The sequence below is a fragment of the Rosa rugosa genome, chromosome 3, assembly GCF_958449725.1.
Source record: "Rosa rugosa chromosome 3, drRosRugo1.1, whole genome shotgun sequence".
NCBI lineage: Eukaryota > Viridiplantae > Streptophyta > Magnoliopsida > Rosales > Rosaceae > Rosa > Rosa rugosa.
This window is the reverse complement of record NC_084822.1, coordinates 39,867,238-39,938,206: the sequence shown is the minus strand read 5'-3', so window position 1 is coordinate 39,938,206 and position 70,969 is coordinate 39,867,238. Positions and strand designations below refer to the sequence as shown.

General features: G+C 37.1%; 6 protein-coding genes and 1 long non-coding RNA gene across 13 annotated transcripts in view; 5 read left to right on the top strand and 2 right to left on the bottom strand.

Annotated features, from left to right (window-relative positions):
- LOC133736604 (protein LATE FLOWERING) overlaps positions 1-1,268 on the bottom strand; it is a 2,243-nt gene extending 975 nt beyond the window's left edge. The window contains exon 1 of the mRNA XM_062164153.1: positions 1-1,268. This exon is cut by the window's left edge and continues 24 nt beyond it. The gene's annotated coding sequence lies outside the window, so the exon portion shown is untranslated.
- Positions 1,269-1,406: 138 nt separating this feature from the next.
- LOC133736603 (sterol 3-beta-glucosyltransferase UGT80A2-like) lies at positions 1,407-9,274 on the bottom strand. 2 transcript variants are annotated; one of them, XM_062164151.1, is made up of 14 exons: positions 8,727-9,274; positions 8,343-8,530; positions 6,830-7,069; positions 6,494-6,605; positions 5,768-5,938; positions 5,279-5,342; positions 5,096-5,153; positions 4,810-4,987; positions 4,182-4,312; positions 3,464-3,566; positions 3,300-3,376; positions 2,651-2,698; positions 2,405-2,554; positions 1,407-1,790 (listed from the first exon to the last, which is right to left on the bottom strand). In XM_062164151.1, exons 1-14 carry the CDS (start codon positions 9,184-9,186, stop codon positions 1,623-1,625), a joined length of 2,148 nt encoding a protein of 715 aa, XP_062020135.1. In that variant the 5' UTR covers positions 9,187-9,274; the 3' UTR covers positions 1,407-1,622. The 2 variants fall into 2 exon arrangements, with proteins under 2 accessions (XP_062020135.1, XP_062020134.1); XM_062164150.1 differs by having other exon boundaries at positions 8,343-8,539; positions 8,727-9,272.
- A 4,528-nt stretch (positions 9,275-13,802) lies between these two features.
- LOC133741521 (uncharacterized) lies at positions 13,803-20,881 on the top strand. Of its 2 annotated transcripts, XM_062169404.1 has the most exons (9): positions 13,805-14,034; positions 14,176-17,162; positions 17,243-17,329; positions 17,890-18,042; positions 18,382-18,545; positions 18,629-18,776; positions 19,158-19,280; positions 19,380-19,467; positions 20,257-20,881. In XM_062169404.1, exons 2-9 carry the CDS (start codon positions 14,496-14,498, stop codon positions 20,433-20,435), a joined length of 3,609 nt encoding a protein of 1,202 aa, XP_062025388.1. In that variant the 5' UTR covers positions 13,805-14,034; positions 14,176-14,495; the 3' UTR covers positions 20,436-20,881. The 2 variants fall into 2 exon arrangements, 1 of the variants encoding a protein (XP_062025388.1); XR_009861982.1 differs by lacking the exons at positions 19,380-19,467; positions 20,257-20,881 and having other exon boundaries at positions 13,803-14,034; positions 18,673-18,776.
- Positions 20,882-21,675: 794 nt separating this feature from the next.
- LOC133737072 (3-ketoacyl CoA thiolase 1, peroxisomal-like) lies at positions 21,676-27,782 on the top strand. The gene is made up of 13 exons (XM_062164700.1): positions 21,676-21,964; positions 22,083-22,159; positions 22,272-22,356; positions 22,472-22,598; positions 22,691-22,789; positions 22,868-22,935; positions 23,014-23,121; positions 23,215-23,292; positions 23,364-23,496; positions 23,664-23,760; positions 26,881-27,004; positions 27,100-27,208; positions 27,444-27,782. Exons 1-13 carry the CDS (start codon positions 21,860-21,862, stop codon positions 27,605-27,607), a joined length of 1,374 nt encoding a protein of 457 aa, XP_062020684.1. The 5' UTR covers positions 21,676-21,859; the 3' UTR covers positions 27,608-27,782.
- A 22,944-nt stretch (positions 27,783-50,726) lies between these two features.
- On the top strand, positions 50,727-53,186 carry LOC133735725 (uncharacterized). Its single transcript, XR_009859238.1, has 3 exons — positions 50,727-51,410; positions 51,965-52,041; positions 52,922-53,186. It is a non-coding gene; the product is annotated as an uncharacterized LOC133735725 (long non-coding RNA).
- A 3,788-nt stretch (positions 53,187-56,974) lies between these two features.
- LOC133735754 (uncharacterized) lies at positions 56,975-60,579 on the top strand. Of its 4 annotated transcripts, none has more exons than XM_062163196.1 (4): positions 56,975-57,153; positions 57,992-58,219; positions 58,823-60,011; positions 60,110-60,579. In XM_062163196.1, the coding sequence occupies exon 3, from the start codon at positions 58,833-58,835 to the stop codon at positions 59,991-59,993; it is 1,161 nt and encodes a 386-aa protein (XP_062019180.1). In that variant the 5' UTR covers positions 56,975-57,153; positions 57,992-58,219; positions 58,823-58,832; the 3' UTR covers positions 59,994-60,011; positions 60,110-60,579. The 4 variants fall into 4 exon arrangements, with proteins under 4 accessions (XP_062019180.1, XP_062019179.1, XP_062019177.1 ...); XM_062163195.1 differs by having other exon boundaries at positions 58,811-60,011; XM_062163193.1 differs by lacking the exons at positions 56,975-57,153; positions 57,992-58,219 and having other exon boundaries at positions 58,226-60,011; positions 60,119-60,579.
- Positions 60,580-62,258: 1,679 nt separating this feature from the next.
- Positions 62,259-64,159, top strand: LOC133739177 (uncharacterized). 2 transcript variants are annotated; one of them, XM_062166913.1, is made up of 5 exons: positions 62,259-62,532; positions 62,615-62,702; positions 62,789-63,282; positions 63,533-63,791; positions 63,904-64,159. In XM_062166913.1, the coding sequence occupies exons 1-5, from the start codon at positions 62,527-62,529 to the stop codon at positions 63,921-63,923; spliced, it is 867 nt and encodes a 288-aa protein (XP_062022897.1). In that variant the 5' UTR covers positions 62,259-62,526; the 3' UTR covers positions 63,924-64,159. The 2 variants fall into 2 exon arrangements, with proteins under 2 accessions (XP_062022897.1, XP_062022899.1); XM_062166915.1 differs by having other exon boundaries at positions 62,260-62,532; positions 62,618-62,702.
- The last annotated feature ends 6,810 nt before the right edge of the window (positions 64,160-70,969 follow it).

The window sequence follows — 70,969 nt, the reverse complement described above, 5'->3', positions numbered from 1 at the left end:
GTGAGTTTGAACAGTTCTGGTTGACAGAGGGAAGAAGAAACAAAATGTTGCAAATGTAGCACTGGGTTTGGAGCTTTGGCTTTTCAAGTGATCAGAAAAGAGAGTTCGGAAGCCAAGTTCTGAAGGACTAGTTGGAAAATGTGAAGAGTCTTCTGATCAGTATAATTATTAAATAGAGTGCTTGACACAGAGGGAGTGTATGGGCTTGGGAACAGATGAGATAAGTGAGAGAGAGGGGAGAGGTTCCACTTCCCAATCCAATTAATCATCCCTTCGTTCCCACCAATCACTCTTGAAGCAAAAGCTTCATGGGATTGGACGGCATTCACTTCCCAACTAGTTATTATCTCTCTGCTTTTATCAGAAAAATTTAAGCGTTTTCATAAGCACTTTGGCTTCCTTTTGCAGGAGAGTTAGGTCCCATATTTAATATCTATGACTTTATTAATTACCCATTTAACTCTTGGTCTAACCAGGTCTGCCACTACTGTTTCTTGGTAATTCACTAGTTTGACAGTTTGAGAAAAAATGACCTAAATTAAGGAAAAGGGTAATCAATTTGAGAGAAAAGAATCAATGGAAGTCAGAGTGTCAGAGTGTCAGAGTAGAGCTTAGCTTTAGATATGTGATATCTCTGCAATGGCCAATCTGGAAGGATTGGGTGACTTAAAAGCTAAAGACTACAGAGTAACGCCAGTCCCCCACTTGGCCTAGCCTGGAACTCACACTCTGATCTCTGCTGCTTTGGTTGCCCCAATATATATATGTATATATTTTTCTTCCATCTTTTTCTGCAAGCAAAATAATTTGCAAATTGCAAACTGCAAACTGCAAATGGCTCTTTCTCCCTATCTCTGATGCAATGTGTGCATTAATCCTCTGCTTCTGTATGGATGGGGACGGGGCTAACGGCCACTAGTCTCATCTTCTCTACCCTGCACCGCCAATCCTCTTCATTTTCTTTTGAATTGTTTTTGCATGCACTGAACCTTCACGTCACAGTGTCAATTGCCCAATAGGAGAATCCAAAACTTGCCTCTCTGCATGTCTCTAGTTACACGTGGCGCTCATTCAGCGGCTCGAAACAGCTATGAGTTGTCAGATATCCATGCCATTCTCTCTGTACTCATCTGCTAGTGATGATCAAAAATGGAAGCCGTGGAAGAACAAAACTGTGAGTCTGTAAACAGAAAAGGAAAAATAATTGAGCCTAAAAGACAGCACAGATAACATCATCGACCAGACACATTCTATAGTTAGACTTGAGCCGAATGAGAGCCAAGAAGTGACATCATTTTCGATAGGAAGACAAGGTTTCCTGAATCCATTCACAAAAATTTACAGTTGGATTTACAAGCTCTAAACTAGAAACAGCTTTAAGAATATGGATCATCTAATCGTTGGAGTAAAGTTGCAACACAAATCATGACTTTCTCTGAATGAATGTTGATTGTGAACAAATATGTTGTGAATAATTACATACTTTCCAGGAGGAATGAGAACTATCAACAAGACTAATAATCAACAAGGATCACTCCTCTCTCTTTGGAGGCACAGCAAGGAATTCTCTTCATGCAACTGTGGGAGACAAAATAAATGGACAGAACGGTATATATAATGATTCAGGAACAACCAAAACATCTACTTATAGAAAAAAGGCTCGATGACTCTGTTTCTGGCTCAGACTCTGGCTTTTTGCGAGGAAGATGCTTAAAGAAGGCCATGACTGCTCCTGTCACACCATCCTCATTCTCCATATCCTTGGCAAGTTCAATAGCACGCTCCTTCACCTGGAATAATTTTTAGGTAAGTTCATTTCATACCTTCATACTATTTCCCGAACAATTCTTACTTCCTAGTTACATTTTCCATTTACCAAAAAGAAAAAAAAAAAAAGGGGGGGGGGGGGGGGGAAGGAACTTCCCGATATCCTGAAATTCTGTAAGTTCTTAATTTGGCATGTTATAAAGCAGAGGGCAAAAGCAAGATGATCAACCTACAAGTTAATCTATAATCTATACTACTATATAAGAGAACAGTTCATGCTGACACTCTTTATGTGCGTTAATACTACTCATCTGCAGGGTTTCTGGCAAGTATCCACTACTTTCACTCACCCACTCTCTCTCTTATACCCTATTATTTCTCTGCTATAACTTCCATCACCACATTCATAGCATGTATGAGTTTCCATTTCACATTATTGAAGATCAACACTTTATTTCCTTTCTTTTCAACCTTATAGTATATCTAAAAACAGCTGGATTGGGTGCTATTTTAGCAATCAATTCTAGGTATAAATCAAATATTGCCGCTCACTATAGCTGATACAAGTCGCTTTTCGCACACCTTTATAAAGCATGCACTTGATTAACAAAATCAGGTTTCTCAAAAATCAAATTACCTTGGGATCAAGCATGTAATTTATAGCACCAACCAATTTGGGAAGTGAGAACTCATCGACTGCAATGGGTGCAGGGCCTACTCCTCTGGCATGTACTCGCTCTCCCCAGAAGGGTTGGTCTCCAAAGAAAGGAACAATTGTTGTTGGACACTGAAGTATAAGAAAAATGTATATTTAGGCATAAACTAAATCAGTAGTCAAAACTTAAAAGAACTCAAACATAAGAGGGGGATATAAGACAATTACTGCAGCTTTTAGACCAGCAGCCGTTGTTCCAGCACCTCCATGATGCACCTGAAGAAAAACTAAAAAACATAAGAATTGCCCAAGATATTATTTTCAAATTTTAAAAAGCAAAGAGTTGAATGTCATGAGATTTTAAGTGAGGCATAGCCACTATCCTAGTCCTTTCAGATCCACGTATCCAGTATGAAATGCTAACATATTACTTTGCTGTTTCTTTCAAGCACTAGTAACTTTAAAAGATAGATTTTGTCATCTGCCTCGTGATCGATGTTTATAGCCTTATGAACATGATCTCCATTAGTACAAGTAATTATATCAAATTAAAGTTAGCTGTATGTAGCTGAAAATAATTCCTAAATAATCTTAGATATGCTCCCCTGCTCCTTATGTTTCCATTAATGAAATTGAAGACTACTGGACTCAATGATATATCCCAAAAGACTGATAAACGATGAACTTCAGAAGAATCCAACAGTCAATTTCTTTATAAAAGAAGTAAACTAACAGGTAAATTGAATCTTAAATACTCAGATCTTAAATAAATTTATTATCCAGATGCTATGATTCTATGAATAATAGATAGCTAAAAGAAAAAAAAAAAAAAAAAAAAAAAAAAAGAAGATGAAGAAGAAGAAGAAGATAGCCTCACCACTGCCTTGCATTGTAGAAACAGCCAGTCATGAGGGCAGTTGTCCAATAAGTATATGGATTCCTTTGGTTCAGCCACTGAGAAGAACAAAATCACACGAAATCAATCAGTACATGCCAAAGGTCAACTAGCATAGAAATAAAATAGAAATGGTAAAAACTTACAGTTCCCAAGGCCACCCCAGCCTTTGTTAATGATGCCTCTCTGTCCTGTCTTTTCTAATGCATCGACGATTATTTGGGTCATTTTCTCTGGCTCTTGAACAGGCTGATATTTAAGAATGATCAGCAGATTAAAAAGTGTTAATGCCAAAACTCTGAAATCAAATTTCAATTCAGAAATGTGGGCAATTCACTCCAGTTACCAAGAAAACCGAAATTCTCAAACCATGAAAAGCTGACTTTGGAGATTGTTATAGCCCAAAGATAATGGAAAAACAGACACATAATCAGAATTTAATTATTTGCACTTAGGCTCATGACTAGTCAACATGCCCATTCATACTCCAATTCAAAAACACATCAGTCATATAATATGGGGGGCAGCATCACAGAATTAAAAAGAAAGCTTTGCACTATTCCAGTTAGAGCCAGCATAATATGGTCGAGAAACAGTAAACACTGGGTAGAGGAATGTAGGTCTGTGTAGACTGTGTTTGTATGCACATCCATGCATTTGCAGCTGAGTGAAAGTTGTTTTCCACAGACCATTTCTCAATCTTTTTGTAGAACAAGTTCATTTCAATGCAACTATAGAGTCCAATTGATTAAAAAGGGGAGAACAGTTTATCTCCACGTACCAAGTTTAGACTTGATATGCTCTAAATTTTTTTTATACTTTTGAAATTAGAGTAGGGAACAAAGTAAGAAAAAAAGAACTTACAAGGCTACCAAACCCAATGTATATAGGCTTGTCACCAGCTTTAAGCCATTCCACTAGTGGTTGTGGAGGTTCATAATTTGATGCAAGATCAAGGAAGCAAAATCCCACCACATCTACCTTAGGTCCCCAATCTGCAAACCAAGTGTTATTTAGTAGAAAACACCAACAGATATTGGCATACCTGCTAAGCATCATGTTTACTTAAGAAAGAATGTTCCATGCAGACAACAATGGAAAAAAAAAATGATAAAAGGTTTCGTAATCCATTCTTTTCATTTCTGACAACAAGAAACATTACGATGGAAACTGAGGAGATCAACTGTAAATATCAATTTAAAAAGAAACATTTTTAATCAATTACTCTTTGGAGATGGATATATCTATCTGAAAACAAGCACCTATAATCTATGCGTCTTTTAAAGGATTGTTTAAATAAGTTTTTCTTTTTAATTAAACGAAGGATATACGCTGTAGATGAACGTGTGCACCATACTAGCCTAGATAGCATGTTCAAATGACCGCCACTCAGCCAAGCATTGTTTAAAACCTAGCAAGTTTCTCAAAACATTGTGCCTTCATCACCCAAGGAACTCCAAATGATTAAAAATGGAAGTGCAAGGTGAAGTACCTTTTGGTTTGGGAACAAGATGAGGACTCCATATGTATCCATGTGGGACATCAGACTCAGAGCCTTGTGAACCACTTAAATATGTGACGGGTCGTAATTTCAATTTTTTCTTCCGAACATCATTAATCATGTCCCGTATTCCAAGCCATATTAAGGAGTCAACAATTTGATACGATAGCTGAAAATTTGCATAGTCCAAAAAAGTTGGGAAAAAATCTGGAATTGTAAAATGAATTAAATTATCAAAACTCCAAAATAAGGAAAGGTTAAAATTCAAAGGACTCACCCTATATCCAGTTTGTTGTTTAACGCGGGACAAGGGATGTGGAAATTCACTTGTTGGCCTGGTAAGGAAAAGGTCAAACATACACAATGCAAATTCAGAACAGTGAAAACCAATACAGAACATTGAGCAACGTGCAAGAAAGATTACAATTCAGAAAGATTACATTACCCAGACAAGACTTACGTCCATGGCATTGTAAAAAATATGTGAAGAGGTATTTTCAGTGCCTCCGCCACATGAGTATGCCCTGAAAATGTATTTCAGGTTAGTGGCAGAATATAGACAAATCAAAGCAAGTGCATGTAAAAGTTCTCTTTATAAAATACAATTGAATGTAATTAACAATAATATGTCGGTGAGCCGTGACCTGTTGGTTAGCTAGCCTAACTAACACTGTGGAGGTCATGGGTTCAAATCTCATTGACATCAAGGGAGGTGGGGAAAAATTGTCGCCCAGAATATTGAAAAAAAAAATGCACAAGTATCTTGGAAGTTAATAGCGCAGACAACCTACAAACTCTGCTGGAAGAAACAAAATAATATATGGCTATTGGATAATCATTTACCACACAGTATCCCATCCTCCAACCCAAAATTCAGTCACCAAGAAATTCAAAACCAGAAAAAGATCTAGTATTACTTAAAATTAGATAGATGGTGTTGAACGCTAACCATATGCTGGGGGGTTTGCAATAATTGCATCCGCTTTAAAGGGGATACCAGAATCTACATCAGGCTCTTTGCAAGCTGGAAGTAAGGAATATATAATTTCCTTTATTTGGTTACGCTGAATAGGAATCTCCGAAGGCCCTGACGGCAAGAAGCCTTTATTTTTAACCATATCTGCTCAAGGAAACAGAACAGAAAAAAAGAAACAAATAATTAGTTATATGAAAATGAATGATGGGGTATTCAGCTTTGACAAATATTTCAAGTAGCAAGACAATCAATACACAAGACACACACAAGATTTACTAAAATACAAAACCCCTTATTGCCAGAGTTAATCATTTTCAATGAACCTTTATATAAGAAGCTTCACATATTGTAATGATGCCAGGATGAGCCAAAGGCATCCGTGGTAAAAATTTATCAAAAATTTATCAGTCAGAGTAACATCGGACAATTTACAAAACTACAAAACCCCTTATTGCCAGAATTAATCATTTTCAACGAGCCTTGATATAAGAAACTTCACATATTTGAACTCAGGTGAAGGATATGTAAGGAAGTTCACATATTAAACTAATGTGCAGGATGAGCCAAATCAGTCTATAAGTAAAGGCATCAAAGGTCACTCAAGATCACCAAACAAATCAGTCACTCAAGATCACCAAACAAATCAGTCACCCAAGATCATTCAAAGTAATTAAACAGATGATTTGCTTTGGTACATACAGCCAGCAAGAACTTTTGGATCACCGCCTAAAGGGTAGAACTCCAAACCAGCAGTCAAGACAAACTCTTTAAAATTTGAATGAGTAGCTAGTCTTACACGATGGCCATAGTCCTGCACAAAAATGATCTCATGAACTCATGAACAAATTTGAATAACTCTCATAATCATTTTGAAATAGCTATATTGTAAAAATCTAATTTCTATGTTCAAATTCTATTTAACAAGCTCATAATACTAAATAAAGCTAACATTTTAACAAAGTTTCATGATTTTAAATAATTATATTAAAAGATGAAGACATATATGCTTCATGAATATGAGATAAATCCTCTGACCTGCAAACGTTTGCCAATTGCAATAAACGGCTGCACATCTCCACGCGTTCCAACAATAAGCATTACTATTTGCATTGGTGGTATGCATTGGAGCTCTGTTGCATCAAGAGGCTCATCAGCAACATCGGTACAACCAGCAGTGGATCCAACACCAAAAGATTGAGATTCAACATCCCCTGGAACATCGAATTCTACAGTTCCGTCATCTTTCACAGTAGCTATTCTCTTTAACAGCTTTAACTGCACAGTTGAAACTTTAAGTTATAAGAGAAAACATAAGCAGAGTCCGAGACACTATTCATTAAATCTAGGACTGGTATAAATTTGAATAAAATATGTTATACAATCTCCTAAAGTTTAGGTGCCACCATAAAAAAGGTGGATCCAGAATTTCACAAGAACAGGTGTCAAACAGAAGATTATGTATGAATCAGAATGATCATATGAAAATGCATTATATATGATCACCTTTTCTGTTGATAAATGTGAACAAAATCTATCGCAACTTATTAAAAAGGAAGCAATTAATTTATAAAGACAATTAAAATTCATTTTGTAATGACTTATTGGTGCTACAAGACAATCATAGTATACAACAATAAAAACATGCAAAGTCCCATACGAAAAGAAAAATAATGAAGCAATTGAAATTAATTAAAATCTACATAAAGTAGGCCATAACATGAACAAGAGAAAATCAATGGGCCCTCTGTTCATTCTTTTCTGGCCATTAGCTAAGAGAGGCCACGTTTTAATCCCCTCTAATGATATACTGCAGGGGTCACATACATTTTTAAAGGTTCAGGTTATATTTGCAGGGGCATAGTCACCCATGGTCTCTTCTATGCATCTTCTCCTTCTATAGAAAATGACTATTATGATCATAATGTGGATATGAGTTAAAATCAATAATAAAAATTCTCCTCCCATAAGCATTGGCCTTATGGTCCAACCACAAATTCATAATGTCTCTTCTCCCTACTCATATTCACTTTTATCTTTTTGTTTAGTAAGGATTAAGAATTGGCAACTTGAAAAGGAACAATGTAAATCCATTGCAATCCTCTTTGCCTTCACCTTCATATCAGACCATGCACACTGAACAAAACCATTCGAAAAGATAACATAGGGTTCTTATGTCTTCTTTCCCCTCTCTAGTTTATACTCCTTTGAACTCATAGCTAGCCTATATTATTCTAACTCTAAAAGCCGCATACCTAAATTTGGTAAAATAATTCAAGTATATGTTTTCCCTATTTCATGGTTTATGGGCTGCTTCTTTTGCAGAACCAGCCATACAAAAGTAATAATCTGATGGCAACCCCTATGTTTCTTGACAGTGGAGTGAGAATTTAATATGACTAATCATTCTTAAGAAAAAACTCCAAATTTCCATGAGCAAAGGCCACCAGTTATGTTAAACTATCACTAGATATTAAGCAACTTGGACAAGCTTAAGCATATACGGTACAATGATGCAAGAAGCAAAGAGATCATCTTTAATGAATAATACCTTCTGATGGACTGAAGTTTTGTCGTCAAAAATCATTGCTGCCTCTTTGGACAATACATTAGGTCTGGTGCTCTCCGTTTTCGATCTCTCCAACTTTGCTGGAACTGAATGTGGTTCTGGCGTTTCATGAGTCTGTGATATCTCCACTGGCAATGCGTTCGCTTTCGAAAAGCTGAAGCCAGGACTTCCTGAATTCCCTGAAAATTCATGCTAGTTCAAAACAGAGCATATAACAAAAATAGAAACTTTTAATAAATGCAACAGTAACTAGTAAGAGCAAGAGTGTAAAACTTAATTACTTCCTAAATACGCAACCTCTCGTCTAATTCTACATCCAATTCTAACAAAATCTCAAACTCTCAATTGCACGCAAAATTCACAAACCTGTAGAGCTACTACCGCCGCCGTTATTCACCGGAGCAGTAACGCCTCCGCCTCCGCCTCCGCCTCCACCACTAGCCTCTCCGTTCTCCAACTCTATTCTTTTCCCGCCACTTCCGCCGTCAATTTCCTGCTCAATTCTCCCCGGAACTTCTACAGAACTCTCGGAACTACTCCGGCGATCCTCCGCCATCACCGCCGCCTGTTCCGGATGACACTCCGGACCGCGCGGCCGGTCCTGATCCAGATCGGAAGCGAGAAGAAGAAGAAGAAGAAGAGCGTGGCTTGGATTCTGAGAACGCTGTAAGATTCGAAATTGAGAATCGGAGAGGGAGAGAAAAGAGAGAGAGAGAATCGGAGAAGAAGAAGAAGAAAGAGAGAATTGGATTCTGTCCGGAAGAGACGGGCACGTTCGATAAAAGTGGGTGGTGATGGAGGGGTATGAGTGATGATGGTGCTTCATTCACTAACAGACACGTAACGCAAACTGTTCGCGTGACCTGTATTTTCGCCCAGCTCCGCTGTTTTTATCGCTTTATTTTCCGACAATCTGATTCATTGCTTCCTAAAATAGGAATTGTTTGAATTATGAAAGCCCTTTTTCGGGAAAATATTTCCTTTTAGGCCTGTTGTATAGTTTGCGGGCAATTCTTCTTCTGTTTTGATAGTGTAGTTATGCAGTTACTTGCGTACTTACAGAGTATTTTCTTTTTCAATCCTGTTACACGGTTATGTTTATTGAAAATTACATCGAGTGATGATGTGTCATTTCAATTTATTATGTATTATGTATGCAAGTAAACGTATTGGAAAATTCTCACATTTGAAGCCATATTCAACCAGACTTGACTGAGAACATATGACATGTTGAATGAAAGTTGGATGGCTAGAAATAGAATAATGCATGTTTTTTACATTTCGAAGGGAATAAGAAGCAACACAATACCCAAAATTATTTGACTCTCAACCATAATGTTTTGGAAAAAGGGCAAATGTCGACGCAATGAGAGGGCATGGATAGGAGCAGTCGATGAAGAAGCATATTGTAAACGTACCACGCCACGAAACATAGACTTAAATTTGAATACTTGGTGTCAAGGGATAAGGTATGCGGTGATCGTACAAGTGCAGACAACATATGCTGGATTCGGATGAAAGCCCCAATATGAATCAAACAATACCCTAGTGCGTTGTGACTAAAAGTAATGAATATAGTACTTAAAGTTGAACACCAACAAAGGTCGCAAGTAACGTGCTAGGGATGGAATGCATTAGGGAAATTTGGTGCGTGGCAGAATGTTGAGGTGTACTAGGACAAACAATCACATTGTTCCTCAGCTTCTAGTCATCTACTTTCTTGTCATGTTCAAGTAATTAAGTCAGAGTAACCGGTCATATTTATGTCATATTTATGCACCCAATGATTAAATGCTACGAGTCTCAACAATCATGACATTAGAGAGAGTGTTAGTGCAAAAATTCGAAATAAAATTTCCTTACCTACTTTGTTGACTAGAGTCGGAGTGAAAAAGTGTTAATCAGAAGGCTGCTCCCGGAAACTGGTTTAAGATGTGATCAGTTTGCGTTGATAAATGAAATTAGGGAGGTACGTATCAAATGCCTAAGTCAGCTTGTGCTTGAGATGTAGTAAGTGAAAGTGAATGTGACTGCTTACCTCAATTGTTCATTCTACCAAGTATTCATATGTGATATTAGCTTATATCTTTATTAGTGCGCGTAGTGCATGCAACTCCAGCAAGTCATGCATTAGTGGGTCCTCGACTTCACATCATCTTAAGAGTAGATAGAGTGATCATGTCTATTGCGGGGTTGTGGGACTAACTAGTTCATATTTGCCTAATTATTTCCGAGTTGTTTTGTTTTCGAGGAGATTTATTGATAGAATCATAAATTTATTTAGATGTTTAGCAAATTTCTTGTTCAGAACTTTAGCAGCCAAATCGAAATAAGTTAAGAAAGAATCTCGCTCCATCCAAACCCTACCCCTAGTATTCAACATGTGATTCCTTAACAAATTTCTAAATCTCATGTAGTCTATTACCCTCTAATTATTTAATTATTGTTGGAGTGTAAAGTATTGGATAGATTTCTAATCAAGAAAAGGACCGGAGGAGAATCAGTCGGACCTATTCAAGAAATTCTCTTGATGATTTTATACCCTAAATCCCAAACTCATGTGAGAAAGACCATGTTTATGCATGTAGATTATTTCTTCTATAAGCGTCCTAAATCAAGCCAATATGTATGAATGAACAAAAAAGATCTTAGACCTCAACTCAACAAAAACATATCTCAGACTTTACTTAGATCAGGAACAATGGCTGGGTCATTCAGTGTGTGTGGGTCATCAAAATCGGTTAATCTTCACTATCTAGACAGTGAGAACAGCCAGAATCAAAATCTCCTCGAGGAAGCTGCTATTTATCTCAGTAGTTCAGAATTTTAAATTTTTGTGGAATCTTCCACCACCGCGGCACAAACATAAGATCGAGGAAATGAGTAACGCAAGAAACTTTTGGCCGACCTACGACCTTCCTCATCATTGATATGGATTTCATGTTCTAGTATGACGAAAAATTGAGGCAGAAGTTCTTTTCGAAGGTTGTTTGCTATTCATGCTACAAAGTTGGGCTCTCAAACTTGAAGAAACAAAAGACCAAAAGCAAGAAGAAAGTAAAAGAAGAGAACGATTCTAAGTTTCTTAATAAAGCGAAGGCTCAAAAGATTGTTTTCAAACCAATAACAGCTGGGATCCTGCAGGAGCTTGTCAATAACTTCTTGAAGATGTAATATGATGTTAGGATTAAGTTGACTATTACTATGACTTATGTAGTTGATGTTGAGATTATGAATGATGCTAGATTTAAGTTGATTATCCTATGACTTATGATGTTGGGATTATGTAATCCAACATTGAGTTGACTATTCTATGACACATGATGTTGGGATTGAGTTGCTAGCTTTTATCTTTCTGAGCTAGCTTGCAATTTACATACTCCCCTTTCCTTTCCTCATCCATGGACAACAACAACAACAACCCTCTTTTATTCTCAACCTCTATGGTCATAATCCGTGATATATTCCTAACCAGAACTACATATATGGGTTACAATAATCTCCATATCACTATCAATCGACTCCAAAATAGGATATTTATCCATATGAAACCGATAAACATGCTCAATAAGAGCAAGAGGTAAACTCCACAAAATTGTTTCACAAAACGTTGTTGACCTGCATCCACCAAAAATTAGGGAGAATATTCATTCCAAAAATCTAGGACTACTACAAGTCCATATGGATTATCATTGACTGGTTTCGCTGACAATCTCCTCCCATTTAACCACTGATGATCCGTAGTCTGTATGGCTACAAAAAAATAAATGTTGAATCTCATATTTCACTGTAAGAAAATTTTGTACTTCCAGCATAATACGTTATAGTGTCATCCATTTTGGTTAGGAACTCATACTCCATCACATTTAACTCTATTAGTTGCAAAGAAGTTTGGTGATTAGAAAAAATATTAATTGTTTAGAAATTTATAAATTTAAAAAACAAAAAGTATTTTTGTTCATTGAATCGAAAAAACTTGGTATGTGCATTAAGTAGAATAAACATAACATTGACTCACATCACTTGCATAAAAATTGATTGATGCATATAATATAGTAGCACATTATGCGTTATTCATTTCAAATTGATAGATTCAATATTAACATGCCCCCAACATTATGAGAAATGACATAAGATACAATATACATGTTTCAAAAAAAAAAAAAGATACAATATATATTTAAGAAGATAAGCGTTCTTGATATATAATTGAAGCAATAAAACCGTAAGTGTTCAAATTGTGTACACCAAGTAATTGCCTCCTCGAGTAGATTAGCAAAATTTTCCTTTACCATCCATTTTTTCATTAGAAGTGATCTTCAAATGAATCAAATAACACACATTTATATATTTAAAAAAACTATCAACGAAATTGGTTTAGTAACTATAAAATACATGTGATTTAAACAGAGGAGGCATGCCAAACCAGCTAAAAGAAAACCTGAATACTCTAAATCAACTTTCTTTCCCCCCAAACTTACTCTTATGTTATCTCTAATACAGAGCAACAAAATAGCAACACAGAAATAGAGCATGCATTGCCCTTGGTGGTCTTCTTCTTCTACCATAACTCCCTTTAAATTGGTAGCATTGACTCAAGAAATTCTTGGACATTGACTCAAGCAATGACTACTCTTGTTCAAGCTCTTTCATTTTGTGTTTTCTTCTCAATTTCCTTCATTTTCCTCTCATCCATCGCCCAAGCTCCGGCCTCGGAGACACAGCCACAGCTCTACCGCAGTCTTGTTGTTGGTTATTCTCTTGCTTTGGAACCGGCAAGTACTAATTGCACCCCGCGCTACAGCACCAGCTACCACAATAACAATTAAGCTTTTTTTTTTTTTTTTTGAAAGGATAACAATTAAGCTTTAAATGTATTGAAATTGAAATCAATGCTTTTCAATGGGAACATGACAATTCTCTAGAAATTGAAACGATGTCATTCCACCACTCATCACTTTTGTGAATTTCAGGTAATTACAATTTATTTATTGGGTTTCATTCCTCCTCTTATGAGATTAAAGAAAATTTCAAATATTAATTATTTATCATTGATACAAATAATAATTTCATCCAATATCTAATTAAGTTGTAAAACAAACACAAACCACTCCAAGATATGGCTGCTGATGCAAAAAGTTGGGTTGAAATAGGCTAGCTTGAATTTGATTGTAAAAACTAATTAATTTGAATAAGTGTTACATTTTAGGTGTTGTGAAAAAGCATGCTGGTTGGTGCATATATAATGTAATATTTGCAGCGAATGTCTTGACATGATCACAGTCGAACTCAAAACCTTTCATCTACAAACGACAGAGACCAATGCCGAAAGACCAAATGGTAAAATATCTCTCTTTTTCAGTAAAAAATAAAAATAAAAATAAAATTGAAGAAAAGCAGCACAGAAGGAATATTCAAAAGAAGAAAAATAACAATAAAGCTAATGTTTCGCTATAACTTGCATATACAGTTACAGAGAAATACATATACTATAGCCTCTCCCTTAATTCACGGCCATGTCGACTCGAGATTGAACCTCTAGCTGTAAATCCACGCTCTCATTTCCCCAATCCCCTTCTTCTCCCCTTTTCCCAATTCTCCTTCTCAGCAATGAAAGCTCTGGACCTCCAAAACCCACCTCCGAAACAGAGACCCACACCTCCCCACCCATCAGGTAACTCTCAATTTTTTCACTTTTTCAATTTTGATCGACGCCCATATGAGTTGTGTGTGTGGTTCGTTTAGCTCCGGTTTTGAAATGTTGATGGTGATTTGAGCGATGTCATAGTGTTGGTTTCATTTGACTGATTTGCAGGTAATGGTTTTGTGGAGAGAATTGGACTGCAATTGCTCTTGTTTGCTGGACTCAGCTTCGTTTTGTGAATGGTGTTAGTTCAATCTTTGTGATTATTGCATGATTTTTTGTATATAGTGGGATTCTTTTCTCTGTATAAATCTGTGATTGATAGGGGTTTTGGTTTGGGGATTGGATCATAGAGGAATAGTAGTATACGGAATTTATAGGCAATGAAGTGCTGGAGTTGAAGGTTGTGTATGTTTTTTTTTGTATGAATTGTTGTTTTTACGCTTCCGTTTAGTTTGTCAATTTGTAGAGAGAGGTATAGCAGTTCAGGCATGCAGCTAAGTAGGTCTGAGAACTTGCTTGGTACCATGACCGGTGAGGTGTCATGCTCATCAGGTCAATGGATCCAGCAAGAGTCGACCCCAGTTGTCCAGAATATGGGAAAGAATGCGCGCAGAAATGTCTCTGTGCAGACGGGGGAGGAGTTTTCCTTGGAGTTTCTTCAGGATTGTGGTGCGGTGAGAAGAGTTCCTTCTGCACCTGATACAGTTCTGAATTGTGAAAAGGGGGCTGGATTGAATTATAATCAGAATTCTACAGTGGCATATCAGGATCTTAGTGGTATTTTGGGGTTGAAGAGAATGGAGTCTGAGTGTGCATCTGACACATCTGGGTTTGTTGCGGCAAATGGGTCATGTAAAGAGATTGAAAATGAGGCTCATGTTGATAAGCTAAGCATACACAGCGTGAAGGAGGTTGATGGTGGAGAAGGATCAAGGAAGGCTGTTGGAGAACTAAATTGTGATCGAGCTGGTTTTCGGCCAACTGCTCCACCTGTGAACGTGTCTGAGTCTCCTCATTCTAACAACTTTAATCGGTCAGGAGTGTTGCATGGTTCTCAGTCTGGGAAGATGAAATTTCTTTGCAGTTTTGGTGGAAAGATTTTACCCAGGCCTAGTGATGGGAAACTCAGATATGTTGGGGGAGAGACGCGTTTTATTTCTATTAGGAATGGTGTTTCATGGGAAGAGCTTGTGAAGAAAACTTCCGGTTTTTGCAGCCAGCCTCATGTGATAAAATACCAGCTTCCAAATGAGGATCTTGATGCTCTTATATCTGTGTCATCTGATGAAGATCTTCAAAATATGATAGAGGAGTATCATGGGCTTGAAAGGCATGAGAGTTCTCAGAGGCCACGGGTCTTTTTGATTCCTCTGGGTGAGTCTGAAAATTGTTCCATTGAGGTTGACACCATACATTCGAGTAACCCTGATTACCAATATGTTGCTGCTGTAAATGATTTGGTAGATCCAAGTTCTAGGAAAACTAGTGGAGGACAGAATTTGAGTAGTGAAGCAAGTCAACAGGGAACAAAGACTTTGGTATTCCATAAGGAGATTCAGAGTAATTTTAAAGCCTTGCATCATAGTCAAATTTTGAGTGAGTCCCAGAATATGACTGGGTCTTCAATTCAATCACCTCTTTCTCCTATTCCACATCAACAAGCTGATGATAGGCAATGGGGCCAATCTCATGGAGGGCATTGTCACAACCACAATCACAGCAAAACTGTGGTGTCTACTTCAGCTGTTGGCCAAAACTTTGGTGACTTTGATGGGTTCTCCCGCGAGATGCCAGTGCATAAGGAAAGTAGATTTCTTTCCGACAAGCCTGTCTCACAGCCAGAAGATCTAATAGCTCAGTTGTCAGGTTCCATTGGTTGTCATCATGGCATGCCACATGCACTTTCTGATTCAAAACTACAAGAGAATGGAGGGAGGTCTGCATACTGTTCTCAAGAAGGAATGAACTTATCACACTCCTTAAACTTTGCAAACACTCAATTGTTATCATTCCAGAACTCAGGAATTGCACAAGAAAAGCCAACCCAACTGCATGAAAACAGTGACCCTTTCAATCCTTGGGTACAAAACAAGTTAGAGGATATTGAGTCGGTAGGACTGCAGAGAAGACTGGATTTGCCAAATTCTTCTCCATGTTTAGAATCATTGGGCAGGAATGAACATACTCAGAACGGTTCTGGTGACGTTCATGACAAATTCCGAACAGCTATAAAGAAAGATTCTATGACTTTGGAACTCCCAAATAAGTTGAACGAAAAGGATATTTTCTTGCATCATGATGACACCCTTTATGGGGAAATATCACCTGTCACTGGGGTGGAATGTCCGAAGAGATTGCCTAATATAAACCCCAATATAACATCTACTTTTGCCTCTGGGGTTGTGGTTCCTGCAGCCAGTGATTTCATACCTTTGGTAGATAATACAGTGCATGACCCCAAGAACTTCCAACTTGGCAAAACCCCTGCCAGTCTTCTTGTCACGAGTGAAGCAACTGCCAATGACCAGGATTGTGCTTTAACAGGGATGGTAAATGTTGAACAAGGACATGCTGTTTCAGCGGCTAAGAATCCTGAAGTTTCAGGCCGATTTCCAAGCACTAGAGAACACTCCTGTGATGGACGTTCTTTGGGTGATCTAATCTCAGGGTTGTCCAATGGACCAATTTCCCATGAACCTGTACATCCACAATTTGTTGCAAGTCAACATGATATAGGTTTCCAAGAACCCCTGCTCACAAGCTCTGCAAATTTTTACCCATCAACAGTTCTTGATGATCTTGAGTTCCAAAAGAGTGATCATATGGTGTTGCAGAAGCCAATCCAAAATGCTGCTTTTAAGAGAGAAGTATCCCTCCTTGATGATGATTTTGTGTGTTATCCTGCTACCAGTGTTGAGAATTTGAGCTTGAATGGCGAAAATGTCTCTTTGGCACAAACACAAGCCCAAACAATGAGTAATCATAAGGGACAGTTGGATACAGTAATAACTGCGGAAGATGTAAACAGTGGTGTTACTCCTGGCATTCAGTCTTTATTCGTGGTGTCCCCATATGTTGTTGACGAATCCATTGGTGATCTCATATCCCCAACTGCAACAGAGGTGGAGAGCATCATTCAAGAGTCTGAGTTTGAGGTACAAAAAGTAAAATTGATTATATTTGTTTATTAGGTTTCGGATTGGTGGATTTAAATTGCTCCTTGGTTTGACTGTAGGATGGTAAGGGTGATATGGGAGACAAGAATGATTCATTTAGTGATGCAATGATAGTTGAAATGGAAGCCACCCTCTATGGTTTGCAGGTATTCTGCTGATGTCTTGATCTTTTTCTTGATTTGCACACATTGGTAGATATTTAAAAAGTATATTTCATCATTTTAATGTCTAGAAAAATTGTATTTATATATTTTTTTTCTTTGAATAGATTTATTGGCCTTGTTGGTGAATTAATTATGTCAGTGATTGAAAAATCTAAAACTGACTGATTTATCCAAGCGTTCTTTATCTCTTTTTACTAGAAACATTTAAATTCATAGCCTCTCACTAATATTACATAAGCACATGTAATTATCTTCATGGCAAATCAATGGTTCTCATTAGTACTGGTTTTCATGCTTCCTACTATGTTTTATTGTTGCCACCTAAGAAGAGATGGTATGTTTCTCAAACAAATTGTCGCTCGCCTGGTCACCGGGTGTATACACTTGTAATACTGTTTTTGATTGCTTTCGATTGCCCCTTGGGATAAAAGTAGGACCGACATGCTCTCTTACTTGTGAAAGACCAGCTTCATGGCATATATCCTTTTCGGGTATTAGCAAAATTCTAGTTTCTTCATTTATCTTTCAATTTTGATGTCCAGATCATTAGAAATGCTGATCTTGAAGAACTACGGGAATTGGGATCTGGTACATATGGAACTGTTTATCACGGAAAATGGCGGGGATCGGATGTTGCTATTAAGAGAATTAAAAAGGGCTGCTTTGCAGGGAGATCATCAGGGAAAGATCAATTGGTGGGTCTCATAATCTAATTCTGTTCCAATTCATTTGCTTCATTCTCTATATCTTTGTGTGTTTGCATTTTTTCTTTCACTCGTTTTCCTTTATTTGAAGGGTGGGTGGGTTATGAATAATCACAAATGGTTATGGAAAGTTTTGGTTTATGGACATATTGTCTTTGTACATGTTTGCCATAGAACAAGTTGTCATTTCTCCTTGATATGCTGTATACCTTATGACACTTATCTTGAAGCTCCTTGGATAATTTGGTTCAAATCCCTTTACCAGTAAAAATAATTAATATTGTCATTTTACCTGCCTGTGAAGTTCATTGCTCTTTTTGGCTGTATCAGACAAAAGACTTTTGGAGAGAGGCACAGATCCTTTCAAATCTTCATCATCCAAATGTGGTTGCATTTTATGGGATAGTACCTGATGGAGCAGGAGGAACATTAGCAACTGTAGCTGAATATATGGTGAATGGATCCCTTAGGCATGCCCTACTGAAGAAGAATAGGTAAATTTGCTTAATTTATTTTTCGGCTATTTGCTACCTACTGTTACTTATGCTTATCTTAGAACATGAGATTCTTTGTACAGATCACTTGACCGGCGTAAAAAGCTTATAATTGCTATGGATGCAGCTTTTGGCATGGAATACTTGCATTCAAAGAATATTGTCCATTTTGATTTGAAGTGTGATAATTTGCTAGTCAACTTGAGGGATCCTCAACGACCTATATGTAAGGTAAATAGTACACAGACCTTATCCATGTTCAGTGATTGATTCAAATGCACTTGAGTGAAAAATGTGGCTTTGTAGGCTTTATGCAATGACAGAGGCCTTCTAATTGCAAGTCTTATTAAATCAAGATAGAGTACTGTAGAATATTTCCAAGCTAATAGTTGACTAGAGGAGTATTTGGGCAGATGCAGTGGAATTCTTTTCCCCTCATATGTAAACTAGAAGTCATAATTTATGCTTGTTAGTTTTGTGGGACGTTTTATGTGGAAATTTCAGCCAAATATAACCTTTTTTTCTTCACCACAAAAAATTCACACTTAGTTCTCTCTTTTATTTTAACGTTAGATTTCCTTTAATACTGGTAATTGGGTATTCACTCTTTAGGTTGGAGATTTTGGATTATCAAGAATCAAACGCAATACTTTGGTATCTGGTGGTGTGCGAGGAACACTTCCATGGATGGCACCAGAATTGTTGAACGGTAGCAGCAGCCGGGTCTCTGAGAAGGTTAGCAGGACTTTATATATTTTTATATCCTATATTACCGCTAAAGGAAAAAGGCATCATTTGCTAAAGAAATTAGCATTCTGGTATTACCTTTGACAGGTTGATGTTTTCTCATTTGGAATTTCAATGTGGGAGATCTTGACTGGAGAGGAACCGTATGCAAATATGCATTGTGGTGCCATCATTGGTAAGTTTACTTCACGGTATCTTCCCTAGTACTGATTTCTTATGTAGTCCTGCATATGCAATTATGGAAAGGTAACAAAACCATGTTCATATAAAAGAAATTTTGTATGTGATGATTGAAGAGGAAATGTAATGATATTTTTATAAAAGAAAATAGTCTTGATACAAATATCTGAGTGCGACCTCTTTTTGAAATTTTATACATGCTCATCTTTACTTTGCTTCCTTTTAGACTACAATAAAGCTCTATGCAATAGGATCCTGATCCTTTGGATTAGCTCAAGGATTTAGGCCAAGTATTGTGGACCCATAGGAGAAACTTTTAATTCATTATGAAGTTCACCTTGTCCAATAAGTTCTTCAACTTCATTTTCAAACTAATAAGGAAGAAGAAGTTCCTTAGTTTCCATGGTAGCAGAAATATTATGTGATATCACTGGAGTTTGTTATTTGGATAACGGGTATCACTACAATTATGTTGTGGGACAGATGTTGTTAGAGTTGGCTACTATACTACTATACTCATTTTAGCATTAAATATAAGTTAAAAGTATCTCTATATACTGACTGCCTTAAGTTGTTCTCCTTTAGACCTTTACTATTGCTTCCAATCACACCTGGAGCCAGTAAAATATTTTTTAATTTGATATTAACATTGACGGTCGCAGACTTTACTTGTGTTTTGTATGCTATTAGAGTATCTGTTACCTGGTTGATTTTCAACTACGATTACTCTACATACTTTTATTTTTATATCTTCTTTTCCTGATTTTGTAACTTGTGATCGAAGGGGGAATTGTAAAGAACACTCTTCGACCACCTATTCCAGAGCGATGTGATTCTGAGTGGAGGACGCTAATGGAAGAGTGCTGGTCACCTGATCCAGAAAGTCGGCCGTCATTTACTGAGATAACTAACAAGTTGCGAGCTATGTCCAACACACTTCAGGGAAAGGCTTCTGGTACGTAATCAGACAAGACTATGAAGCTTAATATCTTTACATGAATGAACAGCATTTGCATGCACAGTTGACATTCTTCAGGTACGAGGATCATCTAGTATTGCTCCAATGAAAACCCTTCTCTTTGAGTACGAAAACTTTGAGGGTTGGTTTGTCCCCAACATTTGATGGTCTTTGTTGATAAACAGATCTTATTGTTTTATTCTTTTGTAAAAAACACCTGGTGACACCAGCATGCGAGCAAGAGACCCTCTCCAATATTCTGCTCAAGACACGGCTTTGTCAATATGTATATACACAGAAAAGCATAGAGCTTTGTTTGGCTTATCTAGATACAAATGAGTGAACTGCGAAGTTAATCTGGTACACTTTACCAATATGTACATATCGAGTTTTTTTGGCCGACTGTAATTTCTTTGTTACTTTTTATGGCTTAATTTTGTTTTTATTATTATTCCCATGTATTTTTTTTCCTGGAAAGAAGACGATAAAGAATATCATCATTCTTCAACACCACGTATTTGTTCATTTTGAGAACTCTAGCGGTGCAGAAACCCTAGAACATTCTCTTGCACCTAGACAGCCTCTTGTCATGTGGTTCTCACATGAAATTATAGAGGTACTGTAATGTGCATCCGCTCAATAACCAGTAAGGAATCATAATACTCCTTTGGTTTGAGCTCCCTATTTTCGATCGGTCAAAGATTAGTCAAAGCACCCACCATGCATGAAAAGCAAATAATTCCCCACAAAATGAATATGAGTGTATAATTGCTTGCCAACTTCGATCCGTCAAGGTGTGTCCTCGCTTGCTCTAGTAAAATGAAGCAAGCAGAAAAGGTCTCCTTTTCACTTTTATAAATTCTATTATCTCTTCGGAAATTAATCAACAGTCTTCAAATTGTGATGGAATCGTAAGGAAGATATACTACATGCAAACGAATCCAAACATTTTTTGTGCATGAGCAAGATGCAAAGATTGTTCATCAATTGTTGTGGATTTTGCATAGTAAAATTCTATAGAGCTTCTCTGAGAAAGATGGGAACTTTGTTTTTTGAAAAAGAATTGACCTGAGGACTCCCACCTAACAACCTTTGACCTGAAATAGAAATTCTTTATATGTGGAAAACGTGGGGGGGTTTGCTCTTCCTTGTAATTTCGCAAAAGAGTGAAACACAAACCCCACTGAACAAAGTCCCTTCTTTTTGGTTATGGGTCAGTCTCAGTCAAGTCAGAGCCTTTCCACTTGCCCGCATGAAAATTGATTAATTCATTGCCTCAGTCTCTTTTCTTTAGTTGGATATTTCAGTCTCCCTTCTCTCTCTTCCTTCATATATAAACGCACAAGACTTGAACACATTACTTTGAGAATTGAGGCTCTTGTGCAACTGAAAATTGAAAAAAGCTTTCAACTTTAGAGAGAGGTAAAAGATGGAGAAAGCTCTTAACAGACAGAGGGTTCTGCTTCACCACTTGAGACCCAATTCTTCTTTGTCTTCTGCAACTCAAACCCATGAATCTTCTGCCGCCCTCTCTGTAAGTTTTACATCCATGTAATTTGTTAAAGGATGGTGCTTTGTGTTTTGGTCATGGTGGATTTGATTGGTTGACTTTTGTGCCTTTTGGGTTTTCTTTGATGATTTTGTTTTGGTAGGCTTCAATATGTGCAGCTGGGGATAGTGCTGCTTATCATAGAACAGCTGCTTTTGGAGATGATATAGTGATTGTAGCGTGAGTAATTGACTGAAATGAGAAACTTTGTTTAATTTTTTACAATCTATATCTTTTGATAAGGTTTATACCTTCCCTGTGCTCAATATTGTCTTGAAAACATGTTGAACAGGGCCTACCGAACTGCCATTTGCAAGGCAAAGCGAGGCGGCTTTAAGGATACTTTAGCTGATGATTTACTGGCACCTGTTTTGAAGGTTAGATAAAACTCATCAGTTGAATTTAAAGAGGAAAGAATGTCGAGTCTTGGGATTTGTATGTTTCCTCTTAGTTGTGTAGGGCTAATTTATGTGTGAAGTACTTGTTATGTAGGCAGTTATAGAGAGAACAAATTTGAACCCAAGTGAAGTAGGGGATATAGTTGTCGGCACAGTTCTGGCTCCTGGCTCACTTAGAGCAATTGAGTGCAGGATGGCAGCATTCTATGCTGGTTTTCCTGGTAAGCCTTTAATTGTACATGGTATTTAAAGGGGCTCTTTATGTTTGGTTTTGTCTATAGTCAGAAGCTTATGGTTCATCTGTTTTATCCAGATACGGTTCCCATCAGAACCGTCAACAGACAATGTTCATCTGGCCTTCAGGCAGTTGCTGATGTAGCTGCATTCATAAAGGCAGGGTATTATGACATTGGTGAGAGAATATTCCGGGTTATGCATCTATAATCCATCTGGTCTCCATCAGTGGATCTGACCTTTGCTTTGAATACAGGCATTGCAGCAGGAGTGGAGTGCATGACAGTTGATAGCATTGGTAGTGTCCGTAGACTTAACCCCAAGGTACTTTCCAACTCTATCTACTTGATAATATTTGCACTCGAGGAATGGTTTCTTCAACTGAATATATGTCATTTACAGGCTGAAGCCTTTGCACAAGCCCGTGACTGTCTTCTTCCTATGGGTGTTACTTCTGAAAATGTTGCACAGCGTTATGGTGTAACACGACAGGAGCAAGACCAAGCTGCTGTGAGTTCTATCAAGTATTTAATATGCATTAGGTAGGTAGATGAACTGTTATATAATGCATCTGTTGTAATTTTCTAAATGTGTGTAAAATAGGTTGAATCACATAGGCGTGCTGCTGCAGCAACTGCATCTGGTAAATTCAAAGAAGAAATTGTCCCTGTATCTACTAAGGTAAATACAAACACATATTCTCCTTGGAAAATGTCTTTTACTTTCCAGTAGTTGATTATTTGTTTGTATAGATTGTGGACCCAAAAACTGGAGAGGAGAGGCATGTTACAATTTATGTGGATGATGGCATCCGGCCAAATGCAAACATGACTGATTTGGCGAAACTGAAGCCTGCATTTAAATCAGATGGGACAACAACTGCAGGTATTTCATCACTCAAGTATCAAGTAGCTTTATTCTCAAAAAAAAAAAAAAAAGTATCAAGTAGCTTGTTTCTCATGACAGTATCTTCATTTATCAGGACTTTTGTCCTCCTCTAATGCATATGAATCAAGCATTGTGAATTTAGCTTATTTATTTTTTTATTCTAGGAAATGCTAGCCAGGTGAGTGATGGCGCTGGAGCAGTACTCCTGATGAAGAGAAGTGTAGCTATTCAGAAGGGACTTCCTATTATTGGTGTTTTCAGGTATGACATTGTAGTTCTGTTAAACAATAGCTAATCCATTGCTTGAATAAGGAATATATATTGGGCTCTTGAGAACTTGAGATGACTATAACTCATAGCAATGAACTCAGATCACTAAGGATCATATTAGTTTAGTATTTTTGTTGCAAATGTTAAATGAGTTGGTTCCTTGGGATCATTGTTTTTCTTTTGCATGTTTTCTCTTTATTTTGTTGATCATAGAGGTTATGGTTAATCAAAGGGAAATTAGTTGCATAGTTGTATATAACTGCTGAACAGTCCTTAGGTTAACCTTGTTACAGAGGTTCTGAAAATAACAGTCATATCCATCATAGATAGATGAATATGTAGAAAGGTTCAACAAGATACTTTGGTTGACCAAGGAAGAAGACTTTAAGAAAGCTTTGTAACGGGCAAGGATAGATACTTCAGTGTTAGCTGATGATTAGAAAACATAATCTTTTGTTTTGTTCGAGAAGACATAAAATAATAGTAAAGAACTCAAATCACAAAGTGATCAAATGTTCAAAGATGGTTGATGTTTACTCATGGTCTATGTTAATTGTTGCTGTTTTCTTGGGATCACTCTTTTTATTTTTATTTTTATTTTTTGCTTTTCATGTTATCTCTTTATTTTGTTAATTGAAGAGGGTATGCTTCATCAAACGAAACAATAGGGCACTTGACAGAGAAATCACCAGCCACGTACCCTTGATATTAATTTCTTGTCACAAATCCAATGCCTGCAATTTTTATCATTCTGATCCTAAGCTGCATCAAAATTTAGTTTTTTTCTTTTCCCATTAACATCAGTTCGTTGCCACGTACCATTATCACTCGCAGAATCTAAAACCTTTGTTGCACCAGCCTCCTTATGGTGGTTGGTAGCCAAAATTCCTGGAGTATGAACCTTTTCAATGAAAGAAATAGGATTAGGCAAAACATGCTCATAGATATATTTACGTCAGTTCTTCTAGATTTTCCATGAGTAAAAGCCTCATTCTAGCGCCCTTAGCCAATCGAGAAAATATCTGCTGCAACCAAACATCAATATTGACATGGAAGCCAAATCCACTTATAATGGCAACCCCAGATCCGACACCAACTGTCCAAGGACCATAAAGGAGGACATTCTGATTTGATTCTGGGCACTCCAATCTTTTAAAGTACAAGGATCAAGAAACCAATTTTTATAGTAAGAACAGATTTAGAACATACTCTCCACAAAAAGTGATTAACCTTAGGAAGAGAGGAAACATTATTAAACCAGTCTCCAAACTCTCTCACTGATGACATGCAAAGAACTATAGGACGGAATAGAGAGTTTGCATTTTCAGGATGCACTTTACGATAACCAAACCGCACAATAGATTGACCATTCTTCTCGAGAAGGCCACACCATTGTATCCTTTTCTCAAGTAGATGGATTTGAAGATATGACCGATGATAGCTCCAGGTACCCCCGCTTCTTTGACTTTACCACTTCCACTGACTGATATGGGTTTCAGAAGGAACTCAAGACCATGTCCCTGCAATTTACACCTCTCAATACTTGGAATCCGCCTATCCTTCCAAATATTAATGCTTTGGCCATTCATATCGTGCCAACTACCATGTGAAACTTCTTTACCTAGCAGAATGGAAGTCCAAGCCCAACAAGCTCTCCCAACATCTTAAAGTGGAAAGTAAACTACCAAGATCATCTATAAGCATCAGGATTTTTAGATATCCTTCAACTCGTTTCAGCAAGAATTGGGCCAAATTAAAATCCTTCCAATTATTGAAACCTTTACTCCCCCCCCCCAATTGTGATTACAATTCCCAGCTTTGCCAATGAATTTCCCACCATTAGTGAACTCAAAGATACAGAGAATGTGGGGATGGCATCAGCCACATGCTAGACAAGAATCCCGCTTAGCCTGCTTATAGATCTACCTCCCCCCCCCCCCCCCCCCCCCCCCCTTCTTCCTCTGGAAGACTCAAGTAAATCCCAAGATTATCAGTACTGTTCAGATCAGAACTCCAAAAAGTGTTGCTATATATCAACAGGGGCATAGAAGCTAAAAGAAGTTATAATTAATCAAAGCGAAAAATTAAGGTGCTAAGTGGAGGCGTCTTTGGCCGTGTCTTTGAGGAGTATTCTTTGTTGGTCTCTGAGATATTGTAGAGTTTTTCTGTTAGTCTGTTGGTTCCTTATACTTTTCCTGTAATTAGTTCATTTTGTTTCTAACCAATCCCTGTAATCAGTTTGAATACAATTTCACTGCTGAGAAGTCATTAGGTTCACCTGGCTAGTATAGTTATGAGAGCAGTCAATGGTTTAACCAATATAGCTAGATAAATATCAGAAATTTGATCACGTATCATATCATCCATATTACTTGCATAGTCTTTTCATATAGTTTGCTTGATCTTGTGGATTTGTCTGATTGTATGAAAAGACCAGTACGTGGATATTATCTTCCGCAAGGCTTGTTATACCCTAGTTACCAGCTTATGTGGATCTCCCTCACAAGCCATTATTAATTGCGAATTTCTGCTGAGCATCCTCATAATCCTTGCACAGATAAAGTTGGAATTCTGTTATCTGTATACTCTTTATTTAACCATACCTCTGCTTGCAAAACCAAGGGCCTCCTTCAGGAGCCTATCCCCCAAAGGGTCCAAACAGTTGAAGGACGCCTGTAGTTCGCAGGATTATCAGTACAGTTCATCCCCAGAACCTCACTCAAGTATTGCTGTATATCGACAAATTATATGAAGAGAGGTCTATAAAAATTGATCGTAGGTTTGCTAATGAGATTTTGAGAATAGTCTATTAAGCATGCAGAAACTTTCATCGAGATTATCTGTTGTCTAAGAATGTAAGATAGCTTCATGACCAGAACGTATAGAAATTTGCTCAAGCCTTCTTTGGACCTTGATTATGATTGTAGGTTTGCTAATGAGATTTTGAGAATAGTCTATTAAGTATGCAGAAACTTTCATCGAGAGTATCTGTTGTCTAAGAATGTAAGATAGCTTCATGACCAGAACGTATAGAAATTTGCTCCAGAACGTATAGAAATTTGCTCAAGCCTTCATTGGACCTTGATTATGATTTTATGCCTTTTTGTACAGGAGTTTTGCTGCTGTTGGTGTGGATCCCGCTGTCATGGGCATAGGCCCAGCTGCTGCAATTCCAGTAGCCGTGAAATCTGCTGGTCTTGAGCTTGGCGATATTGATCTATTTGAAATAAATGAGGTAGAGTGCATTGCTAATAACTTCATAACTTTTTTTGACGAATTATAGTTAGTTTAAGGGATTCTTTGGCTTAGCATTTTGTGTGTATCCTTCAGGCGTTTGCATCTCAGTATGTATACTGTCAGAAGAAATTGGAACTTGATTCCGAAAAAGTCAATGTTAATGGAGGTGCTATTGCTTTGGGTCATCCCTTGGGCGCTACAGGTATCTGGAGTGACATGCCCTAAATTAAACATCTTCACCACTTGTTATGAACCTCCATCTGATCTGATGACATACATGAATGGGCACAAAGACACATATGATTCAATAATGCTTTCAATTGTGCTATCATCTGGCTTATTTCCTAATATGACAATTAGAGAGCTAAACATTTTTTGACATTCCTTTTCTGTATCTCAAGTTGATATGTTCTCGGATCTGCTGTATTTTGTGTTAGGTGCTCGGTGTGTTGCAACTCTATTGAATGAGATGAAACGCCGTGGCAAGGATTGTCGTTTTGGTGTAATCTCCATGTGCATAGGCTCGGGTATGGGGGCTGCTGCAGTTTTGGAAAGAGGTGACGCGGTTGATGAGCTATGCAATGCTAGAACATGCAGTTGAAAATACCAACCTTTGATGATAGGTAGATACATAGGTTTATGCTCACGTTGCTGGTTTGAATATTTGCTGTTGATGATCAAAATAAATAGTTTCTGGACATATGTTGTGGCTTAATTGAGCTCTCTAATGTAAGCAGATCAATCAAATATAATAATATGTTTTATTTGCATGGTAATTTGCTATTGTCGTTTAATCTTTTGAATGTCTCATTCTATGAATGAACTTGTATGTGGAAATGTAGAGTAGAGGCTGTGAAAAGCCTTATTTTATCCTACTGACCAACATATATGGATGTTACTCGCAACCCATAGTCAATTTCAAATTCTGCTGAGTATCTTTACATGATTTTACAAATCGGTAAAGTTGGAATTCTATCCTCGCTGTAAAAATGTTTTTCAATAACATATATAATAGTAATCCATATAAATGCGATCCAGGTACTGTCACAGATTTACTTCAATCTCAAGTAAAACCTGGGGAATGCCCATGTCCATGTTTAACACCACCAATAAGCCGACTTTCTTTGATTGAACGAAAAAGAGGTAGGGTGGTTTGATTGGATAATCATATAGTGTATGACTTAGAAACTGGGCAAAGAAAGGAAAGCAAAGCAAAACAACCAATGACCAATGTGATTCCCCCATCATGACACCAATTGGTTTCTCAAATTTTTGCTAGTTGGGGTACTCTTCCATGTTAGTTTGCTAGCTTGATTCTAGTAATGTCTCTGGTTCTCTCTAAGTATTGGTTACTCTCAAGTCTTGATACCAACCCAAAGGGGAAATTTGCAGGAAGCTTTCCCCTCATGTACGTCAAAAGAATGTTTCTGGTTCTATTCAGCCTACCAGCATGATTCTTAAAAACTTTAACGTGTTTAATTTTCCTGGGAATCTGTTTTTCAAGGAGCTATTAATTCTGATGGTTTGATGCATTCATCTGTCAAACTCTATGCCATAAGATCCTGATGCTTCCGCGCCATACCTAGCTTGCTCATTGAAGCTTTCACTTGATCTTTAATTCAGCCACTCTGCGTTGATCTACTTGTTCACTGCTAAGAGTTGAGGATTCTTTGATTCAGTGCAAATTGATGATATATATTTGGCTCCTACGTCTATTGATTCTTGCCCAGACATTGCGGTTTTGACTATCGCTGCTGCTACTTGCTTAAGGGTCTTTTGAATCTAGCCTAAAATATCCATGTGCTATGAGGTATCTTAAGGGTAGCCTATTTCTATCTTGACTCGTTTGTTGATCCTTACTCACAAACCTCTTACCAGTTAAACTTGTTATGTTGTGTGATGGAAGTGTTTAAAACAAAATTCTGCAGGGAACTTGGTTGAGGCATAAAACAATAATCTAGAGCAGCATGAAGCATGTTGCTTCCTTCAGAACAAATCTAGGCTGCATATTGGTGGCTTAAAACAAAAAAAATCATTATGTTTCAGTTTATACAAAAAAATTATACTTTAGTGATTTTTATGTTTCAGCTTGTTAATAAAATATTTAACAACAGTGACCAATGTGAAATAGATGGTCAAGTTGAGTGATTTTTATGTTGTTTTTGAAAATATATATAGTGTATCGAATGACGTATAGTTAAGTGATATTTATGACTCATTAATTAATGAAATATGTGGTTGGAACTTGGAAGCAAAAGTACTAGTGGTTTATGGTTGAGTTTTTAGAAGAGATACTCTAATGTGCGTCGGGAGCAAGCATTATGCTGCTCAAGAATTAGTTGTCAACAAAAGGCTTTTAATATCTTATTACAACTTGTACGAACCAATTGCCTAGTCGGAGGAGACCTATATTCCTGAGCGTTTTAAAATGAAAAGAGATTCACCAATCTAAGATTTCTATTAGGTTATAATTCATGACTATCCAAAAACCTCAACAGGAGGTAGCAAAAGGTAAAACGATAATCATGGCTCATAGGTAACTGATGTGGAATCAACCAAAATGGAATCAGTATACTCTGGTTTGAAATTGATAAACTAAAACGATAAAGGGAACTTGACCAAATGCATTAAAATTGGCTAAATTTATCCTACAGATTTTTATTCCTACTAACCAAATTTAGAAGAAAATGACAAATTTACCCTCAGCCTAATTAAATAACTACATCAAATGCCACTCAATATCATCTCTCTCTCCATCGTGCTGCAGACTCTCTCTTCTCTCTCTCTTTTCACTCCACCACGATTCCAGCAGACCCAGGCCGTCTCCCTTTCTCCTCCGGCTCCGGTGATCGACTTAGGCCGTCTCTCTCTCTCTCTCTCTCTCTGTAACAAAGGGGTGAGGGTAAAATAGTCTTTAAAAAAAAACTTAATGGAGTATTAGGGAAGACCTCCTTAGAGTGTTTTGGGTAAGGGAGAATTAAAAAAACTTAATGGGATAAGTGAGAAAAAAATCCCTAGAGACGGGGTAAATGGACAAAAATCCAAAGATAAATAAATATATCATCACCCTACACATGATGTCGCAAACTTTCACAATCATGTGGAGGTTTGTAACCATGACACTAGACCAGAATTCGGATTCGACATCACTCATTTTTCAAGTTAAATACAAGTTGATCCATGATAATTCGAAGTTCGAAAATTGTTCTAAGAGCATGTCCACAGAACATGGATCTCCTATGGCCAGAAATAGATCCAGATCTGACCCAAGGACACAAAATCCTTTCCACCCACGTTTTGGAGAAAGAAGGCGCTGACATCATGCATGCCTTGCTGTCCCACGTGTTTATGGAAGAGAAAAATGCAAGAAAAACGGAGATTTTAACGCTTGTGGTGAAGGTGCAACTGAAAACAAAGCTTTACAAATTGGACTAATCAACCAATTTAGTTACTTCATTTATATTTATTGGACAACTAAACTAATTACTTTAAAGAAAAAAAAAATCGCCTACTACTATTTATTGGACGGAGTTTCGATAAGGTGGAATTGCGAGTTTTTGAGACACGTTCTGTGACTATTTTTTTTAGGGAAACGGAGTCGAGCTCCATTCAATATATCAACGACGTCACTGCTTCAAGATAGAGGAATTCGAAAATCCATCATAATACAAATTGAAGAACACATCAAGTTTGCACAAAGCAGATGTGCCTAAACTAAAAAGTCCAAGTAGAGTACAAATTGCCTAAAAAAGAGAAATTTTATTCACACACCTCTAAATACTAAATACACGACCGTTTTTTCATACACACAAAATCAAATTTTATGGATACATTAAATTACCAAAAGAGACATTTATATCAAAAATAAAGAAACATAGCATATTTGATTTCCAGTTTGTACGATCCAATACCAACAAATATCTACATTGGAAGTATTCTAAGATTAAATTTTTTTTTTTATGAAAGGACATCCCATATAGAATTCAGCCACTAATTTCTAAGAACAAAATCCCCTAGCCTCCATCATGTAGTTTGAACGAAGGGCCTATAGAAGGAAAAAATAAAATATATTCTGAAATTTGAAATACTTCTTCAAATTTCTTTCATTCATATCCAAGCAGAATCTGATAAAGTGAACATGTACAAATATCAACAACATCATAATGGACAATGTGTGTTGTTTGTCTACACATATATCTCGAATTCATTACAAGATTGCCATGCTACTCAGCTCGATGAGATAGATACTAAGGATGACGTGGGGGAGTTTGGAAATTTGTTCATCAATTGCTGTTAAGTGGACCCCACCAGAATATTCTCATGACTGTTTCGTTTCGTGTTGCCTAAGCAAGTGGTTTGTTAACCTCTGCATGCAACCTCTGTTATTTACAACAAAACAAACCAAAAACAAATTAAAAAAAAAATTGGGTTGAACCAAGTATATCAAATTTAAATTCTTATTATCACACGATATCTTGGAAAAATGATTATTATCGAAATTATTCACGATATTTTACATTGTTGTTAGAAAAACTGAATTGTTAATTTTTTTGAGTACTACTGAATATCGAGATTTTGTTAACTATATAAATGCACACTAATTCATCCGACAACTTAGCTAGTTATTGAGAGAAAATGAAAGGATTTCCTCCCCTTCTTGTTGGAAGTTTGGGTTTGATATCCTAAACAAAACTAGACCAAGATTGATGTGTACAAAAGATAAAACCAAAACTAACACCTAAAAGAAGAGGATGACTTCTCAATCCTTGCACTTTCACTGGACACAAAGTGACAAAACTACTAATATGAGAGTGACGTATGAATATTCTGGAACCCTCACCATCGATTCTCCTGTCTTGTACCGCAAGCTATCTGAGATAAGACTAACAATCACAAGGACGGGTGTGACATGCACCTCGGCTTAAATTAGTCGGCTTGTGTATGACACACGCCGAATCTATGTAACAGAATTTCTAACCATTACACTTCTTCGTCTGTTCTGTTAAGAGAGAGAGAGAGAGAACAAGATAACCGACTTAAGACTCCTAGACTAGCGCGCAATATTTTTTGTTCTAACATAGCGAGGATGGAAAAAATATTGTGAAACAGGAAAACTGCACTGAAGGATGTATTGGGCAGAATAAAAGATCTGAAAAAATCAAGAAGGACAACATTGAGGCGAGTGAGAAGAAAAATTGTTCGTTCCCTCTACCGCGGTGAGGAAGAGGGAGCCCTTCTTCGGGTACTATTCTACATCTTGCTTAATTTATGCTAGTAGCACGTATGATCTACTATTAACAAAAATTAATCATTTTTTTTTCTATAGGCTGAGCATTTGATAAAAAAGAGAGGGCAGATAAAGCAAATGAACACATACAGTGTTTTTGTGAAAGAATAATCAACAGGCTTTTCAGCATCTTAAGGCAAAGGTGCGCAATCGAAAAAAACCTTCTTCGAGTATCAGAAAGTCTGGGAAAGTACTCTCATGCATATATGTTGACAATTAGTTTATAGGAACTTATAACCTTCTGTGTATCTATCATTATCTCTACGAAACCCCACAAATGTGGATTTGCGCTAATTTTTTTTTTTGAAAGAAACTGTAAGCATTTTATTAATGGTTCAAATGGTTACTCTCATGGAGTAGTACATCAGCAATACAACTAGGAGTGTGGGAGAGGCAAGTCTCATTCTGATGTGACTCAAATCCAATGCTAGCAAGACGATGAGCCACCTTGTTACAGCTTCGAGGAGCATACTTGATTTGCACATTTGGCATGCTATGTAATAGCATCAAAATATCATCTATAATGCTGCCTAAGTCTGTGAGTGAAGCTTCAGTGCATGAGATATCCTGGACTGCAGCAAGACAATCCATCTCAACTATGGCTTTACCAATATTCAATTGTCGAAGAAGATCCAAGCCTTCTCTTATAGCTAGCAGCTCTGCATGTTTAGCTGAAGAAACATGCGGCACAGAGTGAGATAAGGCAGCAATAAATTGGCCCTTTGAGTCACGAACTATGCCTCCAAGGCCCCCATGATTAAATGATGGCAGAAAAGCTCCATCCACATTAATCTTAACTGTCGAACCATGTGCAGGTTGCCATCTTTCTATGACCTGTGACTGTTTGACCTCAGAAGATGCATGAGCTTTCCTAAACTCATCCAGCCAAGTCATAGCACTTAGAAAAATATCAGCAGCTAGTTTTGACTGATTCTCCCATAACATACCATTCCTTTTCTTCCAGAGCGACCATATACCCATCAAAAGCCTCTCAAACACCTCAGCTTGTAGGTTTGATGCTCTTTCTAACATCCATTCCTTGAAGACAACATTAGGTAGAAAGGAATTCTGCAGATGAAAAGGAGGAGTAGAAAAGAATTCAACAGCAATTGGACACTTACAAAAAAGATGAGCAGTGTCTTCAACTAAATGCATACATAGCAAGCATCTTGAGTCTCCTTCATAGCCCTTTGTGAGGAGTCGGTCTCTGGTAGGTAACAAGTTGTGACGTGCCCTCCAAACACATATTTGGGCTTTTCCAGGAACCTTGGCTTTCTAAAGTCTTTTCCATAGTTCAGAAAACGGATCCCCAATTGATGTAGAAGCCAACACATCACCCAATATATGCTCCCTGGCCACCCAATAGGCTGTCTTAACTGTGAAGAGACCCCTATGTTCTGGTTTCCAATACAATCTGTCCCTTACAAGACGTCTACCAAGAGGGATAGATAAAATAGTACCAATCTCAGGGTACTCACCGAGGCAGTGATCCAAGACCTCTCATTGGAGTTAATTAAATATGCTACTTTTTCAACATGGCAGTTTGTAGGTCTTCGAACTTGATATTGAGGACAGTTAGGAATCCAATCATCCTGCAACACATTTATATTCATTCCATCCCCAACTCTCCATTTAACCCCTTCTGTGAGTACCGGTCTCCCTTCAAGGATACTCCTCCAAGAGAAAGAAGGAGCATCTCCCAATTCTGCATCCCAAAACGAACAATTTGGAAAATATTTTGCCTTATACAGTCTAGCAATAAGAGATTCGGGATTTGAAATAATCCTCCAGCCCTGTTTTGCTAGCATGGCAAGATTGTAGGCATATAAATTTTTGAAGTCCATCCCTCCTTTTTTGGTTAGGCGCGCATAGCCTTTCCCAACTCCTCCAGTGAATCTTTTTCTTGTCATCACTGTCACCCCTGAAGAATGAGGTACAAAGTTTGTGAATGTCATCACATAGACCTTTAGGTAATAAGTAACAATTCATAGCATATTGAGGCATGGTTTGGGAAACAACTTTTATAAGTATTTCCTTACTTGCACTGCTTAGGATCTTTGACTTCCAATTCACCAGCTTCTTGGTCAACTTCTCTTTGATGTACTGAAACTTTTCGACCTTGGATTTGCCTACACGCAGGGGTAGACCCAGGTATCTATCATGCTCTTCATCAACTCTCTGCACTTCAAGAATAGATGCCAAAATAAATTGCAAATCAATCTGCGCTAATTGGTTTAAACTAACTTTAGCAAATTAGCTAGTTAAACTTTTTTTTTTTTTTTGTTTCTTTTGAAAGGGCTAGTTAAAGTGTTAAACCTTGAGACATGCTAATTACTGTTAAAAATTGCCACCAATCCTAGAATGTGGATCAGCCCTAAAATTTCAAATCAAAATATTACATCTTTTCATTGAGAGAGAAACCTTGGTCGAAAATTATGTAAAGAGTTTCAAGAAGTAAGCTGCATCTTAAGAGCCTTTTAGGAGAACACAATAATATGTGCTGGAAGTATGATGAAGTCTATGCTTTCTATTCAGAACCCTACAGAAGAATCATTTCTATTAACTGAAAAAGGGGAGCCATTTCTAGAGTTACACCTGCCTCTGACCTTTGAAGCCTATGCTTCCTCAGTTCTTCTGCCGTTCAAATATCACTACATAGATATGCTTTCTATTCAGAACCCTACAGAAGAATCATTTCTATTAACTGAAAAAGGGGAGCCATTTCTAGAGTTACACCTGCCTCTGACCTTTGAAGCCTATGCTTCCTCAGTTCTTCTGCCGTTCAAATATCACTACATAGATATGAAATTTATATGGTAAAACCATAGTGAATAGATAGCCTGCGCTTTGCTGCGGGTGATATGTGTTTTTAGCTCCTCAATCTTTCTCCTGTAATCTTGTTCAAATATGTCCAAAGCACTTTTCTCATGGTATAATTCCTACAAACACTGAAAAAAGTTTGCTTCTCCAAGTTGGAATTATATGGTATGAAATAACTCCAATACATTGATATATATAGATATACAGCTTACAGAAGTATGCTGAGCAATAGTGGTCAATTCCTGCACTGTCATTTCTACCTCTGATCTTAGCTGTGTGTCACTTGGATCATCAGAACCGTACCTAATCTCAAATTCATAGAAGTACATTATGATGACTACTTGCTAGTGTCATTTTATAGTCTGACATCCTAATTGTAATAGATGCTGCTTATTCTCAAATGCTAGAACTTTACTTGCAAAAAAAAAAAACCTCAAACTTACCTATCTGATTCTAAACACAAATTCCACATGAACACAAATTCAGATTGCCTCTTATGTGGGATGCAGGAGTAAAAGAATCTGACAATACAAATAAGAACTACCCCAAAAAAGAGACCAACTACCAACTCTTCGCATAATCGCATTTAATAACTCTACTTAAGGCAGAAAAGGACCTGTCCACACAAATTGACCATTTGCTATTATAAGATTGGTAACAGCCCGTAATGTTGCTGGCCAAGCCAGTGCAGTTAAAAGAGTTCTTAACACAGTCATCATTGCACGTTGCTTCACGGGCTAGGAACAAGCAGTCACAATGTCAATACTTCAGAGAATTTAACATCTGACTAAATGCTAAATAACAATAGCAGCCATGGGATCCACACTAATTACTTGAAGTAAGCAGTGTTTCAGATAGCTTGTATTATATAAAATGATCGCAAAATTTTTGCAGGGTGCTAAAATATGTATTATAATTTGCTTCTGTGAAGTTGATGGAATCCTATAAATCTGGGATAATTTGTGTGTCAAATTATATATGCTGCTCACAAATATATGTATATGTATATTCTTCCTAGCTGGTGAGATTCACGACAAAACTTTGTCAATATATATGCTCGAGAGCTTGATCTCTACTGTCAAATGACTAATTGAAACTGCAGATTTTGCTGCTTAATATTTCAGTAACTGTTGGCATGAAACACATAGAGAGGGAATTCATTGTTTTAGGGGCTAGGAAGATTGATGGTTGCCATTCATAAGTTTAAAGAATCCTATTGGTTTCTGCTTGTTTTGTTCCTCTAGGTGGCTCTTCAGATATCTAAGGTTTCACATGTGTGCGCCATATTAAGTGTGAGTTGACTTAACTTGTTCTCACTGTATTAGTCCTAGATGAGATCTTCTTTGAGGTGTTGTATTCAGCTTTGAAAATGAAATGCAGATTAATTAGAACACACCTTCACTTCATCATAAAGTTTCTTCTCCCATGCTAACAATTTATCCAAAACAGTGGCATGAGTTTCATAATCATCTGTGTCTTCCTCCTTTGCTAATAGAACCAAAACTTTACACTATAAAAATCCATGATCATTACCCATGAGCATCAAATGGACCAGAAATTTAAACTATCAAACTCCGAACTTGAAAAATATAACACAATCAGTAATTCAAATTTCCAAATTCAAAGCAACACCAAGTCCCTTTACCATCATCAGAAGCCTCCATTGCTCCATTGCTCTTCAGGTCTTCTGCCGTTCAAATATCACTACACAGATCTGAAATTTACATGGTAAAACCATGGTGAATAGACTCAATAGAGACAATTTACTGCTATCTGTTTGTGGAATTAACCTTTGATAATTCTAATTTTCTCACCTCCCAAATAGACTGAAACGTACTCAGGTAGGAAACTTACATTCTGACAATAGAAGAACAATATTAGATCTAACATAGAACCATTAGAACCTGTTTACTGCTCAGCACAACCTGATGGAAATCATATAAACTAAAAAGAGCTTTTCTAAAATGTAAGTACCTTCTGTGTTATAGATGATGTCGAATTCACTGCTTCCAACGCAGCACCACCCATTGGCTTCTACATTTCTGTTCACCAATTACAAAACATAAGCATTTATATAAGGTTACACAAAGGGTAATTCCAAATTATCAAGCTAATACATTCACACGTCAAAGGTTACTGGTGCAGTGGTGCATACAAAGACTGGAAAAAGACTGATCAATAAATCTTTCTTAAGCCTTCTTATTGTTGAGTTTTGAGAAGAGGGTACTCTACTGAGCAGAATTTTAGTGAAAGGGGCAGAAATTATAGTGGAATGCAGGCCAATATTGTTTTTGCCGAATGCCAGATTTGTAGCCAAAAGGGCTAAACCGATCAGAATGGCTACTGCATGCGGAAATGATATTCCACAATATTCCATAGAATCATCCTTCCATTCAGTTAAGTGCCAAATTTGTGGAAAGAAAGGCTGTGCTGCTCTTGACTGCTGTCACAGAGGCAATTATGCTTTCAGGTAGCTGATCCACAAGCCTCACTTACTGCAACAAATGCACAAGCTTCCAAGAACTTTTTCAGAAGGGCAGCCATCTCATAAATTTTGCACATAAAGATATGTGGATTGCTGATGCTGGTGCTGCGCATCATACAACACCAAATATGAACAATTTGAAAGTTGCTACTCCATATGAATCAGAGAAATGGAGAAGGTTTGGGTATCAAGCATGTTAGCTATTTAACTTTCTTCCCATACTATTCCTTAGCTTGCTGCAAACTTCTTGTCACTTAATAAGTTATGTACAGATACTAATTACGTACATTACATTTGACGGCAGGACAAGGTAACCAAAAAGGTGCTGCACCAAGTAAGGAGTAGCAGAGGCATGTATCCTATCCTAGTCAAATCTCCAAAAATCCTGCATTTCAGACATATTTCTGATTATCTTGGTCAAGCTCCTAAATCTTCGCTATGGCATTACAGACTCGGCTATCCAACCAATGAGTAGGGGTAAAATGAGTAGATTTCCTTTTAACATACATTATGATGTATAGGACCTGCTCCTCCCTGTCTATCTTTAGAAGGATTCAATTTCTATGTGAACTTGATTGATGATAGTACTCGATGTATGTGGCTATATCCACTGACAGATAAATCTGATGGTCTTCCAGCATCTGTTCTATTTCACATCTCAGTTTATTACTAGCTTGTTAATCAGTTCTTTGCATTCATACATACTGCAGGAAATATTTTGCTGCTTTTCTTGGGGAAGGATCCTACATTACATAACATGCCCTTACTCACCCCGGCCATGACATAATGGGCTTGTTGAAACTAAGAATAGACACCTATTTGAAACCACCATAACTCTTTTGGCCACAGCTGAACTCCCTCAACACTTCTGGTGTCATGCCAACATACCATAGCCTACCCAAAAATTTATTTTATGTCTGCACCTACTTCTGCCTCTTCATCTTCTTGTTCGTCCACTGATGCTATTAATTTAAAAGTCTTTCATAGAGTACTCACTTTAAAAGTCTTCATTAGAGCCTCATTCTACATATTTATAGTTGTATACTATTGGTCAACATGTGTGTAATTCAAACCCTCTGGCACAGGTTATGCATGATATTTTTGAATAAATTGTATACAAACCCATTTACTATAACTAAAACGATTATTAGTGTAATACCCTGGAAAATCCAAATTAAATTCCGTGGATTTTTAGAAATGATTTCACGATAGTAGGAGCGAGTACGAAGCTTGGAGAAGTTGTGGAATTAGTTCGAACGGTTTTATTTTTGAAAACGAACGTTTTTAGGGGGTCAACAAAGTTGACTTTTTATACGTTCAAAATTTGGGAAAACTTCCTTCATGAAAGTTGTAGAGCTCGTCGATACGAGTTCGTGGACATGTAGAACGCAATATTCGGAGTTCGTATGATTAAGTTATGAATATTTGAAAATTGGGAATTTTCTATAAATAGGAAAAATATCTGATTTTTCATTTAAGGACGAAACATTTTCATTTTTGCTGAACAGTCCCCCAGCTCTCTCCGTTCTCTCTCTTCTTTCGACCGTCAGACCCAACGAGTCTTAGCCGACCCGACCCGGATTTTCCTTCCTCCTCCGGCGTCCTCCGGCCACGACCCGGACACCATGGTGATCGCCGCTCCAAGCCCGGCCTCCCTCCGGTGTCGCCTTGCCCCGCCGCTGCCCCCAGATGGAGATCGAAGAAGCCAGCCAAGAGGAATCCGACCCGACCGGAATTCCATTTTTCCGGCGTTACATGGGCCGATCGTTCCCATTTTCGTGATCTCCTCCTCCCCCTGATCATCCCCATATAGGCCTTGCTTGACGATTTGGAGTGTGGAGTGAAAGATCACGAGTTGAAGATTTCGACGTCCCTGATTCAATCTGGAATCTGATCAGACGCACGAGATTAATCCAACTTCAACGCTTGATCTAGCACGATCTAGGCCGAACCAGGCTTAGCTCCAGGTATGAAAGTCGACCACCCTTTCATTTTGAACCAGTTTGTAGTTGGTCACTTTGCCATCTGAGGTGGTTGACCGGCGTTGACCGCCGCGTTGACCGCCCACTGACCACCGCTTGTGGCGGCGTATCAGACCATATTTCGAGTTTTCATTATCTAGGCGATGATCTATGCATCCATACGAGCGTTTTGATATATAACATGGTCATGTTAGAAAAAGTTGATAAATAGTGGATTTACGTTTTGACGTTACTATTTAACGTTTTTACGTTTATCTTCGGTTTACGATCTGTGAAGATCTGACCATCGGTTTTGCTTCAATTTTGGATATGTTGATCGTATGACTGTCCCGGTGACCTTGTGAGGTCACGGGCGAAGATCCGACCGTTGGATCTTCGTATAATTGAGAAATAGTGATTCGGAAGGCGATTCGTGAGAATCTGACCGTCGGATTTTCATATAATTTTGTGGAGATGTTAGTAAAGGCGATTCAGGAAGATCTGACCGTTGGATCTTCGTGATAATTTTGGAGGATGATCCTAAAGGCGATCCGTGAGGATCCGACCGTTGGATCATCATTAAATTCAGATCCGACCGTTGGATCATCGTTTAATTTGAATCTGAGCGTTGGATCGTCGTTTAATTACATATTTGAGTTGTTGGCTAAGTCAAGATCATTATTGGACTAGGTGATTGACGGTTTGAGTTGGTGGACGATTGTGGATCGTATTTTGAGCTGAATTGAAGACGCAGCGGGATTATCGAGGTGAGTAAACCTCACGTGGTTCATATTACGAACCCAATATATTTAATTGCTTTATTTTGCAATCATATGAACTATTGTTGGTGTATTAGACATTCCTGTGTGAATGTCTGTATATATATTATTACGTGAAATAATATGTATTGTTGGAGTTGTGTTGAGTTTATTGTTGAGAAACAATATATTGTGAGAGGTATTGAGTTTATTGTTGAGAAACAATATATTGTGAGAGGTGTTGAGTTTTATTGTTGAGGAACAATAAATTGTTGTGATCTGTGGAGATCACTAGGTCACGAGGTGACCATGGCATCTATTAGTGAATCACGCTCTCGTACCGGGCTGGTGGTTATTAATAGTATTAAATCGTAATCACGTCTGTGGCCGGACGAGTGGTTACGTTCAGTTAGAGCTCTAGTCTGTCTGCCAAATGTGGAGTGACCTTATGAGTGAAATTGAGAGTAACTCATAAGTGTCAATATATATATGGTAACCTTATGAGGGAAATTGAGAGTAACTCATAAGGGTCTATATATATATATGAGTCTGTCTACCAAATGTTGGGAAATCTTATGAGCGAATTTGAGAGTAACTCATAAGTGTCTATATATATATATGAGAGTGAGGGATCTTATGAGCTAAATTGAGAGTAACTCATAAGTGTCTACATATATATATGAGAGTGAGTGATCTTATGAGCTAAATTGAGAGTAACTCATAAGTGTCTATATATATATATGAGAGTGAGAAAGTAACGTGGGTTTGTGGTAGTCTTGAAATCTAATAAATCAACAGTTCTTTCTTGTTTACTCATACTGGCTGTAAAAAGCTTACCGGGTTTTGTGTTGTTGCAACTCCCGGTACACTATTCAAATTGTGTAGCGGGTAATCCTACAGGACAGGAGAACCAGGACGGTGATCGTGCGGTTAGAGCAATTGTTAGAGTTTTACAACAATTGTAAGTTGTGAGGTGTGTTATGCTCATTTGAGCTTTATAATATATTGTGAGAGTGAATTGTAATAATGAACTCGAAGTTTCGAGATTTGTTTTTTTTGTAATTGTAATTATTCAGGTTTCGGATTTGAATTTATCATTCAAAATCCGGGGCGTGACAATTAGTTTAATTGACTAATCTAATGTGAAAAAGAAGATAGTCAAGTGAGCCAAAGAACCACTTGTCACCTATTCAACCAAAAGTGAATGATTTTTGTGTCCAAGTATGCAACATATATTTACTATCTTGAGTTTGTCTTTCCCTGAGAATAAAAGAGAGTCAGACAGAAGGAGTCATAGAGAAGATGGCAGTGAAGGGGAACCTAGAGGAAGCAGATAAGGAGCCGAAGAAGCAGATCCCACTTATATATATTCCAAGATGGGAAAGAAGAGCAAAAGAAGGAGAAGCCAGTGGCTGTCAAGATTTTCAAGCCAAAATTGGAAGTGTATTTCCCGCCAAGAGAAAATCAGTGAAACGCATGACGTTTGAGCGTTTAGTCCGCCGCTCCTCCCCATCGGCGGTGGCCTCCCAACCCTCAGAACCCTAGTGCAGCAAAAAATCAAGAAGATCGAGGACCCAATAATCTCAGAGAAGCCAAACAATTGTAGTGCATATAAATAATTCCATGTGTAGGTTTCGCTTTGATTTACTTCTTCTTTATCCATTTACTGTGATCCAAAAAATGCACGCACCAATAATTTTCTTAGAGATTCAAACATCATCGTCCCATTTCTGAACCCTAAACTGAATGATTTTTCTCATTTCTATGAAGTTCATTTTGGTGTGACCTTCGTCCTGCATTTCTGACATTTCTGGCTTGGACTATTGTGCTAGATTTGAGCAAAGTGTCTGAAATGGCTTAAGTACGTATCTGGGGGATTATCCTTTTGGTGCTAGCTGGCTATACTAAGCTACAAGAGGGCAATGTGAGAGTCGTGCACAATATGGACACCCTCTTAATTACATTTCAGTTGCCTAAAACTTTCAGAAAGACGAGAGTATGTTGCTCGAGAGTTGACACTCATGCACAATATGGACACCCTCTTAATTACATTTCAGTTACCTTAATTAGAGGTGATTTTATTGTTGTATTCCACGATGTATAAAAATATTACATATATTTCATATTAATTCCATGCGCCTTATGACATAAGCTGACAAGAGTCATGCACCACCTGCATGTGTTCGCGTTTTCGAAGGCAACCCCTCTCTTTCAACAGAATTCGCAGCATGTTATCCACTGATAAGGTTCTTCGCTTTGCATCAAATTTAACGACGATTTCATGGTGCAAATATTGCTAGCGATCTCCGAGACCTCCATCTTAAACTTCCTTATGGGTATTGTTTGAGCTAAAATTAACATTTTTTCTGACAACACTCACAACAGCTGTTTTGAAAGAAATCATTCGGGTTAACTTTTGTGGCTCAAAATATATTATTATCAATAAATTTGAAATATATGATATCATATATTTCAAATTTATTGATAATATATATTTTAATAAAGTCTGTTTGGAGATTAAGTAATCTTAAGGTAAATCTTAATATTTATTGATTTACTATTAATTATCAAAATTTTGATGAGTAAAGATGAGTTGCTTGCTTACAAAGATTGTGCAAGATGCTGCAACTATTGGAAATCATTAATTGTTCACGTTGAAGGAATGATCGACGGCCGTGCTATACCTATTTTCTTCATCAACTTTTCTTCATGGGCGGGAGTTATAGTAGATTTCATTCGAAGCAACTATATATAAGAACACGAGCACCATTAACAAATATGGAGAAATTGAACATATTTTTAGTCTGAGGAGAACTCAAATACGTTAGAATCATGCTTTCCTTTTCATGTACACCTCGAATATCCTTAATTACTTGTAACCACAAAGTCTCTTCCAAATTCATTCTCAATTTTTTTTAAAAAAAGTCTCAAACTCTAGTATATCGCAACATCTTGAGGCTCCGTTCTAAGATCCTTGAGACATTCCTAATAACAAATTGGATTATAATTAGATAAAAATATCTCCATTAAGGTACAACCTTTATTAATTTGCATCTTAAATACCATTTTCATTGATCAAATATCCAACATATAAAAGAAAAATCATTAATTTTATATTAGTATATGTTGCTGCTTGCATTAATTATGCAAAAACTAGTTAAAACCTGCAAATTACATATATTGGGTAAGAGCATCTTTAGCTAAAAAGTAGCTAAAAAGTCATTTTGGCTAGCCACTTTAGAAATACGTCTGTATCAGTGCTCTCTATTTTAGCTAATTTTGAATTTATATTATTTTTTAAATGAAGACTAAATAGTTTAAATCTATTTATAAATTACATAAAATAACTCAAAAGGCATGTATTAAATTATAGAGAGCCTCATCTCGCTCTCTATATTTAGGAGCGAGATAGCTAAAAGTTATAATGGAGAGCCACTTAGGAGTCTGGTGCAGCTGCTAAAATAGATAAAAAGCTAAACATGCTCTCCAAAATAGATAAGGAGCAAAAATAGAGAGTCTGCTAAAGATGCTCTAATATATATATATATATATATATATATATATATATATATTTGCATATACTGATTAATTTTGGATAACAGTTGGTGTGTTAAAACCACTCACTAGCTTAACAGGAATGAGCACTGTAAATTTGAACAGAATTGACATGATAAACTAAAAAGGCATAAATATGAGAACTTTTTGAAAAATTTAATCGATTAGTATCCGGAGAAGAGCACTCTCTTCTTGTGATTGACCATTCTGGAGGGAACATACAATTTCTTTTCTCAACTGTTTTATCGTTTCCTCTCTCAATTGCTTCATAGCCTTTGTCTGAGCCATAACTTCCTCCAATGTAGTTATCATATTTCAACAATACAACCAAATCCTAGTCAACGTAACTAGAACTTGTTCTCCTAATAAATTAGAATCATGTTTATCTCTTCATAACCACGTGGTGTGGTGTGGTGGACGAGCGGCCTAGTCTGGAACCCCCAGGTCTAGCGTTCGATTCCCAGCTCCACCCCGTGGCCAGCAGATTTGAGGGGCCTGGGTTAGTTAAAACACCTAAGGTTCGTGCGTCTGCGGTGCGGTGATTAGTCTGCGGTGCGGTGATTAGTCTGGCAGTGCTGGGATACACCACATGGGTGGGTGTGTGGTAGTGGCAGCAAAATGTAAGTTTTGAAACTCCGTTCTAAAATTCTCAAGAGATTTTCTAATAACAAATTAGAGTGTTAGATAGAAGTCTCTCCTAAATTCATTCTCAAAACTTTTTTTTGAGAATCTCCAACTTTAGTATATCCAAACATCTTGAGGCAGCGAAACTTAAGCTTTGAAACTCCGTTTTAAGATTCATTCTCAAAACTTTTTTGAGAGTCTTCAACTCTGGTATATCTAAATATCTTGAGGCAGCGAAGCTTAGGTTTTGAAACTTCGTTCTAAGATCCTCGGGAGATTTTTTAATAACAAATTTGAGTATAGTTGGATAGAAATCTCTTCCAAATTCATTCTGAACACTTTTTTTTAGAGTCTCCAACTATGTCATATCCAAATATCTCGAGGCAATGAAGCTTAAGCTTTAAAACTCTGTTCTAAGATCATCGGGAGTTTTTCTAATAACAAATTGGAGTATAATTAGATAGAAATATCTCCCAAATTCATTTTCAACATTTTTTTTGAGAGTCTCCGACTCTGGTGTATCCAAACATCTTAAGTCAGCGAAACTTGCTTTGAAACTTTGTTCTAAGATTATAGAGATATTTCCTAATAACAAATTGGAGTATACTTAGATAGAAGTCTCTCCCAAATTCATTCTCAAAACTTTTTTTGAGTGTCTAACTCTGGTATATCCCAAACATCTTGAGGCAGCAAAGCTCAAGCTTTGAAACTTTGTTACAAGATTCTTAAGACATTTCTTAATAACAAATTGGAGTATAGTTTGGTAGAAATAGGCAATAGAAAAATTATATATATGATTATATCATGCACCTTTGCCTTTGAATTCTAAAAACTTGTTAATTATGCATGTCCAAATATCTTGAGACAACGAAACTCAAGCTATCATCGGGACATTTCCTAATAACAAATTGGAGTATAGTCAGATAGAAATATCTCTATTAAGTTATAACTATGAAATGCAATAGAAAAATTACATATATGATAATATCATGCACCTTTGTCTTTGAATTATAGAAAACTTGTTAATTATGCTCTCACAATATCTTAAGATTTTGTTTGCATCTTAAGCACCTTTTTCTTTGATCAAATACTTAGCCTATATATACAAAAGAAAAATATCATTAATTTTCTATTAGCATATATATTTTGTGTAATGTTATGAGAGTCTCGAGTTGAAATTAAATGGTATTAAGGAGTAACATTAGCAGTACTAAACAATCCATTTACATGATGATTTTGAGTAGTGTACACCACTAATAAAATTGAGTAGATTTTACAGCAAATATTTTGAACACGAACTGTTATGTTTTAAAGGGCTTTGTAGACTAGTACTGTGATGAGCTTGAAACATCTATGATTGATTAAAGTTCAAAGCTTATTAAAAAAAAAAAAAGAGAGAGACTTACGCCACCAAATGGTATTAGGCATTTGGATGGATGTTTTAAACAACAATTGTTGACGACCATATTCTACGTTTGTTTCTATACGAACAAAAAAAAAAAAAAACACTTGTCAACCAAAGTAGACGAAAAAATACGACTATGCCATTAAATGATAAAATTCTACCCGAGAGCAATCAAAACCAAATTAATCAAAGCATAGACAGAGCTAATTATTCCATTATTACTGGACCAATAGAATTGAAAAGGAAAAAGCTAGAACACAACATCAATCTTTACTTACCACTTTGATTGTTGAAATATACTCAAACCCAAAAACTTCTTCAGTCGCCTCCAAGTTTTCTTCACCGTCTTCTCCATTGTACACTTTTCTATAACTTTTCTTCACCGTCGTGATTGCTATTATAATAGAATCTCTTTGTTTTGTAAATCCGGCTAGCTGTAACTCCAGATGAACAAAAAGAATACTTCAGACCAAAAAAAGAATACTTCCAACGAACAAAAATAATACTTAAGACAAACAAAAAAACCACTGTCGAATTGCCAAAAAGCTCTTATCAACGCACCGAAAAGCTATTGTTAATTTTCAGAAAAGTTATTGTCATTCATTAGAAAAGTCACTATTTTTTTTCGATAACTATTGTCAACTAACTAACAGTAATTTCTTTGAAGAACGAGAGAAGATTTTCAGTTCATTAACAGTAACTTTTTTACTCATTGATAATAGATTTTTGCTCGTTGGTAGTACCTTTTCAATTAATAATATTAGTTTTTTGGTTGCAATAATATTTTCGTAAATAATAAAAGATAAAGTCCAGTGGCATTTTTGTAAACGTTAATATTTCTTACATTTTGGTGGCTTTATGTAGAAAAGGAGTAATAAGTTGCTATCGAAATGTAAAGAATACAAAAATATCATCTTTATACTTGTAATAAGTTGCAACCTTCAAAGGAGTGATTCAGTTCCAGCCTTAAGACTAGTATCTAACCAAGGTTGACTCTACAATTGTTTGATAGCTAGTGCCTGTCAGATGGTTTTTCTACCTTTGTTCGTCATCGACTTTTGGAAATAGAAAGCCTTGTTCATTCACTCACTTCCCTTGTGTTAGAGCGTGGGCAGCGTGACCAGAATGACTTGGAGTAATGTGTGGCAAAAAATATTGATCTTCAACCTTCTTTGGAGTACTTCCAATCAATATTATTCTCCTTTGCTTTTTCATTCAATAACGCTAACTTATTTTCAAGGTCGGGTGTTTTAGTAGATACCATCCCAAACAGCTCTTTACGTACTCCTCGGAGATCCTTACTTGCAGCCACAAAGTTTCTCCCAAATTCTTTCTCAAAAATTTTCTGGAGTCTTTAGCTCTGGAATATCCAAACATCTTGAGGCAGCGAAGCTCAAGCTTTGAAACTCCCCTCTAAGATCCTCGGGACATTTTCTTTGCCATCGGATTCTATAAAGCCTGTTAAATATGCTCTCACAACAAGCCCTTATGATCTCATTTGCATCAGCAACCCCCTTTTCTTTGATCAAGTACTCGGCCCGCATAAGAGCACACTCTTCTTGTGATTGACCTTTCCGGAGGGAAATTCTCAACTACTCCATATATTCCTCTCTCGGTTACTTCAGAAACTCCGTTCGAGCCACTACTTTCTCCAATGCAGTAGAAAGCAGTTTCCCACTTTGATGTGTTGAAATCTCCTCTTGACAAGCCCAAAAACTTCTTCATTCGCCTCCACGTTTTCTTCACCGTCTTCTCCATTGTTGGGATGGTCAGAAGAAAGTTGTCTGCTATGGTGGCTCGGAATGCGACGATATACTTATGCATTTACACCATAAGTTATCTAAAACATCTTTAATAAAAGAAGATATTTTTGTCATTAAAAATTCATCAAAAATAGTTAATACATAAAAAATTGTAAACAAAAGAAACGAAAAAGTAGTTCATTACGTTCATATACATAAAGCATAAAATATCATAGAGTTAATTAGATCTAAGTCCAAAACTCACAGCCCATATTAGATGCAGTCCGGATGAATTTTTTTATTAATCGCGGTCCTATGACTCAGCTGCCACATTGGATTTATTTCCTTTTTTATCTTGCTGACTCAACACCTAAATTTTGCATTCCGAACATACCCTTATTTAATATATTTTGCACAATAAACAGTAAAAGCCAATATATTAATGGGAATCCTAAATTATTGCAATCTTGTTAATGTAAAATTAGCGAATTTAATGTGTTGACTTTAATTTATATTATTATTTTCTTGATTGAATTCAAAAGATGAATCTATATATATTACGATATTATTCTTCCTTGATCTTGCCTATCACACATTGTCTTCTTCTTCTTCTTCTTCCTCCTTTTTTCTACCGAATCATCGTTTTTTCCCTCTTCTTGTTCCATGCATATCCTATTTCCAACACATACTTCTCATTTCTCTGTTTATTTCTAGCTTTTTCTTTCACATTAGTATTTTTTTTGTGGCTTCTCCCTTCTTTGATCATTTTTAGGTCTTACTAACATGACATCTTCAATTCGCAGCTACCTTTATTATAGATTTGGTAAGAAGTTTTTGCTTACCTTTAATATAGAATCGATTATGCATTTACACCATAAGTTATCTAAAACATCTTTAATAAAAGAAGATATTTTTGTCATTAAAAATTCATCAAAAATAGTTAATACATAAAAAATTGTAAACAAATTAAAGAAACGAAAAAGTAGTTCATTACGTTCATATACATAAAGCATAAAATATCATAAGGAGTTTAAATTTCAACTCCCTAAACAAAGTAATACATGATGATGATCTATAAATTAAGAAAAGTATTTATTATATATTTATATAAAAGAGAATTTAAAGTAATTGATTGATAATCATTGAGCAGTGTTCTAAAAATTCATCTAAGAGTCCGCCTAGGCATAAGCATGTCGCGTTTAAAATAATATTCAAAATATCAATTTTGTTTGCCACATACTTGAAAATGACTTTTTATTTGTAAGTACTCATAATATGCTCAACTTTTTACTATATTTTCAATCAATTATACTACTAAGTATAGTTTCTTATTTTAATTGCACTTCAATAATATGTTGTGTAATAAAACTAAATTAAAATAAACATCTGCCAGAGCACCCGCCTAATCTCCTATGCACTAGGCCCCTCACCGCTCACCTAGAGCCTAATGATTTTAGAACATTGTCGTTGAGTAATGCAAACGAGAGAAAAAGATAAAGAAACTCCTTGCTGCTCACTGCTAAGGCTTCAATATCATTCCCTAGTGGCACTGGCAATCTCTGCCAGTTAAGGTAAAAGATTTAACATAGTCTAGTTGACACTTCCTTCTAATGACGTCCAACATTTGATGGTCTACGAAAGCTCTAGAAGATTAGCTTATTAATAGAATGGATATTCTATTTGCTTTGAATATGTTATGTGAGAAGGTGTTTCTATTTCTTCAATCGAGAACTAGCCATATAGCAGCAGCTATCCAGTTTGCGATTGATTTCATATCTACTAGATCAATTTTGCAAGTTGTGGAAACTTCTACTGGAAGAGTGGTGGTGCGACAGTGATCTCGATGGTGTATGGCACAGCAAGTTGAATTAATTGCACTATGGTGCTCAAGGTCATCCGTATGGCTACATAATCTTATTACGCCATTCTAAAGCTTTTTAACGGACTATCTGTGATGGACATTTTGAATTTTTTTTTTTTTTGTTTTTTTTTTTTGTTTTAACCTTTAGCAAAGAGTAGTTTATGAAAGTCTATATCATGATTTCTTTATGAAAATTGGTGGTTATTTTGATTTTTTTTTTATCGAGTTTGTTGTAGTAGTGAGAGTTGTTTACAACATTTTCAAATGCATATGTTACTTAACTTGTCCAACTTGGTTTGAATGATGGAACACCTCTATAGTTTTCCAAGCAAATGTAGGAAACCTACGATTTTTTATCCATAAGGCTATGGGGAACCTCTAAGATGTTAGATACACCAATCTCCTAGGCAAACGATGGAAAGACCATGAATCGTCCTTAAGGACTTGTTTTCCTTGTTGGAAAATGAAATAACAATGGGTCACCTATTATTTTCATTGAGACTGACACTTCAAGATCCTAGATGTTTGAGAAAAGATGTGGCAATGATGTGAATTCAAACCGTTTCTAGATAAGAAGCCTACACTATCAAAAATTAAAAATAAAAATAATAATACAATAGCCTGTTATAGTACTAAAATGGAGATTAGGTACCTCATCGTCAACCATAATAGTGAAAGAGAATGTCATTCGAGCTACCATTAATTTGATGGAAGAAATAATTGTCATGCTCATGCTAATCTTAACCTTAGAGCTTGAGAGCTGCTTTAACCATAGACTACTCTTTGATTAATTCAACCTAAGCAGTTCAATTAGAACAAGGTCGTAATGGTTCTTAAAAAAATATCAATATTTTAAATGTAGACCAATTGTATCGCTAAATCACAATAGACCAACTTCTTATAGTTGTAGATTAATTCGAGATTATACATAGAGTTAGTCTAATTCTATATTGAACTTATCTACTTGATATATCGATAAATTAATATACTTTGTTTTTTTAGTTGAGAAGGTGTTCTATTTATGAATCTCAGCAAACAGTACAATAACGACTTGCCCAAAAGGCCGATAGAAGAAGCCATTACTTAGAGCACACTATTCTAACACACCCCACACAGAAACATACTACTCATCACACCCCCATCACACGCACATTTTTTAGTTAAGCCCAAAACAAGGAAATGTAGGACTCTGAAGAGGAAAAAAGTGTAATACCCCGGAAAATCCAAATTAAATTCCGTGGATTTTTAGAAATGATTTCACGATAGTAGGAGCGAGTACGAAGCTTGGAGAAGTTGTGGAATTAGTTCGAACGATTTTATTTTCGAAAACGAACGTTTTTAGGGGGTCAACAAAGTTGACTTTTTATACGTTCAAAATTTGGGAAAACTTCCTTCATGAAAGTTGTAGAGCTCGTCGATACGAGTTCGTGGACATGTGGAACGCAATATTTGGAGTTCGTATGAATAAGTTATGAATATTTGAAAATTGAGAATTTTCTATAAATACAAAAAATCAGATTTCCCAATAAGGAAACCCGAAAATTTCCAGATTTTTCTCCTCCTCGCTGCCTTGGCTTCACGGCGTCACCACGACTTCATCCGGCCACCTATGGCCATGAAATTGATATCAATCTCTTCGCCTTGAAACCAGCTTTCCATTCATATATGTCTTGCATCCTATCATTCACCATAGACAACGAATCGAAGCAAAGAAGGTCAGACCATTTTTCATGCATTTCTTCAAATTCCAGCCAACTCCGGCAAAGGTAGGAGGGGAGACCAACTGGGCTTTGTTCGCCTTGCCATGCTCTATAAACTCACCAAGTTTCACATCTCGATTCAACCCGAGGAAGACGAATTTCAGATTTAAGCGATTTTGGGCGATTTCGGCCTCTTTCTTCTTGAGGTAATTTTCGACCACTTCCGGTCATTTTTAGACTTCATGCTAGTTAGGAAAGTGGTTGGGCTTGATGAGATGAAGAGGAGCAGCCCGGCCCCGACACCATTGGCGGTGGTCGGCGGCGGCTCTGCCACTAACTCCGGCGGCCCTTTCCGGCCAACTCCGGGGGTCAAAAATATAGTTTCTGTGCATTTTTAGATTCTATATTTCAATACGATCATTTCGATATATTATACGCAATTTTCGGATATCGTATGATTTAGTTATGAATTTTACGATTTCGAACGATTTCGATTGTTCGATTAATGATCTGTGAAGATCGGACCGTCTGATGGACTTGTAGTTTTGATATGTTGATCGTATGACTGTCCCAATGACCTTGTGTGGTCATGGGCGAAGATCCGACCGTTGGATCTTCGTATAATTGCAAAACAGTGATTCGGGAGGCGATTCGTGAGAATCCGTCCGTCGGATTTTTATATAAGTTAGAATCCGACCGTTGGATTGTCGTTTAAGTATGTTTTGGAATTGTTAGCTAAATTCAAGTCACATTTGATTAGGTGATTGACGGTTTGAGTTGGTGGACGATTGTGGATCGTATTTTGAGCTGAATTGAAGACGCAGCGGGATTATCGAGGTGAGTAAACCTCACGTGGTTCATATTACGAACCCAATACATTTAATTACGTTATTTTATTGCAATCATATGAACTATAGTTGGTATTAATAGGCATTCCTGTGTGAATGTCTATATATATATTACTTACGTGAAATAATATGTATTGTTGGAGTTGTGTTGAGTTATTGTTGAGAAACAATATATTGTGAGAGGTATTGAGTTTATTGTTGAGAAACAATATATTGTGAGAGGTGTTGAGTTTTATTGTTGAGGAACAATAAATTGTTGTGATCTGTGGAGATCACTAGGTCACGAGGTGACCATGGCATCTATTAGTGAATCACGCTCTCGTACCGGGCTGGTGGTTATTAATAGTATTAAATCGTAATCACGTCTGTGGCCGGACGAGTGGTTACGTTCAGTTAGAGCTCTAGTCTGTCTGCCAAATGTGGAGTGACCTTATGAGTGAAATTGAGAGTAACTCATAAGTGTCAATATATATATGGTAACCTTATGAGGGAAATTGAGAGTAACTCATAAGGGTCTATATATATATATGAGTCTGTCTACCAAATGTTGGGAAATCTTATGAGCGAATTTGAGAGTAACTCATAAGTGTCTATATATATATATGAGAGTGAGTGATCTTATGAGCTAAATTGAGAGTAACTCATAAGTGTCTACATATATATATGAGAGTGAGTGATCTTATGAGCTAAATTGAGAGTAACTCATAAGTGTCTATATATATATATGAGAGTGAGAAAGTAACGTGGGTTTGTGGTAGTCTTGAAATCTAATAAATCAACAGTTCTTTCTTGTTTACTCATACTGGCTGTAAAAAGCTTACCGGGTTTTGTGTTGTTGCAACTCCCGGTACACTATTCAAATTGTGTAGCGGGTAATCCTACAGGACAGGAGAACCAGGACGGTGATCGCGCGGTTAGAGCAATTGTTAGAGTTTTACAACAATTGTAAGTTGTGAGGTGTGTTATGCTCATTTGAGCTTTATAATATATTGTGAGAGTGAATTGTAATAATGAACTCGAAGTTTCGAGATTTGGATTTTGTAATTGTAATTATTCAGGTTTCGGATTTGAATTTATCATTCAAAATCCGGGGCGTGACAAAAAGAATTAACAAAGCCCTATTTTCCTTATCAATCAAGGTTGAGAACGGTCGCACCAGCCCTTATTTCAAAGAAAAAAAAAAAGGGGGGGGGGGGGGGGGGAAAGACCTAGCATTTTTTTTTGTAAAAAAGGAAGCAGGCCGAAAACTAAAACAAAAAAGAAAACCCAAAAAACTAAGGAGACCCAAGCCCACACTAGGAAGGCCCAAATTCCAACTTGAGACCAAAATCCCCAACCTTGAGAAACCTTAGCTTGCACAGAACCTCAATCGATAGCAGCAAAGCCGCTACCACAACCTAGTCATCTACCGCAACCGCTCAGCAGATCCAAACCTTGCAGTAATCCAATGACAGCCCGAGATTCACCATGACGATGAAGATCGCCATCAACCTCGGGCCTGATAGGGCAAACGACTGCAATTGCGCCATCCCCCACAAGAAGGAAAAAAAATTGGGCTCTTGACCAAATTCCCAAATTCGGCCTAACAAATGCCCATTTACTCCACTATAAAGGATTAGTGTGCCCACTTACCCCATTTAAAGGTAAAAGACAAGTTTGACCTTCAAATAATTAAAAAGTCATTTGAGACTTCTTTGGACTCCGGTCACCGGCCGAAGGTCTCCAAAGAGGTCATCGAAGATCTTATAGATCACCAGAGACTTTTATTATCCCCCAGTAAAACAAATAATTTTTATTAGGGAGCAATAAAAGTATATTGAGTTTTATTGGGGGGCAACAAAATTTTATTAAATATTATTAGGGGCAATTAAACCGGACGCAGGACTCTGGTCACCGGATGTCCTCAAAAAGATCGTTGGAGATCTTATAGGTCACCGGAGAGATCGTTGGAGATCTTATAGGTCACCGGAGAGATCGTCGGAGACTTTTATTACCTCCAATAAAATCCAATAATTTTTTATTGGGGGGGGGGGGGGCAATGCAAGTTTATTGGGTGGCAATAAAACTGGACACGGGACTCTGATCATCGGTCGCAGGACTCCGATCACCTGTCACCGGTCGTCGGAGGTTTCCAAAGAGGTTGTCAGAGATCTTATAAGTCACAAGAGAGGTCACCGGAGACTTTGATTACCCCCAATAAAATCCAATAATTTTTATTATTGGGGGGCAATAAAACCGGACGCGGGGTTCTAGTCACCGAAGATCATCAAAGAGATCGTCGAAAATCTTATAGTTCACTGGAGTGATCGCCGAAGACTTTTATTACCCTCAATAAATTTTTATTGGAGGCAATAAAAGTTTATTGAGTATTATTGCGGGGCAATAAAATAGGACGCGAAACTCCGATCACTGGTCACAGGTCGTCGGAGATCTTATAGGTCACCGAAGAAATCGCCTGAGACTTTTATTACCTCTCAATAAAACCTAATATTTTTTTTGGGGGGGGGGGGGGGGGGGGGAAGGAGGATAAAAGTTTATTGAGTTTTATTGGGGGCCAATAAAACCGGATGCAGGACTCTGGTCACAGATTCGGAGGTCACCGGAGACTTTTATTACCACCTAATAAAACCAATATATTTTTTATTGAGGGGCAATAAAAGTTTATTGGGTATTATTTGGGAGCAATAAAACCGAACTCCAATCGCCAGTCCCCTGACTCCCACTGCCGGTGACGGGATTCAGGCGGCCGGTGAACGGAGTCCAGTGAAGTCTCCGATAACCTCTCTCTCTCTCTCTCTCTAGAGAGAGAGGAAAAAATTGTCCCAAAAATAAACAAAAAGCAATAAGAAAAAAGGGTATGAGGGCAAAAAATATGTAATTTATTAGGTAAGTGGGGTTAGTGTAACTCAAATTGGGTAAATGGACATTTTCCTTAAAAAACTAGGAATGGGCCACTACTTTAGGGACAAGCAAGAGAGAAGGTGTAGAGTCGTTAAACTCGAAAATCGATGGTCAGAAACCTGCAGGGAGAGAGAGCTAGGTTGGAAGAGAGCTTTCATCATGAATTTCTTTCCTTTGTTTGTATACAACAATTCTAATATTACTTGAACATATAAAGTTTAGAATGAGATTTATTCCCAATACATTAATATACCTTAAACAAACTTAAAATCCATAGTTGTGGAAACACTATTTTGACCAACAAATTATATCTCTTGTTACTGCTTATTCATTGTGGAAAGCCAGGAATGATATGATCTTCAAAAACTTATGGCACGTTTACTTACTTGGAATGAAAAATAATCATGAATCGGAGACAAGTGGAATGGGAGAAGAAAGGAATCGGTACGGTATTGATTCCGGAGGATTGATTCCTAAACCCATCTCCCCCCTTCGTAATCAAATTCCTGAGTATTCAGGAATCGATTCCTGATAAAGAGGTGGGACCTACACCCATTCCGATTCATTCATGTGTTAGTAAACGCAAAAATTCTTTTACCCGGAATCACTCCGATTCCTTTATATGTTAGTAAACGTAGGAATATTTTTACCCCGTAATCATTCTCTCCCATTCCAAGTAAGTAAACGTGCCCTTAGTCTTTGTCCTTTCAAAGGTGGTGCATGCTGCTGCCAGAACTTGGAGCAATTTTAAGTCTCTTCATACTAATCCACCAAAAAGACCCTCACAACTTGTTATTAAATGGATTCCTACAAAGCCTGGTAGTTTAAAAATAAATTTTGATGGTTCAGTTATCTTGAATTCAAGTGCACCTGCAGGATTGTTTTTCGAGATTCAAATGGTGAGCCTCTCTTAGTAGCCAGTAAATAAGGTTGGCCCTGAGGATGTGCTGATGCCAGAAGTTTTAGCATTACGAGCAGGTTTACAAGCAGCCTGCCTTCATGGGTTTAAAAATATTGAAGTTGAATGTGATTTTAAGTTGCTTCTAGACAGCATCAGATCCTCCACCTTGCAGAATTAAACATGTGCTATAAGATATTAAAAGCTCTTGCTAGACTAACTCAAGTGTCCTCATTCCGACATACTAAACGAGAAGCAAACTTCTTGGCTGATGCTATAGCCAAGACTGGACATTGTTCCCAAGCCCAGAGTTGGCTCCGTGCTCTTCCTCTCCCTACTAGCTAGGCCTTTTCTTTTAGATAGTACGCTTAAGTGTGGGATCATGTTATAGAGGTTTCATTTTGTACTTCCTTTTGTTTATCGAAAAATTTTTTTTTTAAAAAAATTAGGGTAAAAATCACAAATGGTACCTGAACTATACCTCAATCTTATCGATGGTACTTGAATTTTATTTTTTGTCACAACCAGTACCTGAACTATTCGGATTCTTTTGTAATGGTACCTAGAGCCACCTTCGGTCACTATTTCGACTAAAAACGGCATGTGAGGCGATCATAGTAATGATCTTTGGTGATTTCGAGGGCTGCGATCATAGTGATGATCTTTTTGGTAATAGATTTTCCTTGAACTTATTTTTTTTTTTTGCCGGAATAGTGACCGAATGTCGCTTTAGGTACCATTTAAAATGAAATTGAAAAGTTCGGGTACTGGTTGTGATCAAAATTGAAGTTCAGGTACCATCGATAAAATAGATGATAAGTTCATGTACCATTTGTGATAATAACCCAAAAAATTATAACAAACTCAATTGTGAGCCGACCCGACCCGACCCGACTCGACTAAGCATTGCATTCTAGGTGGGATACGAAATTGCAAATCAAAAACACAAACGTACCCTGCAAAGGATTGACCTCCCCGGGGGGAGGGTCCCACACCCACCTGATTCAAGCCACGTGTCATCAAGAGGCAAGAGCCAGTCTCGACCGCTCTAATCAAAGGCGGTTTTCAAGAGCCGATGGTTTACTACCCTCCAAAGCGCCTTATAAATACCAAACGCCCCTCACAAAACGCATCCTCTCCTCCCACAAATCCCCAGTTTCCCAAATCCACAAAACTCTAAGGACGACTTCATCCTCAAATCCTCCGCTTCAATCCCCAGAAATTCGATCCCTGCTGATCTGATTCCTTTGCTGGATTCGATTCGGTTCGGTTCGATCCCTGCTCAATTGGCTGCTTGCTTATGTAATTTTTCTTCCCTCAATTCGATATCTTTCGTCTTAAAATTTGAAATAGGGCTGGAGTTAGGGTTAGGGTTTGGATTGATTTTGGGGGTTTATCTTTGGGTTTATAAATCATTGTGATCGGGTAAAGATTCGTAATTTGTAAAATTGGGATCGGCCATGTTGATCAAAACCTGTTAATAATGCTCAATGTCTTTGTAAATTTGCTTAATTTCATTGCGATTTGCAGTATTTGAGAGGACTAGGTATCGGAAATTTGTCTCGGGCTGTCTGTTTGGGTTTCCATTTGAAACGATCATGATCGGACTCTGTTGTTATACTGCTTTTGAGTAGATAGAATGTATGGTTAGATCATTGTAAATGTTTATGATTTGTTGGCTGAGGTTTGAAAATCTATATCTGGGATTTCATGATCTCGATTATTTCTTTGAAATTCAGTTCAAGCCTCAATTGATTTGATGCTTGTCTATAACCTGTTATTGCTACAAATGGTGTGGAGTTGTTACTTATTGGTGCTGTGAACTAGATCATATCTGTATGCATGTATCCTTTATTAGGATGCTTTCGAGTAGAAGGGCTTTGTGTTGTTATGTCTTGGATCATATAAAATATTAAAATGTTGGGTAATTGGAACATAATTTTCAGCCTTTATTTTCTCAACAGCTCTTTTTATGCTCTTTGGAATTTCTTTGTAATATCAGTTCAAAGTTAAATCTGATACGATGCATGTATAGCACATGCAGTTCCTATGAATACTTGTATCTATGAATGAATAATTTAACTATTGGACTAAGGTGCTGTATGCATGACATGACTTCTGTTTTGTGGTACGACTGCAGGTCTCAAGACTCATTGGGGACCTTGACATGAGTAGTTGCCAGTTAATTATTTAATCAAGAATTCTATTCCTTCAAGTTCTACCTTGCTGTCCAATTGCTGCATTAGTTTCACATTTTGGAGCTTTTATAAGAGTGCATTGTGGTTTAAAGATTCAGTATTATCAGTTGCTAATGCAACTAGAGATTCAGAAGCCTCAGTAGGGAATTTATTTAGACCTTTTCCTTTTGGTAAGTGTACATTTAGTTGAATGATTCTCTCTTTCCTTACATATATTTTTAAAGCTTTTCATTTTGGAGCCTTTACTGTGACATATGTCTGGGTAAATGTACATGTGTCATGTTAGCATTAAAATGTGGTTAGAGTTATTATTCTGATTTGCACAGTTGGGGATTAAGCAGTAGGAACTCGATAAACCGGTCTTGGCAGCGTATTGTTCTTTTTAAGGACTTGATTTTGCTCAGTTTTTTTGGATACTGCTAGTGCGGTTGAATTTTATTTTTTTGTTGTTAGCTGTCTAGAGTTTAGTAGGCGTTTGTTTTCCTACTTTTTAAATTGAATTGGTACTGGATCAGAATTTTTAAATAGTGATTCAAACATGTTTTCATGTAAAATGGAGGGGGAGGAAGAGATGATATGATTGACTATTTTGCAATATAGAACGTTTTTGCACTATATTTATGTGTTTGGTGACCCAAAGGGATGTATACATTCAATATACATGCTTCCACTGTTTTATGTGATATGAAAAATAAGTTGTTTTCTGCAATCGCCCTCCCTATTGATTGGTACTTGTGTCCTTGTCCTAATAAATTCCACAGTAAATTAAACAGTTTATGCAAGATGGCTGGTGTGAAACGAAGAATAGATACTGGTTCAGATATTCGTGCTCTTTACAAAGAACTGGATGCTGTTTCATGCCCTATCTGCATGGACCATCCACATAATGCAGTTCTCCTCCTTTGCAGCTCGCATGACAAGGGTTGCAGATCTTACATTTGTGATACGAGTTACAGGCATTCAAATTGCCTGGACCGTTTTAAAAAGTTGAGGGAAAATAATACAAAGAGTCCAACTTTAGTCAGTTCTTTACCTACAAACCATCATGGCTCTCATAATAATTCTGATATGGCATCGGGAACAGATTTGAATGAAGCTAATGAAAGTCCTAACTTGATTGAAAGCAATGCTGTAATATCTGCCAATTCACCTGGACAGCCACAGGAACATGTTATTCAAGATCTAAATATGCCACTTCTGCCAGAAGAACTTTTGGGATTGGCTGATTCCGAGTCAGTTCAGGAAAGGGTTGAGCATAGTGAGTTGGATGTGGAGAATTCCTCAGAGTCAAACTTGAGCTTGAAATGTCCTTTGTGTCGAGGAGACATCCTTGGCTGGGAGGTTGTGGAAGATTGCAGAAAGTATCTTAATCTGAAGAAGCGAAGTTGTTCTCGTGAAGGATGCTCCTTTTCTGGTAACTACCAGGAGTTGCGTCGGCATGCTAGGAGAGTTCATCCCACTACTCGACCCTCAGACGTTGACCCATCTAGAGAGCGAGCCTGGAGACACCTTGAGCACCAGAGAGAATTTGGTGATGTAGTTAGTGCCATTCATTCAGCCATGCCAGGAGCTGTTGTGGTTGGGGATTATGTTATTGAAAATGGAGATAGGCTAGGGGGTGGAGGGGAAAGTGGTACTGGTGAAGCTAATGGCCCTTGGTGGACTACCATGTTTTTGTTTCAGATGATTGGTTCAGTTGATCGTGCTGGGGAACCGAGGGCAAGGGCAAGGGCTTGGACTAGACATCGGCGGTCAGCGGGAGCTTTATCCGAACGCCGGTTACTTTGGGGTGAGAATCTGTTGGGTCTTCAGGATGATGATGAAGATGATGAGGATGATGAGGAGGAGGACAATATTCTCATGCTGAATGACAGAGATGTATCTCCAATTCCCAGAAGGCGCCGGCGTTTGACAAGATCTAGGTCAGATGAAGATCGACCATGAGATATGCCGTGCAATCTGGTAAAATTTCCTGTTTCTTGACAGAAACTTGATATCTACTGGAATTCTGTATCAGATAGGTTTTGGCTGACCTAATGAATGTCTTCACATTGTTTTAGCAACCGCAGAAGCTGCCTTTCAGACAAGACCTGCTCCTTGGATCTACGGTTTGAAAACCCCATCAGCTCGGGTTTTGCATGAGTGTTGATATAATCATAAATGATTGTATGGACAATGGTAATGCAAGTGTATGGGTCTATCAAGTGCATGCTCTCTTCATTCTGCGGGGGATTCAGTTCATGTTCTCTACACAGCTCAGTTGTTCTCTTTCAAGTAGGTGATCAACCAAGTCGAGCTATGATTGTTTCAGTTTCACATGGAGATTGATGCTGTGTGCTGACTATGCTGGACTTGAAGGTCATTGTTAAGTGGTTGATTATTATTTCATCTTTTATGTTTATAATATATAGTCTATTAGGGATTTGATTTGCTTGTTTCAGAATGTAAAGATCATTGAATGTAGCAATAATTTGCATTTGAAGTATTGTGTAAAAAAGTTTCCTTATTGTTATTGCCTGTGTTCCTATTCCCCCTCTGTCTGTATATTTGTTTAAGCAAAAACAATGTCATCTGAGGATATGACAAGCAGAGCATCATCGCTCTCTGTTGAACAGTATCTACTAGAAGGCATCATTCTCTGGGATTTTGGTTGTTGTTAAAGTACTGTTTTTCTTTTTGGTGGAATTGGGTAGTGCTGAATTGCAGACTTATTCAAAGGCAGTTGCTGCAATACCTTCATTTATTTCTTACTCTATGCAATACATTTGTATACGCCAAAACTGACAGCAACTAATTTATTATGCTACGTAGCTGAGATCTATTCAAGGCATATCGACCATGAATGACCCCTACACCATGAATGACCGTTATAGCCTGTGTATGACTTGGGGTTTGGCATGTCAATTTGGTTTGGTAATCAATAGGTAGTGTTCTGTTGCCAAACATTCTCTAGCGTCTCTGCTTCACAGACTGAGAAATACAGGACGTGGATGAGACCACAACCATGAGCCCCAGCGACACATGAATGCGAAAATAGCGACAGGTTTGATGAGAGGAACTTATTCCTTCCCGGCAGTAGCATGGTCAGTGACACCTGACATTATCAAAATCTAAAGCTAAGTGGACGATGAAACACATCATTCTTCATGTTAAATGATTACCAGAAATCGCGTTTATTTGCTTTAATAATCAAGATTAGTGGGAGTTCCCTAATGAAGTAGCTGCCACATATAAATGAAATCTCTCCAAGTCTCTATAATCTCAATAAAGCCAGTGAATATGAAAGGGCAGAGAAGCACAGACACAGAGATAAGCTCAACAAACTAGACCTCTTGTTTAGATTTAACTCGAGAGTAAATAAAATATAGTTTGTGTGCATCTTACTAGAGCATATCTGCATATGATCTGTACTCAACCCCATGTGAGAGCAACAATAAGTCCTTGTTTGTGCTCACAAAGCATTAACACTTAACCAGCCCAGAAATGTCTCCTCCTCCACATGCTCAACCAACATGTGTATTCAATATTAGTTTAACTGAAACACAGTCACAGACACACTGAGGGTGTAAATATTTATAGGTGTATATGAGTGGAGAAGGAGGAGAGAGAATTGCCTGGAAATGCAGCTACATTGTTTTTAATTTTCAATTTTCAATTTCATTCTAAACTCTACCCAACTGGCCAAAAATAGTAAGGAATCTAATAACCAGTGATAATCCTTTTCTTCCCTTGTAACAGTTTTTATAAATTTCTGCATTTATAGTCTGTTAGGGAACATGGCACCCTCCAACCTCTTTCATTTTTTTAATCAAATTTCAGTGTTTCTTACAACTCTGTATTTATAATCCCTTATAATGTATTCATGTCCTCCTGCTTGGAAGTCTCTGTGCAGCATATTCTAGCTCACAGATCACTATGTTAATAGCCTCAAGCATTTGAACAAGTGAATATTCTTGCTGGTGCAATAATGCTTGTTTGAAAATTTGTTTAACCATTTCCAAAACCAACTTTTATAGAAAGGTAAAGTAGTATTTCTCAAACCCCTAGTAAATCTTGGACTGGTAAATCCTAGAAGGGGACCAATGGGAATATGGGATTGATGGACCATGGGGGATACAAGTGTATGGCTAAAAGAAAAGCCACAAGGGCTAAATACATCTTGGTTCTTACTTAAATCATATCTTTTTTTAATAAGCACCACATTGTCATCCTTATATATTTTCCCCATGTTACAAAGAATCACTTACCAATCTTCCTACTCACTGCTTAGTTGTCTCACCCATCTTCCTTAGATTCACTTCAAATTTTCATTTGTCTTCTTCTCCCAAAGGGTTTCAAAGACGAGACAGGAATCTTGAGCATCCAGACAGCTTAGATAGATCTCTCCGTGCTGTCCATTTGACCAAATAAGTCATCTGCTTCACACTCTTTACAATCACAGCATTATATAAGGGAGGCTCTAAACACAAGCCTAATCATGCAGGTAAAACAGTGTAAATTCATAGCCAAACAAATTCATTTCTTGCATTCCAATCAAAACTGATGTTCTCTGACTTATAATATAGCAGTTTCTTCGATGGCTTTCTAAAGTTACACAAGGACAAGCAAGAGAGGAGACTTCTGCTCCTACCAACAAGAAAAAAGAAATTAGTGGTAAGAGAAACTTGGTTTTCAATAACCCATTTTCCAATCATACTATAATTTTTTATTAATCTTTTTTGTTACTTCTTTCATTCCAGATCAAGAAGCTAAACAGAACTACATAATTGTCTTTAAGAGTGGGGGTGTTAGTGTCTATCGAAAAACAAAAGGATTTGAAGAAAGCAAACTCGCTCGTAAGAAGTTCAGGCCATTTGCCTTTCTTTGTAGAAAGGATATAGCACAGGCTTGCTTTCATAGTACTATTCATTTGAGGAGACTTGATAGCATAAATAGGAGGCAGCAAAAGCAGTGTTGGACTCGATCCATGAAGATGAAGAAAGAAGATATTGCTAGAGGTTTGGAAAATAGTAACAAGGTGGATGCAGCTAATGTAGGCAGCAAGGTTTTACCAGTAAGTGACTCGACGTTATCAACCTCTACTAACAAAAACCATGACCAATGTGGAGCATCAGAAAAGAAAGAAAGGATTAAGGGGGACAAGACTAAAACATTATCAAGAATGAAGGAGCTAATAAGATGGGCTGCTGCAGCAAAATCAGCTGGAAAGGGTGGAAAATACATTGGCCGAAAGGTATATAACCTCTAGATATAGTATTTACGTTTATATCTGACATCTTATGTTGGCATACCGTGAATCTGGATCACAAATTTAAAAAAAAAAGTTCATCTAATTAATACTTGACAAATATTGATATATAACAACAAAATAACATGTCATATTCTCTCGCAAGAGAAACTTCCTCTAGCTATATATTTACCAATCTGAAACATTATTTTCTAGTTTCTTGATTTTGGGCTTAAAAAGTGTTGTATCCATTCAGGTTCTGCAATTTCGCAATCGTGGAACTCTAAAACCAGTACCAGATGATGATCAGTTAAGCAATGACTCCCCAAAGATCAGCTTTAGATGGGAATTGGAAAGCTGCTCCACCACTTCCTCTGCCTACTCGGCAATTTCAGTAGCATCTTCATTGAAGAATGATCAAATTATGAACATTCAATCTTTGAATTCAACGAAGCTTCAGGACTCAGATCACTGGCAACCCAAGAATGGGAATTGGATCACCTCAGACTCAGACTGTACGTCATACTTCTTAATCACTATATATATCCTTCTTCTTCTTTTTTTCTTTAAAAACTTGCTAGACCTGCTTCCTTTAAACTAACCCTGAGATTATTTTTTTTCGGACAGTTGTTGTGCTAGAGCTATGAAATGAAGAAGGAAGGCCTAGAGTGTAGTTTTCAAAAGTTGCTTCAATCAAATGCTTAATGATTGTACCTTATATATAATGATTGAAGATGTTTAATTTTCTGAGAGTTTGAGACGGTAGATGTTTGAATGTAAAATCAAGGAAATGATTTATCAATGAAATTGGCCTAGATCAGTTTATATTCTAACCAAAGTAATCCATGCATCTAAGTGATGCAAGTTTTAAATTGGTGTCTTATTTGAGTGTCTTCATGGAATTATGAAAAACTTTACCTGTTATCTTCATTTGTTTTAAGGTACATACTTTGTTTTGAGTTGAAAAAGCAGATATATTACATGTGAATAGTTATATGGGATCTGGCTCCTCTGCAGTGCAGAGGGTGTGCAGTTACGTAAAGTTATGAAACCAAGTGATCTAATGGCTAAATCATAGCCACATCAGCTCATATCATTTTCAGGTCTTTTAATTTCATACGATCCCGTTCCAATGGTCAGCTGCTGACCATGGAATTTTTGCTCACTCACCGTCCGATTGAAATCGGACGGTTCACAGCTAAGTGATGAGAGAGGAGAAGAGAGTTGTAAACCGTCCGATTGAAATCGGACGGTGATTGAGCAAATGATCCCTGGTCAGTTGCTGACCAGGTGATCAGGACTGTAATTTCATAACATTTTCGTTGACTCCTTGAAGACAAGAAATGAGAAAGAACCAGTAGAGAACAAAGAACACAAATGCTAATAATTACCACAGAATTGTTTCATGAAATAGAACCCAATAAAATAATGGCAACCGCCTTAATTCTCATGCCATTTTGAAAGAGATGTTATGGCCAATCCACAGCCGTCACAACTCGATCATTACCATCTTCATGTCGAAATGATCAAAGTCCTAAATCTTCATAATATGGGTAACAGTAGCTATAAACCAATAAGCTTCAGGTAGATTTCTATCTCAAACCCTTCTAATAACTTTGAGATATAGTTTAACATTACATATAGTTTTACGGTTTTACCTGCATGCTTATTGGTTTGAGATAGAAATCTACCTGAAGCTTATTGGTTTATAGCTACTGTTACCCATATTATGAAGATTTAGGACTTTGATCATTTCGACATGAAATGACAGATGTAGTGATCATGAACATTTGAGCCAGACTGTACATCCGAGCTGCAAATGGCAGATTTTAGGGGAATTTGATTCTACACCCAAATTCACACACCCCTTTTAGAATAAACTCATCCATAAGAGTGTTTTAATATACACCCAAACCAATTAATTAGGTTTATTTAAAATAAAAAAACCTATTAAATAGGATAAATATTAAAACTCAATGTTGTTAAGAATTACTAAAGCTGCCACTATCAAATTCCTCATTCACCTATTAAATAGGATTAATAGTCAAAATCATCTAGCAAATATTATGGAGTTTGATTGACGTTATTGTTGGTATTACCTTCACTTTAGGTTTTTATCAGTACTTAATTTTAGGTGTTTACATTAATCTCATTATTATCATATAATGATGAATTTTTGGTATGTTTCTTCCTATATATAGAAGCTAGTGAATTCATTTGTCATTTTTTCTTTGGGTGGAAACCTTTCACAAAGTTGCATATGATTTCAAATGATGATTTCAAACGACCTATTCATGAGGTTTATTTCATCATTTTCTTATGGGTTAGAGAGTTTCTTTCAAATAGGTACATATATCATATTCGTAATTCAAATTACCTATTCATCAGATTTATTTAGTATAATATCTTTGTTAACCTCTTGATTTTGTGTAAAGCTTGAATTGGATGGATGTTTAGTAATTAGAAATTTCAATTTATGAATCTGGTACAAAACTTAGTTTCATTCCTTCAAAGTAGAATCGTTGTTTTTAACTACCAGATACTTAGATTGCTTTAATATGTAATACATATGATTTAGATGTTTGTTTTTGTAGTTTTAAATTATTTGTGTGACTCTATATCATAGGTTGTTTATTCCATAACCTATAGTATTGACAATTAATATACCTATAATTTAGATAATATATTTTGGATATATGTATGTAAATCCTAATACAGTTTTACCTTTGAAATAGATCTATGAAGGTAATTTGCAATTGTATAAGGAATCACAACATGCAGGGCACTAGTAGTTGGGAGATTTTTGAAGACTACATTGCAAAGTGCTAGTCGAGATGACAGATGAAGTGTTATAATGTTCTTTATATTAGGTTCGAAAATGTAAAGTTTATATTTCAATTGTAAAAACAAATTTAAAATTGTTTATTTCAATACTAGATGAACATCATTTACGGTTGTACTCATTGTCCCTATTTCAATAAATTTTTAGGTTTATTCCTTCAAAAAGAATGTGAACTTAAATTACCTTGATATTAGAAATAAATTTCTTAATATTGTAAAGTTCATTTTCAATTGTAAAACAATGAATGATAATAATGAGAATTTACTGTTCAAAGAGAGGCTAGTAGTGAGAATTTGGTTTCTTTGTTGTCAGGCTTAATAAGTGAGCGTATGTGTTAACAGTGAGGGTCACCTGTCTTTTGCTTGGAGGCTTGTGCCATCTAGATTTTTGGTATGAGACAGCATCTGATGTACGTGCCTTCTGGCCATGGATAAATAATGAAATTATCTATTTTCTAAAAAAAAAAATGTAACTGCAATCCAAACAAATCTAGAGACCCAAGACATTAACGAAATCTATAAGAAAGAGCAGACGATAAATCTTTTCCATAATATCCAGCAATGAAGGTAGGTAAAGAATCTCACCACCTAGCACCAACATTAGTAGCACCATAATAAGCAAGCGCATCTGCTACCATATTGCCTTCACATGAGTAATTAACTCTGAAATGGATTAGACAAGAGAAATACACACAATTATGATCCACACCACTAACAATCCCCATGGAATTAACTTAGGATTATTGAAGTAGTGCACCGCAAGATATGAGTCTGTTTCTAGCCATAAGTGAGTCCAACCCTTTCTCCAAGCAACTCCCAAGGCCTCTATTACTGCCAGTACCTCTGCATCAATAGCACTAAGAACCTCAACCTTATGTGCAAAGGCACCCCGAAACAATCCCTCATGGTCTCTAAAAACACCCCCAAAGCCTGCCGTTTCCGGATTACGAAACGAACCATCAATATTAACTTTTAACCAATTTACAGGGGGAGGATCCCAATGCACAGGAATGAACATGGAGCTCTCAAACTCAAGGGTGAGAGGCCAAGCACATTAAACATGTTCTACATTCTCGAAGTAGCAGTGCAAGAAACAAATTGAATGGATGCCGACTCCTTTGAAGAGACCAAAACAAGATGCTTAAACCTCACTGAGTCAAAAGATGCACCATCAAAACTAACTTTATTTCTTTCTGTCCATATGCACCACAAAGCAATACAAAAGACAAATCTGCAAAGTAGCTTTGTTGAATGGACCATCTCATTTATATGACCGGGGCTTATAAGCTCAAGTACTGAATTATTTTGCAGCAAGTTCACATTGAAAAAAAAAAACAGGCCATTCCCAAAAGTCATGAATTAAGTGACAATTAAAGAATAGATCGATGGTTCATTGTTTCCACATGCATGAGACAAAATATCCTCAGTAAGCTGTAAGCATCCTCTCATATATAACTTCCAAGCAACCAAGCTTCTACGTGGCTGCAAGGCTTTATGCCACACTAACTTACTCCAACCCACAATTGGATTTGGCAGTGATAAGACCATATACCTGTCTTGTTTATTGTAACACATCTTAAACCTTCAAATTAATTTCAATTTCATTTCACTAAAGTTAATCTATGTATCTAAATGTGGAGAAAGTCTTGCGTACGGCAGACGTAAAGTACACGTGGTACGGGCTGACCAATCAGACCCTTAGCAGGGGGGTATTTTGGGTATTTCACCTTTAAAAATCAGGGACATTTTCGGAATGAAGTAAAATTTTTGTGGGTTATGATTGGGCAGCCGCACCACGTGGCTGTGCGGCTGCCGTACGCAAGAATTTTTCCTAAATGTGATATATTGAAAGTAACTAAACAAATAAAATATACATACATAAAAAAGTGTTCATGAGATTCACTCACGAGAAAGATTGAATACACATTGTTTCATATCTACTTTTGACCACTCTCTCAATATTATAATTTTTTTCAATATAATAACTAATGGTTCAACATAGTACTTTAAAATTTATGCGTACATTATAAGATAACGTTAAAGAGGTCATCGTGAGACAAAAAATAATTTTTGTGGCCCTCTAAGGACAAATATGTAATAGTACTTAATGGTTGAATACATATAGTTTCATATCTATTTTTAACCTCTTCCTCGATGTTAGAATTTTATTTGTTATAAAGATTTCAGTCCTGATCACATGGTCAGCAACTGACCATGTGATCAGGATCGTAAAGATTTAGTGTGTAGTGATTCCACATCGCCCGAGGGAGAAGAGGTGATGTGCTTTATATGTGCAAACTCATCTCCTCATAGTAAGATGCGTTTTGGAGTGGCGCCCAAGAACAAAACCATGAGGATCACATCCAAAAATCGACAGAATCTTGCTATGCGGATTGGGTTGTTACAGAGTGCTTTAAGATTTATATAGTTTATATATGCATTACAAGATAGAAAAATTTTAAGGGCACGCCCCTAACTACTTAATACACATCCCTATTATATTATATATTAAATCAGATTTTATAGGTAGGTTAAATCTGTGTATTAGAAGAAGAAGAAAATAATCATATTATCCTTATATTATTCTATAATAGGAGCTCTTCTAATGAGAACCACTCAAATAAGGACTAGTTGAGGACTTTTGTGTTAGACCTACTTTTCGATCACATTTTTCGCAAATCAACCGTTAGATGTTTAGAAATTTATATGCAATTTTTCAGCCAATTGAAAATCGTTAAGACATTCATAATTGTGATTTATCAATTATGAACATAAACGGTTCATGCTTGACAGATTTGGTTCGTGCATTGATGTGTTCTAGTTCGGTACTTTAACGATTAGCAATTTAGAAGAAACTTTTCAGAAGTGATCTACTCATGTATACATAAACATCTAACGGTTGATTTGCCGTAATGTAATCGAAATGTGGGGCTTCCAAACCGTTGAGTAGAAAGTCATCAATTAGTACTCATTTTAGTGTTCCTCATTAGAAAGTCTCTCCCCATTTAATTACAGTTTATTTAAGAAAAAAATTAAATTAGATAGTTTCTAACTTTATTATTGTATTAAAATAGGGAGGTCATGTGTTTATCTAACTATTTATACATAATTACAGAATGAGAGACCTTCATGTTGAATTATTAGCTCTCAAACATGGTTTGCAATTGCTTCAAGGGAGTGACAAAAGTTGTGGTGGAGAGTGATTGTCTAGTAGCTATTCATATCGTTACTAATTAAGTGAGGGATCTTTCCTTGCTGAGCAACCTTGTGGTTGATATCAAAAAGTTGGTAAAGTCTTTCAATTCTATTGATTTGCTCCATGAAAATAGGAATACTGTTGCTCATAGGTTGGCAAATCACATATTTGAATCTTCTTTTCAGACTGAGTGGTTCAACTTTGCTCTAACTATTCTATCGAATGCCCTATTGTATGATCAAATTCATATCTGATGAATAAAGCTCAGTGTTTATTTCGTCAAAAAAAAAAATCAATATGGTCATTTACAAAACGTCAAAATACTAATCATATTAAAATAGTAGCCTTAATATAGTCAAATAATAGGATATTTCATGATATTTGAGATTAAGAATATTTTAGGTACTTTGGGTTGTGAATTTAGTAAAATATTAGAATGAGAAATTAAATTAGTGATGCATTGAATATGAGGTGTGCATTAAGTAGTTAGTGAGGTATATTTAAAATTTCTCTACAATATATCATTAAAGAGGTCATATCAACTATTTTGTAGAGGTTTCTTTACTTCTTTTTAGGGTTTGAGAGAGAACGCCGCCCATGGGTAGGCGTTTCTGCACCTCCCTCCATCTCCGATGGAGCAAACTTCCGGCACTTCCTCTGGTGTCGCAGCTGTCGAGTACGGTCCAGGACGTCTCTTCCTTTTAACCTTTTTTCTCCAAGAAGACGAGAACCTTGACCCATTCTGAGGCAGGGGTTTTCTCTCCTCCTCAAATTGGTTTGAACTGGAGATTGAGGTCGTTTTCTGTTCATCGCCTATTTGGATTGGTGGCTGCTGGTGACTGGAAGATCTAGGATGCAGGGCTCTTGACGACATCATGGAGGTCAGATTTCCGTTTAGGACCTTGCTATCCTTCACGAATTGAGGCTCCGGCAGGGTTGCGATTGGACTGGGTTCTGATGGGGTTCTTTCACCATGACTGGCAGCCACACTAGTGGCGTCGCCGATATGTGTCGACGATGGAGAGGCATATTGGGGATGCTGTAGATCGGTTGAGGCAGGTTCGTTGGCTGACTTTCCAGCTGGATTGTCCGAGTCCGACACCTCCGTTACCGGTTTGTGGGGCTGCATTTGATGGAGATTGTTTAGGAGTTTCCGTCTACTACTTCTGGATAGTCGACAGACACCGACGAAGGAACTACTCGTGACGAAGGCGCAGCTCGCGGGGTGGTGTAGAGGCGGCTTCTTGGCGAGTCGGCGGCGCAGTGAATGTTGGCAGTGTTGGTCAGATTGTAGGGAGAAGACCTAGTTGGGCTTGGGCTCAAGTTTATAATTTGGACTTGGGCCTGAGTCTTATTGGGTGGACTTTTAAGTTTTGGATCCGGATTTGGGATCCGGGTGGTTTTTCTATAAAAATATGGGATCCGGGACGGCTTTCAGTTCGGCATCTACCTTATAATTTTTATTAGGATCAATACCTGCGAGGAACTATTGGGATTATTGGTCTGAGGTTGTCAGCAAGTCTACTGATGGATTCTGCGGAAAAATTTTATTGTCAGATTCTTATTAGTTTACTCCCTCCTGAGCTTCACTCAATAGGTGGAGTGCTATTGCGTTTAGCGGTGTCTCTTTCTGACGGCCCCACTGGGGCGGATCAC

Excerpts from the sequence above, each read along its gene's own strand:
- LOC133741521 (XM_062169404.1), top strand. The coding sequence starts at position 14,496 with ATGCAGCTAAGTAGGTCTGAGAACTTGCTTGGTACCATGACCGGTGAG. Across the intron at positions 17,163-17,242 it reads TTCAAGAGTCTGAGTTTGAG|GATGGTAAGGGTGATATGGG; the intron begins GTACAAAAAGTA and ends GTTTGACTGTAG. Across the intron at positions 18,043-18,381 it reads CATCAGGGAAAGATCAATTG|ACAAAAGACTTTTGGAGAGA; the intron begins GTGGGTCTCATA and ends TGGCTGTATCAG.
- LOC133739177 (XM_062166913.1), top strand. Across the intron at positions 63,283-63,532 it reads GAAAATACATTGGCCGAAAG|GTTCTGCAATTTCGCAATCG; the intron begins GTATATAACCTC and ends GTATCCATTCAG. Across the intron at positions 63,792-63,903 it reads GATCACCTCAGACTCAGACT|TTGTTGTGCTAGAGCTATGA; the intron begins GTACGTCATACT and ends TTTTTCGGACAG.
- LOC133735754 (XM_062163193.1), top strand. The coding sequence starts at position 58,692 with ATGTATACATTCAATATACATGCTTCCACTGTTTTATGTGATATGAAA.
- LOC133737072 (XM_062164700.1), top strand. The coding sequence starts at position 21,860 with ATGGAGAAAGCTCTTAACAGACAGAGGGTTCTGCTTCACCACTTGAGA. Across the intron at positions 21,965-22,082 it reads AATCTTCTGCCGCCCTCTCT|GCTTCAATATGTGCAGCTGG; the intron begins GTAAGTTTTACA and ends TTGTTTTGGTAG. Across the intron at positions 27,209-27,443 it reads TCATCCCTTGGGCGCTACAG|GTGCTCGGTGTGTTGCAACT; the intron begins GTATCTGGAGTG and ends ATTTTGTGTTAG.
- LOC133736603 (XM_062164150.1), bottom strand. The coding sequence starts at position 9,186 with ATGAAGCACCATCATCACTCATACCCCTCCATCACCACCCACTTTTAT. Across the intron at positions 8,540-8,726 it reads CGGCGGTAGTAGCTCTACAG|GGAATTCAGGAAGTCCTGGC; the intron begins GTTTGTGAATTT and ends ATGAATTTTCAG. Across the intron at positions 4,313-4,809 it reads TCTTGTTCCCAAACCAAAAG|ATTGGGGACCTAAGGTAGAT; the intron begins GTACTTCACCTT and ends CTTGGTTTGCAG.